This window comes from Oncorhynchus kisutch, linkage group LG1, assembly GCF_002021735.2.
Source record: "Oncorhynchus kisutch isolate 150728-3 linkage group LG1, Okis_V2, whole genome shotgun sequence".
NCBI classification, from domain to species: Eukaryota; Metazoa; Chordata; class Actinopteri; order Salmoniformes; family Salmonidae; genus Oncorhynchus; species Oncorhynchus kisutch.
Window position 1 is genome coordinate 47,953,244 of NC_034174.2, and position 68,111 is coordinate 48,021,354.

A 68,111-nucleotide genomic window follows, 5' to 3' on the forward strand; every position below is an offset into this window, starting at 1 on the left:
TGACTGGTACTATATCTAAGATGTTAAATTTGGGATGCAAACTAAAAAATTGTATACATTTCAACCACATATATCTGACATGGTACAGGTGTCTTCTTTTTTAACCATGTGTGTATACTTTTGTTTCAAAGTAGATTTGTTTAAGAATACCAAGAAACACTCTGTGTGACCCTGCTTTAGCCCACTGCAGTAAAAGGTTTAAGACACAGCCCAGACAAACTCATAAAAGTTTATCTCAGCTGGTAATCACAACATTTTGAGGTATCGCAAATGAAAAATTGTGATGATGCTCATTGACATGGTAGGAAATGATAGGGAATAACCAATTGCGACGAGGCATCACCAGTTAGTTAGTTGACCCACTTTTCCTAGGCAGTCATTGTAAATAAGAATTTGTTCTTAACTGACTTGCCTAGTCAAATAAAGGTAAAAAAAATTGAAATAATGTTGAACTCTTATTGAAACACATGAAAGTCTGCTATGGACCCAGAGAGTCAGTGATCCTACATTTGGGGGTTTGTTTACTAAGCAACAGCTTAAAATAATTGAGTTCAAAAGAAGAGGTAGGACCTCTGTTAGCATTCTTCAAGTAGCATGAGAAAATCACTTATTCCTTTTATCAGTGTTTAAAGTTAATATCAGTGTATAAAGATGAAACGTAGTGGTTTATTTGAAGTTTGAGCTTGTTTTTCTGTTAACTTGCACTAAAGATGAGGATGCATAGTTGTGACAATTAAAGGGCAACTCAGCCACTTTTCAACCTCATATTCATTATCTCCAGCACCAAAGCAATGTCTACATACATGTGAAAACAGTGCCGTTTCTATGATCTCTGGTCAAAAATATTAGAAGAAAGGGCCTAAAAAAATGCTTCTCTGTGACTTCACATGGTAGGATTAAAAGTAAGAAAAACAGTGATTTTCCAAACCTGGAACAATTTTCTAGCCAGAGAGAGCGTATCTTCTTGCTGCCCACATCACAATCTCATAGTGTTTGAAGATCAGGTGTACATTTAAAAAAAACTTTTGATGATGTCACTGGGTAGAACTTTTTAACATTTATATTTATACAAAATGTAGAAATGCAAAGTTTTCACATATGTAGACACTGGTTTGGTGCTGGAGATAATGAATATGAGGTTGAAAAGTGGCGAAATTGCCCTTTAAGCTAACAGCTATGCAAATGACATAAATATCCAAAAACTTGTTTGTGGATATTTTGGATAGTTTGAACCTCTACAGATGTGTTCTATCAAAAGGAAGTGTTACTGTGGAAGCGTGACCAAGACTGTTAAGAGTTCACTGGGACTGTGAGACAGTAAAAACTGAAGAATGACTACACGTGGCGATTTGGCCCTGGAGACAGCCACTTTTGGCAGTGGGAAAAAGCCATCTGCCTGTGTTAGCCTTCCCATTGAAGAGTAGTAGCATGCAAGAATGGGAGGAGAGAGAGCGCGAGAGAGAAACAGAGAGAGAGCATAATGCCAGAAGATGTTAAAGAACCTAAAAAAGTAACATTTTATTAAATACATAAAACTAAGAATGAGTGTCTTATGAGATGGATATCGCTAAGCTTCTCTTCACCTGAGGAAGATATTGAAACATTTGTGCGTTTAAAAAGTTGGTGAGTTATAGCGGGTCTTTTTGTGGAATTTTCAGTATTCTCATGTTTCTTCCTAAGCACCTGTCACTATATTGATATGCCGAGTGCATATTCTTTTTCACCCAGGACCGAATGTGCTGTAAACGACCGGTTGGGGAACAAACATTTTCGTAAGCAGTATAAGAAAGAGGATACTTATTATATTGACAATGGGAAAACTTTGCCTAGCGTCCTCTAGTTCTGCACACACACAGCCCTGAACACAAAGGCCAACATGGCACGTGGGGAAGCAGCATCCCACTGCTGTGTATTTAAAGACCTTGAAACGGCAGCTCCACCAGTTAATGATTGGCCAGTGCAGTGAAAGTGGGCACTTACAATGTTGACTCTTATTGGAAACCACAAAAGCCTTTGGAGTCGTATCTCCAAGCTGACATTAATGGCATAGGCCTGTGTCTAAAGAGACAGGTTAATTCATTTTTTTGTCTGGTGCAGAAGAGATAGACTGCAAACACACACACACACACACGCACACACACACACACACACACACACACACACACACACACACACACACACACACACACACACACACACACACACACACACACACACACACACACAGTATTCACTCCAATGGGTCTGCTGCCATTAGTTTATTTACTGACACATCAACAGATTCCAAGGGATCCTTGTGTTTGCCTTAAGATTGCTTTTTGAATTTGTCTACATTTTATGGTTGTTCTAATTCTATGACAAAGCAAAGAAATAACCCTCTCAGCAGTCCTGCTCCTGTCTCTTTTGTGGCTCCAGGGTGTCACACTGCCTCCCCAGGGACACCACCCTTCTTGTGGGCACGTCGGCGGCCAGGGCTGAGTCCCACCAGCTGTACTCGGGCGAGAGGACACAGGTGGGCCTGCGGTTGATCAGGTAGCGGTTGAGGTAGCTCTCCTCCAGTCCACGAGCCCTCAGCCCCTTTTCCTGGTCCTGGAGGATGAGCTGGGAGCAGGCCTGGGCCATGGCGTACACATCAGCGCACAGACCCCCGTACAGCTCCGACGTGTAGTAGTAGTCGCCCTCGTCCTCCTCCACGTGGGCCAGCGAGGCAGGCTCATGCTCGTACGGGAAGGTGTGGCGGGGCATGGCGTAGAGCTCCGGGTGCAGCGTGGCCACCAGCTCTCCCAGGATCTCAGTTCCCACCGGGGCCACCAGCTCCTGGTCCACGTCCATGCAGAAGACGTACTCCACCTCGTGCCTAACCGAATCTTTAATGGCGGCTGCCAGCAGGGCCATGCGGCCCTGGGCCAGATGCTCCCAGCCGGGCATCTCTGCCACAGGGACCACCCTCAGCTCTCTGCCAGGGCCCAGCGGGGTCGGGGGATCCAGGGCGCGAGGGCTGTCCGTAAGAACGTAGTAGACCACAGTGTTACCGGGCAGGAAGTAGAGCTCGGCCGAGGAGAGGAAGCGGCGTAGGAAGTGGCCGTAGGGCCCCACGGCGAGCGTCAGCAGGCCTGTGCGGACGCTGCGGTGGGCAAACTCGGCCCTCCGCGACGCTGAGCCGTCAGAGTCGCCCCACACCAGAGGAGCGCCCCAGGATGTCTCCAGCGGGAGGCGCTGTTGCTGTTCCTCCACACTGCCCACCACTATGTCTCTGACCACACTTCCTGATTCCGCCTCCAGAGAAAGAGGAAGAGGGTGCGTGTCCACCTTGAGCACTGCTCTCCTCCATCTTAAAAAGTCTGAGGAGAAAAATTTTTAACAATTTGTCAACCATGTTCATAACGTGCAATTTATTCACTTTTACAGAAGAATTACATAGAAACACATCAACTATACGATAGGAACAAATCAAATATTTAGTGTGAGTGATTATATTACAATGTGAAGCAATAGGAGCAGTGTACTTTTCTAATGAAGTTTAGAATGTATTGAGTTGGTCTTAATTATCTTCATCTGTCCATATTACCACAGAATGTCTAGAAAGACGTGTCACCGAATTGTTTGTCAGTATCGTATTTTCTTAGCAGACTGCTGAAAATGGCTGAAATGAAGGGTACTACTTTTGGACACCAGTGTAAATGAGGTTACAGCACGAAAGGTACCCTGACAAAAACAAAAGCGTTCTCCACTTCCTGAGCACAGAATGTGACGAGAGAACAAATACTGATGTAACACTCACATACGAGCAGAGATAGGAGCAGACAGTACAGGACCAGCTGCTTCTTGGTCACTCTGACTGACCCTGTTGGATATAACACAACATAGCCTACTGGTTAACTGACCTGGGGCTGGTGTGTACGGACACGCACACGCACACGCGCACACACACACACACACACACACACACACACACACACACACACACACACACACACACACACACACACACACACACACACACACACACACACACACACAAAATTACCACACTGGTTCCATCAGCCTAGAATACACAGTAATGGATCTGTGTCCCTTTTGAGTCAAAGAGTGAGAACATACATTCCTGTCTTATTTACTGCAGTGGGCTAAGTCAGGGTCACACAGAGTGTTTCTTGGTAGTCTTAAACAAATCTATTTTGAAACAAAAGTATACACTTCACACAAAAGAAAACACCTATACCGTGTCAGATGTAGAGTTTAAATGTATTCAATTTTTATACACTATACTTTACAGTTGAAGTCAGAAGTTTACATACACTTAGGTTGGAGTCATAAAACTTGTTTTTCAATCACTCCACAAATTTCTTGTTAACAAACTATAGTTTTGGCAAGTCGGTTAAGACATCTACTTTGTGCCTGATACAAGTAATTTTTCCAACAATTGTTTACAGACAGATTATTTCACTTAAAATTCACTGTATCACAATTCCAGTGGGTCAGAAGTTACCATACACTAAGTTGACTGTGCCTTTAAACAGCTTGGAAAATTCCAGAAAATGATGTCATGGCTTTAGAAGCTTCTGATAGGCTAATGGACATAATTTGAGTCAATTGGAGGTGTACCTGTGGATGTATTTCAAGGCCTACCTTCAAACTCGATGCCTCTTTGCTTGACATCATGGGAAAATCAAAAGAAATTAGCCAAGACCTTAGAAAAAAATTGTAGACCTCCAGAAGTCTGGTTCATCCTTGGGAGCAATTTCCAAACACCTGAAGGTACCACATTCATCTGTACAAACAATAGTACGCAAGTATAAACACCATGTGACCACGCAGCCGTCATACCGCTCAGGAAGAAGATGCGTTCTCCTAGAGATGAACGTACTTTGGTGTGAGAAGTGTAAATCAATCCCAGAACAACAGCAAAGGACCTTGTGAAGATGCTGGAGGAAACAGATTCAAAAATAAAACGGGACCTACAGTGCCTTGCGAAAGTATTCGGCCCCCTTGAACTTTGCGACCTTTTTCCACATTTCAGGCTTCAAACATAAAGATATAAAACTGTATTTTTTTGTGAAGAATCAACAACAAGTGGGACACAATCATGAAGTGGAATGACATTTATTGGATATTTCAAACTTTTTTAACAATTCAAAAACTGAAAAATTGGGTGTGGAAAATTATTCAGCCCCCTTAAGTTAATACTTTGTAGCGCCACCTTTTGCTGCGATTACAGCTGTAAGTCGCTTGGGGTATGTCTCTATCAGTTTTGCACATCGAGAGACTGAAATTTTTTCCCATTCCTCCTTGCAAAACAGCTCGAGCTCAGTGAGGTTGGATGGAGAGCATTTGTGAACAGCAGTTTTCAGTTCTTTCCACAGATTCTCGATTGGATTCAGGTCTGGACTTTGACTTAGCCATTCTAACACCTGGATATGTTTATTTTTGAACCATTCCATTGTAGATTTTGCTTTATGTTTTGGATCATTGTCTTGTTGGAAGACAAATCTCCGTCCCAGTCTCAGGTCTTTTGCAGACTCCATCAGGTTTTCTTCCAGAATGGTCCTGTATTTGGCTCCATCCAACTTCCCATCAATTTTAACCATCTTCCCTGTCCCTGCTGAAGAAAAGCAGGCCCAAACCATGATGCTGCCACCACCATGTTTGACAGTGGGGATGGTGTGTTCAGGGTGATGTTGCTTTTACGCCAAAAATAACGTTTTGCATTGTTGCCAAAAAGTTCAATTTTGGTTTCATCTGACCAGAGCACCTTCTTCCACATGTTTGGTGTGTCTCCCAGGTGGCTTGTGGCAAACTTTAAACGACACTTTTTATGGATATCTTTAAGAAATGGCTTTCTTCTTGCCACTCTTCCATAAAGGCCAGATTTGTGCAATATACGACTGATTGTTGTCCTATGGACAGAGTCTCCCACCTCAGCTGTAGATCTCTGCAGTTCATCCAGAGTAATCATGGGCCTCTTGGCTGCATCTCTGATCAGTCTTCTCCTTGTATGAGCTGAAAGTTTAGAGGGACGGCCAGGTCTTGGTAGATTTGCAGTGGTCTGATACTCCTTCCATTTCAATATTATCGCTTGCACAGTGCTCCTTGGGATGTTTAAAGCTTGGGAAATCGTTTTGTATCCAAATCCGGCTTTAAACTTCTTCACAACAGTATCTCGGACCTGCCTGGTGTGTTCCTTGTTCTTCATGATGCTCTCTGCGCTTTTAACGGACCTCTGAGACTATCACAGTGCAGGTGCATTTATACGGAGACTTGATTACACACAGGTGGATTGTATTTATCATCATTAGTCATTTAGGTCAACATTGGATCATTCAGAGATCCTCACTGAACTTCTGGAGAGAGTTTGCTGCACTGAAAGTAAAGGGGCTGAATAATTTTGCACGCCCAATTTTTCAGTTTTTGATTTGTTAAAAAAGTTTGAAATATCCAATAAATGTCGTTCCACTTCATGATTGTGTCCCACTTGTTGTTGATTCTTCACAAAAAAATACAGTTTTATATCTTTATGTTTGAAGCCTGAAATGTGGCAAAAGGTCGCAAAGTTCAAGGGGGCCGAATACTTTCGCAAGGCACTGTATATCGACATAACCTGAAAGGCCGCTCAGCAAGGAAGAAGCCACTGCTCCAAAACTGCCAAAAAAGACAGACTACGGTTTGCAACTGCACATGGGGACAAAGATCTTACTTTTTGGAGAAATGTCCTCTGATCTGATGAAACAAAAATAGAACTGTTTGGCCATAATGACCATTGTTATGTTTGGAGGAAAAGGGGGGATGTTTGCAAGCCGAAGAACACCATCCCAACTGTGAAGCACAGGGGTGGCAGCATCATGTTGTTGGGGTGCTTTGCTGCAGGCGGGACTGGTGCACTTCACAAAATATTAGCAAGGAAAATTATGTATTGAAGCAACTCAAGACATCATTCAGGAAGTTAAAGCTTGGTCACAAAATGGTCTTCCAAATGGACATTGACCCCAAACATACTTACAAAGTTGTGGCAAAATGGCTTAAAGACAACAAAGTCAAGGTATTGGAGTGGCCATCACAAAGCCCTGACCTCAATCCCATAGAATATTTGTGGGCAGAACTGAAAAAGCATGTGTGAGCAAGGAGGCCTACAAACCTGACTCAGTTACACCAGCTCTGTCAGGAGGAATTGGCCAAAATTCACCCAACTTCTTGTGGGAAGCTTGTAGAAGGCTACCCAAAATGTTTGACCCAAGTTAAACAATTTAAAGGTAATGCTATCAAATACTAATTGAGTGTATGTAAACTTCTGACCCACTGGGAATGTGATGAAAGAAATTAAAGCTGAAATAAATAATTCTCTCTACTATTATTCTGACATTTCACATTCTTAAAATAAAGTGGTGATCCTAACTGACCTAAGACAGGGAATTTTTACTTGGATTAAATGTCAGGAATTGTGAAAAACTGAGTTTAAATGGCTAAGGTGTATGTAAACTTCTGACTTCAACTGTATATAGATCACAGAAGACTGAAATAAAATAAAAAAAACATTTTATATAGAAACACCAGATTTTAAGCAGGTTTTTGAAATCATGTTGATTAGTTATGAAATTATGAACAATATTAATAACATTCCACCCATGAGGCCACTAGATGGCGATTTGGTCATTTCACTGCAGGAAAGGGCTACAGGCCCAGTGCAGTCAAAAATGTGTTTTATATATATTCCCACACTATGAGGTTGGAATAATACTGTGAAGTTGTGAAAATGATAATAATGCCCTTTTAGTGTAACAGTTGTTTGAACAGCCTACCTGAAAATGCAGCCTGGTGACATCACCAGGCAGTAAATTAGTTAATAGACCAATAATCAATCATTCAATCAAATGTATTTATAAAGCCCCTTTTACATCAGCCAATGTCACAAAGTGCTATACAGAAACCCAGCCTAAAACCCCAAACAGCAAGCAATGCATATGTAGAAACACGTAGAAGAAGATAGTTCCAAAACTCTCTGCCAATAACAGCTAGTGTTCAGTTTTCCCCTCCCTGCTCAGAACACTCTCAGACAGTCCTAGCAAAATTCTTGTTTAAGAAATTGTTATTTTCTCTTTGCTAAAAAGCAATTTTTCTTATTTTAGAGTAAGGTACTTAATTGTTACCCGGAAATGATTTGATATTGAGATAAAAACAGCTGCATTGGGCCTTTATGTACACAGCTTACAAATGTCTCAGTGGCTCTGAAAATGAAGCATTGATGAGGGAAGAAATGTTACAAGTCTTGGGAATGAGAAGAATGCACTTACACTTTGGAACCGTGACAACTTGCAATTCTTTTAGTAGTGAAAGTCTCTCTCTGTATCATTACAGAACTTGTAGGCTGTGTCACCCAAGGCTACTTTCTAAATGATCCTGCTTCATGTAGGCCTACCATCGTGTCCTGAAAGTCTTGTAGTCAGTGAGCTACCAAGATCGTATCTATGAAACAACTGTGTTAGATCCAAAATATAAAATCAGGACACCAGGATTGTGTTCATTAGGGGACACAGTAGAAACACTTTTGCAATAGAAAATGAAAGCAAGTGTTTCTTTTTGGGTCTCTTGTTTCACTCTGTTTTGCAGCGTTTTCTTCTGTTTCTTCTGTTTCTACTGAACAGGTTGATTGCTTCGGATAGAACAGTATGAGGTTAAAACATGAACCAAAAAAACATCTCTCACTCTCCTCCATTTCGCAATTGGAAAAACCATGACATGTTTACCAATTGCCTGCGATGTGAGGATTCACAGAGAGGGGAAAGTGAGGTATAGAGAGAAATAAGGAGAGAGAGAGAGAGAGAGAGAGAGAGAGAGAGAGAGAGAGAGAGAGAGATGAAAAGAAGAAGTGAAGGTGCCTTGATGGATAAGTTGGACTGACCTGAGAGCAGTTTGCAGAGTGGGAACAGCACCATGTTCTGGACAGACAAGAAGCGGCAGCAGGACCTGGCTTTGGGCTGAGGCCTGGATAGCTGCCAGGATACTCCTATTCTGTCTCTCTCTATATATATACATATATATATATATATATATATATATATCTCTCTCTTTCTCTACGTCTAACACTTTTTAAGATATCAATATTGTCTTTCTCAGTCGTCTTTCTCCGTGGTGTTTTCCTCTCTCAAATCCCACTCCCTTGTCTTTCCTCCTCTCTTTCTTTTCTCCCCCTCTCTTTTCACTCTTTCCGCTTCAGGATTCTGGAGGCTTCTCATCTGGAGCATGCCCAAAGCAACCAGATGTTTTGGGAATCTGGGCAGATGGGATGAGTTTGGAAATAAGATATGGAGAGAAAGCAGACGAGAAGGAGTGGAAGAGGGGAAATTAGAGTGGAGGGTGCTTTCAAATAATACAACATGAGGCCTTCATTTAATTCTTTACAAGAAAACAAATGCATAAAGTTTGTGGGAGTCTTAAGAGAAGAGAGGTGGGCTAGTAACCTGAGGTTTGCCTGTCTGAATTCCAGTGAGCTGCAGAGATCTAGCCTTTTGGGGGCCCTAAGCCAGATTGTGTTGCAGTTAAAGTTAATTTCCTGAAATGCCAATTGATTGGATAATGGGACAGATGGTAATTTCATAATGATAATAACGAATACATTCTGTCTTGTTATTATTATTAATGGTTTTCCATCTTGGATAATGGAGGATCAAGAAAGCCTTTCTGTTTTACATCATAGTGTCAGGTTAATCCTTTTTATAACATGAAGATGGTCATCACAATTATCAGTGATCAATAAAAATCTAAAGATTCTCATTGCTCTCCCTCAGAGATGAAGTTGGAAGAAGAACTAAATGAGACAGACAGGCTGCCAGAAATAAGAAGACAACGACAGACTTGAGGAGAAGAGGAAGGCATCGAGTGAATCTGAAGAGAAGCTAAAAGAGAAGAACACAACTGTGGAGAGAAATAATTTAAAGATGCACGCCAGAATCTTAAGCGCAACAAATTCGTAATGTATTGCACAAATTGGATTTGTACATATCACTCAAATGGCAAAATTCGTAACATATCACACAAAATGGATGATGGGGTACAGAATTGGATGACGCGTTTTGACTATTGAACACCTCTTTCAAAACTACTGGCTGAAATTACACAAACGTTAGAAAAAGCATCTTTACGGCCACAGAGGGCAGCCTAGAAAAAAACCACAAAGCATCTTTACGGCCACAGAGGGCAGCCTAGAAAAAAACCACAAAGCATCTTTACGGCCACAGAGGGCAGCCTAGAAAAAAACCACAAAGCATCTTTACGGCCACAGAGGGCAGCCTAGAAAAAAGCACAAAGCATCTTTACGGCCACAGAGGGCAGCCTAGAAAAAAAACACAAAGCACCTTTACGGCCACAGAGGGCAGCCTAGAAAAAAACACAAAGCATCTGAATGAGGACATCAAACACCTTCAGGAGAAAGACACGCAACTGGATGATATGACCAAGCAAGTGAGAGAGAATGGGAGACTACTGGAAAACACTATTAAAGAGGTGGAGAAAAGTAAGAGACAACTGGAGGCACTGGGGAAGGACTTGCAGGACAAGAACAACCAAGTAGATAACTTTAGAGTCCTACTGCAGGAAAAAATACATTCAACTAGAAGCCAGGAACCACAGACTGGCAGAGAAGGACAACCTATTGGAAGAGAGCGATAAACAAGTGGAGGATGTCAGCAATGAAAATGTATAACTGGGTAATATTATTTCAACAATTTCATCACCATCTTTACTGTACAGTGTACGTTCCTCAACCAGGTTATGGAAGTACCGGTAGACTCTCCTCAATGTTACCAATACGGTTGAACATCACCTCATACTTTCCATCTGCCTAATATTTCTGCCTAATGTCAGTTCTCCGCTGTCATTTCAGCTAAACAGGTACAGTGCATTCGGAAAATATTCAGACTCATTGACTTTTTACACATTTTGTTGCATTACAGCCTTATTCTATATTGGATTAAATTGTTTATTTTTTCCTTCATCAATCTACACACAATACCCCATAATGACAAAGCAAAAACAGATTTTTAGGAATCTTTGCCAAAAACAAAACAAAAAACTAACGGAAATATCACATTTACATAGTTATTCAGACCCTTTACTCAGTACTTTGTTGAAGCCCCTTTTTCAGCGATTACAGCCTCAAGTCTTCTTGGGTAGGACGCTACAAGCTTGGCACACCTGTATTTGGGGAGTTTCTCCCATTCTTCTCTGCAGATCCTCTCAAGCTCTGTCAGGTTGGATGGGGAGCATTGCTGCACAGCTATTTCCAGGTCTCTCCAGAGATGAATCAGCAAGCCTTCCTTCATGACCTGGCCTCTGTAAATTGGTATAGAATAAGCTTGATCCCCTCTGTCGAATACGCTTGGATCTTCGGTTCGGCATTTTCAGTGGTATTGTTAACAAACACACCCCATAAAGAAAAAGATAATTAAAAACAGGTTCAGCCCCTGGTTCGACAGTGATCAGGCAGAGTTACTCCGCCTCAAGAATTCCATTTGGCGAAAAGCTCGGCACACACATACTCATGCTGACTGGCTATATTTCAGGCAAAGGAGAATAAGTGCACTCAGGCTGTCCGAAAGGCCAGTGGCGATTTTAACGTGTAAATCTTGGTGGGGCAAACAATAAATAAAGTGGGATACATGCCAGCAAAGCCACTGCACAACACAACAATAAATTAATTGCCCTAAAACTGTGACTAACAGTGGCCATAAACTGTTAGGGCCTATACATAAAGCTGTCCCAACAGCAGTCCCGACATCTTACCACTGCTACACCTGGCTATCAGCAGAGCCTTGTCTGGCAGCGAAACAGTTAATTCAGCCTCATTTACTGCCTTTAAAAAAACAGACTGTAGCTGATATGGCTGACTTGCTTAAACAAATGTGGTTTCTAGTGACAATTGAGATGTACAAACTATGGCATAAGGGGACGTAATTTCAATTAAGACATTAATTAGCCAGCTAGGACGAACATAGTCAATATAACTATTTGTTTAGCACTTTTGAAATATACAGCGACAGAATTCAGAACATGGGCCGTTCTTACAGTATTCTTCTTGTACACCAAGTCAGAACCATAGGATAAATAAAGGGGGTATATAAGCAGACAATGAAAGCTCCTACAATATTTGATGATTACATTTCTCTAAAACAGGTTATAGGCTACATGTGCACCACCAAGTCAGAACAGTAGGTGAAATTGAGAGGGGTAAATAGACCAAATTATTAGGCTGAGGCACATGGGCTACTAACTATCTTTCTACACAACATACACTTAGTATTACTCTAGAAAGAGCCCAAATTTACAATTCCGAGTTGGATGACCGTGCAAAACCTATTTTCAGAGCTTGTTTATTCCCAAAGTCCAGTTTTTGCATTTCTGAATTAACTGTTGTTTTGAGCGAGGCACAAATCATGCTTCATTGACAGCTATAATGACACAGGGTGAGACCCAGATGCAGACACATGAGGCAGATAGTTTGAGTCTCTGATATTTATTAAACAACAAGGGGCAGGCAAGAGGCAGGTCGAGGACAAGCACAAGTTCATAAACCAGGTCAGAGTCCAAACGGTGCAGGGCGGCAGGCAGGCTTGAGGTCAGGACAGGCTGAATAGTCAGGCAGGCGGGCTTAGTGTCAGGGCAGGCAAGAGGTCAGAACCGGGAGCACTAGAAAAAACAGAGACTAGGAAAAAACAGGAGCTTGGAAAATCACGCTGGTAAGCTTGTCAAGACAAGACAAACTGGCAACAGACAAACAGAGAACACAGGAATAAATACACTGGGAGTAATGGGGAAGATGGGTGGAGACACTCACAAAGACAAGTGAAACAGATCAGGGTGTGACAACAGCATAGCCAATGTTGAGTGTTTATCATTTTAAACTGGGAAAAGAGACCCTTAATCCCAGATTTGGGTCCTCATAGCCACTCTACTGAATAGCAGGCTAGTGATTGCTTTGCAATGCTTGCAGTTAACCGCTGTCACTGATTCCTGCCAAACCACTCATTGTTGAATTTGCGATTTCCAACTTGTTCTGTAATGTTTATGTCCAATGGGTGATTAGCACCAATATGTTTTATCTATCATTTCTCTTCATTATTTATCTTCATATGACAAGGATTGAAAAGGATTTGCCAGTATATTCTCAACTTGATTCATGATGATGACTGCTAGCTAAGATTTTGAAAGTATGATGTTGACATGATCATTCCAATCAAAGCTACTGTACATATAATGTGATTTGACATCATTTTTTCTATGGCAAATGACCTTGAGCCTTCTTGGAAGGGCACTTCTAATGTAACTCAGGCAGCACCCATGGGGATAGAATTTTGTAGCTCTACCCTTAGACTTGGCGGTGACATAGTGTCCCCATGAGTGACAGAACACTGAGCCAATCACGGCGCAATGCTCCGTATTTTCTGCTGGCTTTCCCCACCACAACAGAAAGCACTGAGCTAGGCTGGAACACCTGCATTTTGGAGACGCCTTACTCAAGAAAACATCAAATAGACCATGTTTGCTTTATTATCTCAATGATACTTATATATATTTTTGTCTCAAAACAGGTGGGGTAAGGATGGGTCGCCAATGCGAAAGGCTAAAGCTACATACTTTAAGGAGCAGTTCTTGCTCTGTGGGTTTAACCCTAAGAAGTTCTGGAAAACGGTGAAAGACCTGGAGAATAAACCCTCCTCCTCACAGCTGCACATGTCCCTTAATGTTGATGATGTGGTTGTTACTGACAAGGTGCACATGGATGAGTGTCACGACTTCTGCCGAAGTCGATGCCTCCCCTTGTTCGGGCGGTGCTCGGCAGTCGGCAACCTCATATTTCCCACTTCCGGGTTGGATTTTTTCTCAGGTTTTTGTCTGCCATATGAGTTCTATTATACTCACAGACATCATTCAAACAGTTTTACAAACTTCAGTGTTTTCTATCCAAATATACTAATAATATGCATATATTAGCAACTGGGACTAAGTAGCAGGCAGTTTACTCTGGGCACCTCTGGGCACCTTATTCATCAAAGCTACTCAATACTGCCCCCTGCCATAAGAAGTTAAACAAGGAGAACTACACCATATTTATCCCACAACATTTCTACTTTTCTTTCAAGTGCACAGACATACTGTATCTCTACAGTTAAGGATTGATGAGTAATGTGTTTGTTTATTGTTCAGTGCCTATAGGTTGAACATTACTTCAAGTTACTTTGTAAAAACGTGTATAAATGAATTCATGTTTTGAAAAGTAAAAAAGGCTATTACTTTTTGCACCCATCTCTCATCTACTGTACCAATCTGAAAATACAGGATAGGTGGAAGTGATGTGGTGCTAGGAGTATGCTTTCACCCGTCCAGTTGTGTTGGAACTGTAATATACTGGTTGGCTGCGTTGAAAAAGGGTAGCTATTCATTTTTGGCAGATTTCTCCCAATGGTTTAGCGTTCACTGTTTATCCCCCCACTGTGTATTGTTGTGTTTTTAGCCACAAGGTGGTGGTATTTAACAGGAAATTGGCATATGACATGACTAGGAATTTCAAATGACAAAGTATAACATAGGCCAACCTAGTCCTCTGGAACCCCCAGCCATTGCACATATTTGTTCTATTCCAATATCCATATTCACAGCAATTAATCAGTGATGGAACTCAAAATGTTCTCGGCAAGGCCAGAAGAAACAATAGCTTGTTTGGAAAGGTAATATGACCTGAAATGTCTACACTATATGAACTGAAATGTCCATAAGAACTGAAATGTCCATATGAACAAAAATGTCCATATGAACTGAAATGTCTATATGAACTGAAATGTCTATATGAACTGAAATGTCTATATGAACTGAAATGTCGATGAACTCAGATGTCCATTTGAACAGAAATGGCCATATGAACTCAAGTGGCAGATCAGTCACAATCCCAACAACTCAGACACACTCACAAAGTCACTTTGCAGTTTATTACGATAAATCTAATTTTGTACATCCATATAGAATATTTCAGCTTTTGTAAACAATTTTGGACAGAAGCATCGATTTAAATCCAAAATATAAACAAACATTAGAACAACACTGGCTACATTGAAAGATGTATAATTATAGGATGCATGTAAACTGTTCTTCATCTGTCGTCTCAATCTTTCACCTTGTTTGGCAGAGAGCAGGTCTAGAGCCAATACCACAGAAAATAGGGGCTACTTAACACTGTAATGTATGGGGCTCTACATACATAGGGAAACATCACATTCATAGCAGTTCATTACACTGTCATAAGCGCTACATAAGCATTTATACATGTAAATGTCAGCTAAGACTAACAACCGCAAGTTGACATAAGATATGCAGTGACATCTACCGACCTGCAGTTGAGAGCATGTAGGGCATATGAAGGTATAATATATAGCTTATAAATGTGTTATAGTCTTTTAGTGTAAAGCTCCTACATTAAAGTATTACCAGTATACAGTTTACTAAAGTATACTTGGATTGAATGATGATAGGTCCACTAATACCAAAGAGTAGAAATGTAGAAATGAAGATATCCAATGCGTTGCATGTAACTAGGTAGTTGTGTCAACATGAGTTTGTAAATGAAGCAACGACATCCAAGCCTGTTTTACAATCACCCAAACACAGAAAAGCTATTTTTCTTCGGCAGCACAACAGTTTGGCAATGTCCATTTCTATTCATAATTCCATTTATTTTGTTTGAATTTAAACCTAGAATTTAACTGAAAATGTCAACTAAAACCACTTGTAATATAAACGGAATGAATTAAGGGATTTATATATACGTATATAATTTTTTATAAACTGATGAATTTCTAGAAAAATATTTCATTTAATGCAGCGTTGTACTTTGAATCTAAAATAAATCAAATTACACAACATGTGTAGTATATATATATATATATATATATGTATATAGTTATACTGTATATATAGATATATATTTCAAATGTTTCCTTTTAGAGTTCTTTTATATTGTCAGTTTAAATAATTATTCAAATAGTTTCAACATGACCAATTTGCAAAAGCTTTAATCATATTCATTATATCTATAGATCTCGAGGGTCGAATAACCTCCATAAGAATTACTCAACCAATTGGTTCTTGGTCATTTATTGTCCCCATTTCTTGTTCTTTCTTTTTTTTCTATTATAAAAGAAAATCGCAAAGAAGTGAACTTTACTACACATTTTTTCTCAATAGAACAGCAGAAAATAGTTTTCAGTCTGAAAAACAGTAAGGGGACTGCATTCTTTTATGCATAATAAAGTATGGTCGGAATCCTAAATTGAAATTGTGAATATACCTCAAAATTACATTCCCCAAATCAGGATTTGGGGCTGAGATACAGTAGCACAGTGAGTACGTCTACTCTTGCAAAAAAAACAAATATATGCCAAAATAAATATGTCAAAATATAAATATTAAATACAGATTTCATATTTGGAGTTTAGAGAGGTGGTTAGTTTAGAGGTCAAGTATATTTATACTGAACAAAAACACAAACGCAACATATATTGTTGGTCCCATGTTTCATGAGCTGAAATATATGATCCCCGACATTTTCCATACGCATAAGTTTTGTGCACACATTTTTTTTACATCCCTGTTAGTGAGCCTTTCTCCTTTTCCAAGATAATCCATCCAGCTCACATGTGAGGCATATCAAGAAGCTGATTAAACAGCATGATCATTACACAGGTGCACCTTCTGCTGGGGACAATAAAAGTCCCCTCTAAAAATGTGCAGTTGTCACACAACACAATGCCACAGATTTCTCAAGTTTTGAGGGAGCATGCAATTGGCATGCTAACTGCAGGATTGTCCACCAGAGCTTTTCCCAGAGAATGTAATGTTAATTTCTTTACCATAAGCTCCAACGTCGCTTTAGCGAATTTGGCAGTACGTCCAACCGGCATCACAACCGCAGACCACATTTAACCACGCCAGCCCAGGACCTCCACATCTTCACCTGCGAGATTGTCTGAGACCAGCCGCCCGGACAGCTGATGAAACTGTGGGTTTGCACAACCAAATCAATTTCTGCACAAACTGTCAGAAACAGTCTCAGGGAAGCTCATCTGTGTGCCCGTCGTCCTCACTAGTGTCTTGACCTGACTGCAGTTTGGCGTTGTAACCGACTTCAGTGAGCAAATGCTCACCTTCCATGGCCACTGGCACGCTGGAGAAGTGGGCTCTTCACAGATGAATGCTGGTTTTAACTGTACAAAGCAGATGGCAGACAGCATGTATGGTGCCGTGTGGGTGAGCGGTTTGCTGATGTCAACCTAGTGAACAGAGTGCCTCATGGTGGCAGTGGGGTTACGGTGTGGGCAGGCATACGCTACGGACGACGAACACAATTGCATTTTATCGATTGGCAATTTGAATGCAGAGATACCATGACGAGATGCTGAGGCCCACTGTCATGTCATGCCATTCATCAGCTGCCAACACTTCATATTTCAGCATGATAATGCATAGCCCCATGTCGCAGGGATCTGTACACAGATGGAAGCTGAACATGTCCGAGTTCCTTCATGGCCTGCATACTCACCAGACATGTCACCCATGAGCATGTTTGGGATGCTCTGGATCGAAGTGTACGACAGTGTGTTCCAGTTCCCGCCAATATCCAGCAATTTAGCACAGCCATTGAAGAGAATCGGGACAACGTTCCACAGGCCACAATCAGCAGCCTGATCAACACTATGCGAAGGAGATGTGTCGCGCTGCATGAGGTAAATGGTGGTCACACCAGATACTGACTGGATTTCTGATCCACGCCCCTACCTTTTTTTAATGTATCTATGACCAACCGATGCATATCTGTATTTCCAGTCATGTGAAATCCATAGATTAGGGCCTAATGAATTTATTTCAATGGACTGATTTACTTATATGAACTGTAACTCAGTAGAATCATTGACATTTTTGCATGTTGCGCTTATATTTTTGTTCAGTGTAAAAACAACATTACATTCATTGTCTTTGTATAATATATAGATAATAGTGTCAGTCATAATACAATTATGAACTTGAAATTCTAAAGGTACTGTACATAGCATGCTCAAGCAGGTAGTGCCGTGTAGGGAGAATAGGGCTGTGTCCCAAAAGTCTTAAAAACATCCTTTCCTCATCTCTTTCTCCTTCTCTTGTCTCCTTACTTTCAATACGACTGACAGGTAAAGGTGGCAAATAGAGCAGCATTTCCCCTATATGCATTTAGCAGCGCAGTGGCTATGTTTTTCATTAATTTGGAGTTGAGGGATACAGCTGGGTCTACAAAACAGATGTCGTTGGGCCTGGACTCATCCTGACATCAGACCACTTTTGAGGGCTGAAAACATCGGCTGAACGTTGACTTTGATGTTAACTGTCACTTGAAGACTATTGGATAGATGGCTGGAGGAGGGGTGGAATGCAATCCCAGATTCATTTAAATACGCTACAGGGGTTCCCTTTCCTTGTCTCCTTTCCTTCCTGCATATTGATCTGAAAAGACTGAAGCAATATGACAGAGATCTATGGTCTATGGGTTAGCTAGACTTCAATACATCAGGAGGAGGGGGGAGGAGGAGGAAAGGAAGGAGGAGGAGGAAAGGAAGCCACTTGTGGGTATTGAGATGCAACCGACTTACAACTAACTGTACAGAATGAAAGACAAAACTACAGACAGACAGGCTAGAATGCTGCAAGGAAAGAAAAGTAGCGTTTTGGAAAAACAACATCACAGTTGGCTGGAAGAGTTTCTATCTGGCGTTCACTCTCCCCCTCGCTCCTTCCAGGCCCAGCTCCCACCTCCTCACACTTTCTCTCTCACCCCTTACCCCATGGGTGGCCAATCTTGACCAAGGAGAATGGCAGGGCTGTGCAGACTCTAGCCCAGCACTTACACACCTGATTCACCTACCGGTAGTCAACGAAGGAGGTCTTCAATGTAGACCGTGTTTGGTTAAATCGGGTGTGTTCATTTGGCCCCGAATCCTAACTCGACTCAAGTTGGGATTCGGGGGCCGGATCTGTTAAGCTAGAACAAAAGCCAACACACACTGCAGGACTGGAGTTCTGCCCTTGCCTTACCCACTCTCCTCCCATATCCTCCCTCCTCACTGCCTGTCGTCAGAGAGCATGTCAAAGAGCGCCTGGAGCAGTCGGTCATCTCTGTGTCTGTAGGGCTTGGTGCTATAAAAGCCGTCACTGTAGTCGCTATACAGGCTGTTGTCCTGCCCACCCTGCTGGTACTGGTTGATCCTGTCCAGGGCCTGGTACAGCTTCTGTGGAGCGACATGAGGGCCTGCTCTCCATGGAAGGGAGGGGGCCCTGCCCGTGTGCTGCTCTCCCCAGCTAGAGGCCTTGGCTGGGGACTGGGACAGGGCGGCTGGGGTCTGTCTGTTGAAGGCCGTCTGGAGGAGACGCAGAAGGGCCAGTGAGGGGGGGAAGGAGGAGGGTCTTGTCTCCTTCCTCTCAGGGGTGGCAGGAGGAGGGGGCTGGGTCTTCTGTGGTGGGTGAACCTCAGCCTGGGTGGGCAGCTCCTATATGACAGGGAGAAGGACGAACAGAACTTCAGAAAATGGTTTAGAGGTATCTTCTACCTAGGAGTTGATTTAACTCCTCAGTTCTGCACTTTTTCAGTGGATAAGGTCAGTAAGCCACACAGAATTCAATTTCTGGTCAGTCAACAGACAATACATACATACATCACATACTGTATTTATCCCTTATTTTACCAGGTAAGTTGATTGAGAACACATTCTCATTTACAGCAACAACCTGGGAAATAGCTACAGGGGAAAGGAGGGGATGAATGAGCCAATTGTAAGCTGGGGATGATTAGGTGGCCATGATGGTACAGTATGAAGACCAGATTGGAAATGTAGCCAGGACGCTGGGGTAAACACTTCTACTCTTACAAATAAGTGGCATGGGATCTTTAGTGACCACAGAGAGTCAGGACACCCGTTTAACATCCCATCTGAAAGATGGCAACCTACACAGGGTAATGTCCCCAATCACTGCCCTGGGGCATTGGGATATTTTTGGGGACCAGAGAAAAGGGTGCCCCCTACTGGCCCTCCAACACCACTTCCAGCAGCACCTGGTCTCCCATCCAGGGACTGACCAGGACCAATCCTGCTTAGCTTCAGAAGCAAGCCAGCAGTGGTATGCAGGGTGGTATGCTGCTGTATGTAGAAACTGGTATGCTTCTGGAGATAATGAATAGGAGGTTAAAAAGAAGTGAATTACCACTTTAATTATCAAGCTCACCTCTATCATGTCATCCATGTGCTCCACTCCTCTACGGTCATTCTGGACAGCGTTGTAGGGGACGTACACTCTGGGTTTCTTCATGTGCTCAGGCTTTTCTGACGTGCCGTGGAGAATAAGCTTCCAGCTTAGGATCTGACCTTCGTTCTCCATTCGCCCCGACTGACAGAGGGAAATTGAAAAAGAGTGTAAAAATCACCCTGTTTAGACAACATGTTGATGCAATTACCAGCTACATTTTCTATGTGGTTCGAAATTTGTTGGAAAATACTGGATTGGAAATATCCTTTAAAATATATGAAACTTGTGAAACAGCCAAAGTGTTCTCCAGCCCTGGGACTCACTGTGTCAGTGATCTTAAGGGTCCAGGTGCCAGTGGGGTCCTCTCCCCATGTGTGAACTGACATGAAGTCCCAGTTCCTAAAGCCATTAGATGACGTGTCCCTCTCTCTCTCCGCCAGCAGGACTGTGCTGGTGCCTAATGGGAGAAAATAATGTACAATATAGAGTTGTTTAACTCCAGTTTTCAGATTTACCTATATACAGGGCATTCGGAAAGTATTCAGACCCCTTTAATTTTTTCACATTTTGTTACAATACAGCCTTTTTCTAAAATGGATTAAATTGTTTTTTCCCCCTCATCAATCTACACACAATACCCCATAATGACAAAGCAAAAACATGTTTTATTTTTGCAAATGTATTAAAAATTTAAATAAAATTGCTCACATTTACATAAGTATTCAGACCCTTTACTCAATACTTTGTTGAAGCACATTTTGGCAACAATTACAGCCTCGAGTCTTCTTGGGTATGATGCTACAAGCTGTCACACCTATATTTTGGGGAGTTTATCCCATTATTCTCTGCAGATCCTCTCAACCTCTGTCAGGTTGGATGGGGAGCATCGCTATTTTCAGGTCTCTCCAGAGATGTTCGATTGGGTTCAACTCCAGGCTCTGGCTGGGCCACTCAAGGACATTCAGAGACTTGTCTCGAAGCCACTCCTGTGTTGTCTTAGCAGTTTGCTTAGGGTCGTTGTCAAATCAAATCAAATCAAATTTTATTTGTCACATACACATGGTTAGCAGATGTTAATGCGAGTGTAACAAAATGCTTCTGTTTCTAGTTCCGACAATGCAGTAATAACCAACAAGAAATCTAACCTTACAATTTCACAACAACTACCTTATACACACAAGTGTAAAGGGATGAAGAATATGTACATAAAGATATATGAATGAGTGATGGTACAGAACGGCATTGGCAAGATGCAGTAGATGGTATAGAGTACAGTATATACATATGAGATGACTAATGTAAACATTATATTAAGTGGCATTGTTTAAAGTGGCTACTGATACATTTTTACATCAATTTTCCTAGCTGGAGTTGAGTCAGGATGTTGGCAGCAGCCACTCAATGTTAGTAGAAGCTGTTTTTCAGTCTCTCGGTCACTGCTTTGATGTACCTGTACTGACCTCGCCTTCTGGATGATAGCGGGGTGAACAGGCAGTGGCTCGGGTGGTTGTTGTCCTTGATGATCTTTATGGCCTTCCTGTGACATCGGGTGGTGTAGGTGTCCTGGAGGGCAGGTAGTTTGCCCCCGGTGATGCGTTGTGCAGACCTCATGGCCCTCTGGAGAGCCTTACGGTTGTGGGCGGAGCAGTTGCCGTACCAGGCGGTGATACAGCCCGACAGGATGCTCTTGATTGTGCATCTGTAAAAGTTTGTGAGTGCTTTTGGTGACAAGCCGAATTTCTTCAGCCTCCTGAGGTTGAAGAGGCGCTGCTGCGCCTTCTTCACCACGCTGTCTGTGTGGACCAATTCAGTTTGTCCGTGATGTGTACACCGAGGAACTTAAAACTTACTACCCTCTCCACTACTGTCCCGTCGATGTGGATAGGGGGGTGCTCCCTCTGCTGTTTCATGAAGTCCATGATCATCTCCTTTTCTCCTACCCTCACCACCTACCCTCACCATCAGGAAGTCCAGGACCCAGTTGCGCAGGGCGGGGTTGAGACCCAGGGTCTCGAGCTTGATGACGAGTTTGGAGGGTACTATGGTGTTAAATACTGAGCTGTAGTCGGTGAACAGCATTCTCACATAGGTATTCCTCTTGTCCAGATGGATTAGGGCAGTGTGCAGTGTGGTTACGATTGCGTCGTCTGTGGACCTGTTGGGTCGGTAAGCAAATTGGAGTGGGTCTATGGTGTCAGGTAGGAGGTGATGTGGTCCTTGACTAGTCTCTCAAAGAACTTCATGATGACGGAAGTGAGTGCTACGGGGCGGTAGTTGTTTAGCTCAGTTACCTTAGCTTTCTTGGGAACAGGAACAATGGTGGCCCTCTTGAAGCATGTGGGAACAGCAGACTGGGATAAGGATTGATTGAATATGTCCGTAAACACATCAGCCAGCTGGTCTGCGCATGCTCTGAGGACGTGGCTGGGGATGCCGTCTGGGCCTGCAGCCTTGCCAGGGTTAACACGTTTAAATGTTTTACTCACATCGGCTGCAGTGAAGGAGAGTCCGCAGGTTTTGGTAGCGGGCCGTGTCAGTGGCACTGTATTGTTCTCAAAGCAAGCAAAGAAGTTGTTTAGTCTGTCTGGGAGCAAGACATCCTGGTCCGCGACGGGGCTGGCTTTCTTTTTGTAATCCGTAATTGACTGTACACCCTGCCACATATCTCGTGTGTCTGAGCCGTTGAATTGCGACTCTACTTTGTCTCTATACTGACGCTTAGTTTGTTTGATTGCCCTACGGAGGGAATAGCTACACTGTTTGTATTCGGTCATGTTTCCGGTCACCTTGCTCTGGTTAAAAGCAGTTGTTCACGCTTTCAGTTTCGTGCGAATGCTGCCATCAATCCACGGTGTCTGGTTTGGGTAGGTTTTAATAGTTGCTGTGGGTACGACATCACCGATGCACTTGCTAATAAGGATATGTGGTTTCCAGTTTACATAGAGTCAAATAAAGTCAGTTCAGGGCCATCGATGTGTCTGCTTGGGGGGAATATGTGCGGCTGTGATTATAATCGAAGAGAATTCTCTTGGTAGATAATGCGGTCGACATTTGATTGTGAGGAATTCTAAGTCAGGTGAACAGAAGGACTTGAGTTCCTGTATGTTGTTATGATCACACCACGTCTCGTTAATCATAAGGCATACACCCCCCCCTGTTCTTACCAGAAAGATGCTTGTGTCTGTCGGCACGATAAGTGAAGAAACCAGCTGGCTGTACCGACTCCGATAGCGTGTCTTGAGTGAGCCATGTTTCCGTGAAGCAAAGAACGTTACAGTCTCTTATGTCTCTCTGGAATGCTACCTTTGCTCGGATTTCATCAACCTTGTTGTCAAGAGACTGGACATTGGCGAGTAGTATGCTCAGGAGCGTTGTGCGATGTGCCCGTCTCCGGAGCCTGACCAGGAGACCGCTTCGTCTGCCCCTTTTACGGCATCATTGTTTTGGTTCGCCGGCTGGGATCCGATCCTTTGTCCTGGGTGGTGGGCAAAACACAGGATCCGCTTCGGGGAAGTCGTTTTTCTGGTCGTAATGATGGTACGTTGACGTTGCTCTTATATCCAGTAGTTCCTCCCGACTGTATGTAATAAAACCTAAGATTACCTTGTGTACCAATGTAAGAAATAACACGTAAAAAAAAAAAAAATACTGCATAGTTTCCTAGGAACGCGAAGCGAGGCGACCATCTCTGTCGGTGCCAGAAGTTAATCCTGTTGTCCTGTTGCAAGGTGAACCTTCGCCCCAGTCTCATGTCCTGAGCGCTCTGGAGCAGGTTTTCCTCAAGGATCTCTCTGTACTTTGCTCCCTTCATCTTTCTCTCAATCCTGACTAGTCTCTCAATCCCTAACACTGAAATACATCCACACAACATGATGCTGTTACCACCATGCTTCACCGTAGGGATTGTGCCAAGGTTCCTCCAGACGTGACGCTTAGCATTCAGGCCAGAGAGTTCAATCTTGGTTTCATCAGACCAGAGAATCTGGAGCCCTTGAGGTGCCTTTTGGCAAACTCCAAGCTGGCTGTCATGTGTCTTTTCTTGAGGAGTGGCTTCCATCTGGATACTCTACCATAAAGGTGTGTTTGGTGGATTGAGGCAGAGATGGGAGAACCTTCCAGAAGGACAACCATCTCCACAGAGGAACTCTGGAGCTCTGTCAGAGTGACCATCGGGTTCTTGGTCACCTCCCTGACCAAGGCCCTTCTCCCCCGATTGCTCAGTTTGGCTAGGCGGCCAGCTCTAGGAAAAGTCTTAGTGGTTCCAAACTTCTTCCATTTAAGAATGGATGCGGTCACTGTTTTCTTGGGGACGTTCAATGCTGCAGAATTGTTTTGGTACCCTTCCCAGATCTGTGCCTAGACATAATCCTGTCTCGGTGTCTCGGACCAATTTCTTCAAACTCATGGCTTGGTTTTGGTCTGACATGCACCGTCAAGTGTGGAACCTTATATAGACAGGTGTGTGCCTTTCAAAATCATGTTCAATCAATTGAATTTACCACAGGTGGTAAATCAAGTTGTAGAAACATCTCAAGGATGTTCAATGGAAACAGGATGCACCTGAGCTCAATTTTGAGTCTCATAGCAAAGGGTCTGAATACTTATGAAAATAAGATATTTCTGTTTTGTTTTTTTATACATTTGCAAAAATGTCTATAAACCTGTTTTCGCTTTGTCATTATGGGGTATTGTGTTTCAGATTAATAAGGATTTGGGGTGTGAGACTCTGTGGTTTGTAGGCCTCTCCATGTCTCACACCCACGTTAAATTTGGTGGAGGATCGGTAATGATCTGGGGGTGCTCAGCAAGGCTGGTATCAGGCAGATTTGTCTTTGTGAAGTGCACCAGTCCCTCCTGCATCAAAGCACCCCCACAACATGATGCTGCCACCCCAGTTCTTCACAGTTGGGATGGTGTTCTTTGGCTTGCAAGCCTCCCCCTTTTTCCTCCAAACATAACGATGGTCATTATGGCCAAACAGTTCTATTTTTATTTCATCAGACCAGAGGACATTTATCCAAAAAGTACGATCTTTGTCCCCATGTGCAGTTGCAAACCGTAGTCTGCCTTTTTTATGGCTTCTTCCTTGCTGAGTGGCCTATCAGGTTATGTCGATATAGGACTCATTTTACTGTGGATATAGATACTTTTGTACCTGTTTCCTCCAGCATTTTCACAAGGTCCTTTGCTGTTATTCTGGGATTGATTTGCACTTTTTGCACCAAAGTACGTTCACCTCTAGGAGACAAAACGTGTCTCCTTTCCGAGCAGTAGGACAGCTGTGTGGTCCCATGGTGTTTATACTTGCGTACTATTGTTTGTACAGATGAACATGGTACCATCAGGTGTTTGGAAATTGATCCCAAGGCTGAACCAGGCTCGTGGAGGTCTACACATTTTTTTCTGAGGTCTTGGCTGATTTCTTTTGATTTTCCCATGATGTCAAGCAAAGAGGCACTGAGTTTGAAGGTAGGCCTTGAAATACATCCACAGGTACACCTCCAATTGACTCAAATGATGTCAATTAGCCAATCAGAAGCTTCTAAAGCCATGACATAATTTTATGGAATTTTACAAGCTGTTTAAAGGCACAGTCAACTTAATGTAATTCAAACCTCTGGCCCACTGGAATTGTGATACAGTGAATTATAAGTGAAATAATCTGTCTGTAAACAATTGTTGGAAAAATTACTTGTGTCATGCACAAAGTAGATGTCCTAACCAACTTGCCAAAACTATCGTTTGTTAACAAGAAATTTGTGGAGTGGTTGAAAAACGAGTTTTCATGACTCCAACCTAAGTGTATGTAAACTTCCGACTTCAACTGTACATATAAATAGTAAACCAGAGAAACGGATTATTTTGGAGTGGTCTCTTATTTTTTTCCAGAGCTTTATATATATATATATATATATATATATATATATATATATATACAGTACCAGTAAAAAGTTTTTCCAGGGGTTTTCTTTATTTTTACTATTTTCTACATTTTAGAATAATAGTGAAAACATCAAAACAATTAAATAACACATATGGAATCATGTAGTAACCAAAAAGGTGTTAAACAAATCAAATAAAACGTTTTATATTTGAGATTCTTCAAAGTAGCCACCCTTTGCCTTGATGACAGCTTTGCACACTCTTAGCATTTTCTCAACCAACTTCATGAGGTCGTCACCTGGAATGTATTTCAATTAACAGGTGTGCCTTGTTAAAAGTTAATTTGTGGAATTGATTTCCTTCTTAATTAATGTTTGAGCAAATCAGTTGTGTTTTGACAACGTATACAGAAGATAGCCCTATTTGGTAAAAGACCTAGTCCATATTATGGCAAGGACTGCTCAAATAAGCAAAGAGAAATTACAGTCCATCATTACTTTAAGACCTTGAAAGTTTCTCCAAGTGCAGTCGCAAAAAACCTCAAGCGCTATGATGAAACTGGCTCATGAGGACTGCCACAGGAAAGGAAGACCCAGAGTTACCTCTGCAGCAGAGGATAAGTTCATTACAGTTATCAGCCTCAGAAATTGCAGCCCAAATAAATGCTTCACAGAGTTCAAGTAAAAAGACACACCACAACATCTACTGTTCAGATAAGACTGGGTGAATCAGGCCTTCATGGTCGAATTGCTGCAAAGAGACTTACTTGGGCCAAGACACACGATCAATGGACATTAGACCAGTGGAAATCTGTCCTTTGGTCTGATGAGTCTAAATTGGAGATATTTTGGTTCCAATTCCTGTGTCTTTGTGAGACGCAGATTAGGTGACCTCCGCATGTGTGGTTCCCACCGTGAAGCACGGAGGAGGAGGTGTGGGTGTGCTTTGCTGGTGACACTGTCTGTGATTTATTTAGAATTCAAGGCACACTTAACCAGCATGGCTACCACAGAATTCTGCAGCGATATGCTGTAATCAGCCAACAAGTGCTCAGCATATGTGGGAACTCCTTCACCTGGAATGCTTTTCTAACAAGACTGTTAGAAAATAATTCCAGGTGAAGCTGTTTGAGAGAATGCCAAGAGTGTGCAAAGCTGTCATCAAGGCAAAGGGTGGCTACTGTGAAGAAACTCAAATATAAAATATATTTTGATTTGAATAACACTTTTTTGGTTACTACATGGTTGCAAATGTGTTATTTCATAGTTTTGATATCTTCATTATTTTTCTACAATGTAGAAAAAAGTAAAAAAAATAAAGAAAAACCCTTGAATGAACAGGTGTGTCCAAACTGTTGACTGGTACTGTAATACATATAGATTTTGTGTGTGCATGCGTGCATGTGCGTGTGTCTAACGAACCTGATGGGGAAGTGAGTTTGATGTGTAGGTCTCCTCGCCTGGTGTACTCGATGCTGGCCTCCACTTGCACATGCTCCAGTGAGAGGACAGCGTTGTTCTGACCGGCACAGGCCTTGGTGGGGATCTCAATGGTGATCTCCCCTGCTGCTTTCAATGCCCTGGCAGAAAGACACAGCACAGAGAAATCAGTACTGTGGTTGCAACACAGCACAACATACCAAACCTTTAGCTTAACATATAATGGTCATTATTCATATATTAACAAATACAGTCAAACACAACAAGCTGGCATACAGGACTGGAGGAAGGGGGCTGCAGACCAGTGAGCAATGACACAAGTGGAGTCTTAAATCCTCCTGAGATGCTGAGATGGCATGATCATGATGGCCTAGGTAAAGGGGAAACTGGGTGTCAATGCTACTGAGTCGCTTAACCCAAGCTGCCTGGCATAGGGACATCATCAATAATTGAGTTATTAGCTAGAGATGATAGCAAACTTAAAGGATGCATTTGGTATTTTAGAATTGACAGTTATATGGTCCCTCATACTGACAGTAGTCTACGGGCCAGGGAATTCTTTAAACAGCCATTACTAACTTTTTATTCACTAACCACAAATCAATGGGCCAGATTGGGAAACTGTTTCATGTCATTTTTGTAGATTATATAGTACTTTCAAAAAACATATTTTAACATGTTAAATCATCATGATGATGCAAAGCGCATCGTCGTGATGATATGGCAAGTTACATTTCGTTTTTTGAAAGTCCTATATATTGATAACTTGATTGCTGACATGCAAAACATTTCGGGACTGTATCAACAGTGGGCCAATGAAACAAATACCAAAAGATAGTTACAGATTATTCATTTAAAGGCCCAGTGCATTAAAATACATGATTTCCTATGCTTTATATATATATTTCCACACTGAGGTTGGAATAATACTGTGGAATTGTGAAAGTTATGATATTGCCCTTTGGTGGGATGGAGTTTTGGCCTGCCTGGTGACATCACCAGGTGATATATTAGTTAATAGACCAATAAGAAAGAGAGTTCCAAACCTCCTTGACAATAACAAGCTAGTTTGCAGTTTCCCCCTCCCCACTCTCCTAGCAAAATTCTTGCTTGATAAATTTCTCTTTGCTAAGAAGCTATTTTTGTTTATTTATGAACTTTTTAATTGAAAACAATCACAGTAAGGTACTTAATTGTTACCCAGAAAGGATTTGATATTGAGATAAAAAGGGCTGCATTGGACCTTTAAGTGATGTAAAGGTGACCAAATCATTGAGGTGATTTCAGTTGATTTGGAGTTTAAATTTTTAACATTGTGCAGATGTCCTCATCTCTCCCATAGATTTTTGGGGGTTAGCGGAGGCTAGTAGTGGCTGTATAAGAAAATCCTAACCATGAAATACAATCTCTCCTGGCCTGTAAACCAATGCCAGGGTAAGGAACCGTATAACCGTAAGCTCTAAAATACCAAACCTATCCTTTAAGATGAAGGTAATTTAGATGATGTAGCCTGGCCTTGGTGGCTAACCTATTGTAGTTAGTGCACTACATGACCTGAGGCAGTTAATCCAAAAGGAAGGTAAACAAAACATCTGCTCAGTTAAAAAAAATCCCTTCCTCCGGGAACAGATTTAGTCTGGAAATAAATGTTGACATAGCAATATTACCAGCTAGCCTTAGCTTATCCTAAAGCCTAAAAACCTAAAGTGATTTAACAAAATGAAAGATTGTTCCAAAGATTTTTTTGAGCCCTCCGTTACAGAAATCTAAGCCGGAATCCCAGCTTTCCTACCAATACGGACCATGTGCACGTACGCACATACACATACACATAAACATGAAATACACAAAAACACACTTGAGCAAACACAAACCTCTAGCTTTCATTTTACTGTTGATATATTGTTCCATATGGGAAACTAGTCAAAAGTAGAGATAGTGTCTTATCAAAGAGCTCTTGATCTGCGTCAATAGAAGAGCCAAAACACAGGGACATCTTAGGACACGGGACTCTGTCCATAAAGGAATTACTGGTACACTATAAGTTTGCTTGCCCACCAGAATTAGTCTGAAGTGAACAATACAACATGTGTGTTATGTCAGGAGGATTAGATGTTTCTGATCTACTAGACTAGTGCAGTGTATTTGTACCTGGGCTGGAAGGAGTCGTCCCTGACGATGCACTGCTTCTTCTCGGGGACGTGTTTCCAGGTGGCCGGGTCAGCCAGGTCCACCAAGGCCTTAGCGTTGAGCAGGCCAAATCCAAAACGACTGTTGACCATCAGGCCTGCCCCGTTTCTCTTCCAGCCGGGATTGTTGGCCAGCGGGTCGAACTCAGAAGTCCACACCACCAAGTGCTGCAGATCCCTCCATGTTAGCTCAGGGCTGGGGGAGGGGTTAGTGGGGATGGACAAATAAGAAATCAGATAGGAAGTCCTGCACACATATTTCATTATGACAGGGAGTCCTAAACACATATTCCATTGACATTGTTTAAGTCAAGATTGTTGCCTCACTTCTGTTCCAGCGACAGGGCAAATATCCCAGCAGCCAGTGGGGCGGAGGCGGAGGTTCCCGTGTGCGTCTCGGTGCATTCGTTATGCAAATCAGCACTGGTCTGCAGGGACACAGAAGTAAACAAAGAAACCACAGGTACAGTAAAGAAAAGTCAAGTTAAAAACGCAATGTACCATAACAAAATGTAGCACAATACCAATCTCCACTATCCAGTGGTGTGGTGTGGAGTTCACTTTAACTCACTATTCTCTGGTCGGTGTAGTCTCCGCTGCTGTAAGCGGTGGCCAGGGTGGAGGAGCACTTCTCAGCGTACCAGGGAGACAGGCCCTGCTGGGAGGCACTGCTGATGGAGATGGTGTAGATGCTGTCCGTATAGCCGTCACAGTCGCAGTTGTCTCCCTGACGGCCCCCGTTCCCCGATGCCCACACAAAGATGGAGCCCTTCCCACCGCGGCCCTGAGGGGAAGGAGACAGGTGAGGAGTTAGTGTTAAGTTTGTTTTTAGTAGCCTTTAGCCTAGGTCCCTTTTCTATCTTCCCTTTTTATCAAATTTCAATGTATTTAGATGGGCCATTTGTTTGGATTTCAGTTTGTTTTGACTGCTTTGTGGGTAAATAATCATTTGAGTCACCTTTACAATGAATATGTTTTTTGAGGGGGTAAAAAAGAGAGGACTGTGGTGTTACCTTCTGGATGCCGTATTCAAAGGCTTTTGACGCCAGGCGACCGGGGCCCTCCACCGTCTTGCCATCGTCGTTGGGTCCCCAGCTGGCACTGTAGATGTCCACATGGTCTGGGTTGAAGCCAATAGAACTGGCCTCGATGGCGTCCGTCACGATACCGTCCAACATGCGGATCCCTGCAGGGTCAACATGATGAAAATCGTCAGCAGCTAGTTGTTTTTAACTGTAGTTGAAGTGTTTTAAGTCACACTTCGAAAGTAGAGTGGTCTTGTGCCCCCAAATAGATGTTCTCATTTTAATATTATATATGAGCTGCCTCCTCTGTGGCTATGTTTTAGCCCCCTGAGGAACAGATGCCCAATTGTTGCTCAGTCATTTGGTTAAGTGGTATTGCGTAATCATCCGCTCAAAAAAGTAGGCCGCCACCAGGACATCTTCCAGCTGTTGTCTGGGTCCCACAAACCAGCACGCACAGGGCCGGACTACAGTATTTGGAGCCCTGGAGCACCAACCTCTGAGGGGCCCCACCACCCCCCCATTTTTTATATATACAGAAAGAAAAATGTGTAGTTTCACAATGCTTTTCTGCACATTTTTCATGAGGTTAAGAGAAAATGTCGCAGTTTTAAAACAAATTTCCTGCAATTCTACACTTTTTGCCATGGGGCAGAGATAAAATGTAGCAGTTTTAAAGCATATTTCATGCAATTCTACACATATGCTATTTGGGTGCCCCTCGACCTTCGGGACACGTTTGATAATCCGGCACACACACACACACACACACACACACAAATCGCTCAGATATTGACTGAATTATAGTACATAAAAGATTGTTCTGTAATAAATAAATTGAGGCATTTTGGTGGGAGTTCAGGTATTCAATTTATTGTAAAATGTCCAACAAAAATATTATTATGCAGTCATATATATTTTCTTTCTTAGTATATCAGGTATCTTTGTAATACTTTGGGATAAAATAAAGAAAATTATATCTGCCCCATTTGCATATATACAATGGGTGTATTTGCATACATTAATAAATTAATATAAAGGGCTGCAAGTTGCCTGCAACCACCAAAAACGGGCTCTGTCTAGGCCTACCTGTGCTCACCTGTGCTGTCTAGACTTCCTCATTAATGATTCATTCACTACTGTCGTTGTCATGTTCTCTTGCATAAGAGAAGGATAGCCACATGATTTAAAATCAAAACGCTTGGCTCTAGATAACACCTATCTGTAGATACTGTACTATACCTTTTTTTGTGAGATTAGACATAATATCACTATAATCTGAGTGTTATTTTTCGAAAGTTGCTTTCATTTCAGCACATCTCATTTATAATCATTTCAACTACATTAAATCATGCAATTTTTATCAATTGTACAAAAAAATCTACACACACTAAAATAAAGTTATCTTTCTTCTCTTTGTTGTGATGTAAGTGTTGAGACGGCGCGTTAAATCCTGACGAAGCATTAACATTCTTATAGGTGCAATGGAAAGCCAATGTTTTTCCATTGAGCCCATTTCAGCCATTATTGGAGTGTTTGACACGTCATTACAGCGGCAGTTACATTAACATGAAAAAACGAGTGGTACAAGCAAGAGTGGGAAGGAGTCTCCAGAGTCAAATTCAAGCAATTCATCTAGGCATATTTAAGTGAAAAGGGGATTTTGCAGCCCTCAAACACAGAAATAGAAAAAGAAAGATCATCAGGTGGGTGGGGCATGCACGTTGCTAGCTACATCTCTTACCTCCAACCTTGGAGTTGTACGCCACCCCAACTCCACATTTATTGTTATCTGCCTGCATGGCGATCTCACCGGCACACCTGGTTCCATGCCTGAGTACATACAGAAACAGAACACACACTTACAACTATACATAACTGCTTTTTTCTTTACAAACTGGCCCACTAACTGACAAAATTCTAATTTCTAATATTCAGAGTTCTAATTTCATATACATGTAGCAGTGAATTCAGAATAAACAAGTCTGATCTGGAACCTTTACAAACTGGTTTATAGTATATGTCAGTATTGCTTACAGTAAACGTAAAAATCTCAAAAACAGATTGGATCCATCATAAAACCTCTTGAAAGAGTGCCAGTGTCCCTCAATTCGTTTCAATGTGGTTATGTAAGATTCTTCATTTAATTATGTGCTTGCCATAGAAAATATTGATATTGAGGGAGAATCTTGTCAACCAAAAATGGAAGGCCCTTTGGTTTCATGTCATTCGGGCATGCCTATAGGAGACAATAAACAGCCTACTGCTGGAGTCTAAATTATACAGTGTGTGATCAGAGTACATTGACAACAAAAGAGTGCACTAACAGGGGTGGGAAGGGGGGCTGAGTGTGTGTTTGTGTAACCCTCACAGCTGGCTTAGAGTGAGTCATCATTTACAGGTATTGTCTGTGAGACAAAGGCCCAGAAAGAAAGAAAGAGAGAGAGAGAGAGGAGAGAGAGAGAAAGAGAGAAAGAGAGAAAGAGAGATTCCGACGATGTGGCATTTTGTCAGAGGTCAAATGGACTGCTTTGAGTTGCTATGGTTGGCTATACAGTGCCTTGCAAAAGTATCCCTCCCCCTTGGCATTTTTCCTATTTTGTTGCATTACAACCTGTAATTTAAATGGATTTTTATTTGGATTTTATAAAATGGACATACACAAAATAGTCCAAATTGGTGAAGTGAAGTGAAAAAAATAACTGGTGCGTGCATATGTATTCACCCCCTTTGCTATGAAGCCCCTAAATAAGATCTGGTGCAACCAAATTACCTTCAGAAGTCACATCATTAATTAAATAAAGTCCACCTGTGTGCAATCTAAGTGTTACATGATCTCAGTATATATATATACATTACATATATATATATATATACCAGTTCTGAAAGGCCTCAGAGTCTGCAACACCACTAAGTAAGGGGCACCACCAAGCAAGCGACACCATGACAAAATTGTGGAGAAGATCAGGGTTGGGTTATAAAAAAATATCAGAAACTTTTAACATCCCACGGAGCACCATTAAATCCATTATAAAAAAATTGAAAGACTATGGCACCACAACAAACCTGCCAAGAGAGGGCTGCCCACCAAAACTCACAGACTAGGCAAGGAGGGCATTAATCAGAGAGGCAACAAAGAGACCAAAGATAACCCTGAAGGAGCTGCAAAGCGAAATTGGAGTATCTGTCCATATGACCACTTTAAGCCATACACTCGACAGAGCTGGGCTTTACAGAAGAGTGGCCAGAAAAAATACATTGCTTAAAGAAGAAAATAAGCAAACACGTTTGATGTTCCCCAAAAGGCATGTGGGAGACTCCCCAAACATATGGAAGAAGGTACTCTGGTCAGATGAAACTACAATTGGACTTTTGGGCCATTAAGGAAAATGCTATGTCTGTTGCAAACCCAACACCTCTCATCACCCCGAGAACTCATCCCCACAGTGAAGCATGGTGGTGGCAGCATCATGCTGTGGGGATGTTTTTCATTGGCAGGGACTGGGAAACTGGTCAGAATTGAAGGAATGATGGATGGCACTAAATACAGGGAAATTCTTGAGGGAAACCTGTTTCAGTCTTCCAGAGATTTGAGACTGGGACAGAGGTTCACCTTCCAGCAGGACAATGACCCTAAGAATACTACTAAAGCAACACTTGAGTGGTTTAAGGGGAAACATTTAAATGTCTTGGAATGGCCTAGTCAAAGCCCAGACCTCAATCCAATTGAGAATCTGTGGTATGACTTAAACATTGCACTACACCAGCGGAACCCATCCAACTTGAAGGAGCTGGAGCTGTTTTGCCTTAAATAATGGGCAAATATTCCAGTGGCTAGATGTGCCAATCTTATAGAGACATACCCCAAGAGACTTGCAGCTATAATTTCTGCAAATGGTGGCTCTACAAAGTATTAACTTTGGAGGGGTGAATAGTTATGCATGCTCAAGCTTTCCATATTTTTGTCTTATTTCTTGTTTGTTTCACAAGAAAAAATATTTTGCATCTTCAAAGTGGTAGGCATGTTGTGTTAATCAAATCATACAAACCCCCCCAAAATCTATTTCAATTCCATGTTGTAAGGCAACAAAATAGGAAAAATGCCAAGGGGGTGATTACTTTCGCAAGCCACTGTACGCATAGACATATAACTAATATAATTCTACTATCTGTAATTCTGTAATTCTACATCTATGGGATCTACCACAAGCTAATGCTAACAAGCACAATGGGAGATAGGCTATCAACTAAATCTTTCCAGTCTGAATGTCATTCTGGCACTAATTTTACTGACTCAAACACTAACCTACAGTACAACATATATGGCTCCCAGGCTACAATCTTATGGGCATGTCCAGTGGGTATAGAAAGGCACCACCCCCTTTCAAAATGGTCACCTTTTGTTGCCTTACAGCCTGAAATGAAAATGTATAAAATGTGACTTTTTTTTAATCCAAGTGAATAAAACATTTAAAAAACTGTAAAATAACCTATTTGGATAAGTGAATACCCCTCCTTACAATTGCAATTGCAAACTTTCTGAGGCATAACCGACCACCTTCCAGATCACAAATCAAGCTAATTGGCTTCCATCTGTGATCAATTGTACTGATTTTTATTAGGTCAGATTAAAAGCAGTTGTTCACAGAGGACTCTACTGCTTAGTAGTGCAATTCAAAGCAAAGAATCCACTATGGGCGGAAAGATGTACGAGATAAAGTTGTGGAAAGGCACAAGTCAGGGTTTCAAAGACTTTGTCTATCCCTCGGAGCACATTTAATACCATTATTAGGAAGTAGAAGGGAGTATGGCACCACCCAGACCCTGCATAGATCAGACTGTCCCTCAAAACTGGATGACCGGGCAAGGAGGAGACTGATCAGAGAGGCTACCAAGAAGCCAATGGCGACTTTGAAGGAGCTTCAGGCCTTTATGGCAAAGACTGGTCAATGTGTGCATGTGACCACAATATCACATGTGCTCTACAAATCTGGCCTCTATGGGAGGGTGGCAAGAAAAAAGAGCCACATCAAGTCTTGTTTGAGCTTTTCCAAAAATCACAAATTCCAAGACCTCTTCAGCAAGGACTGGAGCACTTGTCAGGATAGAAGAGAAAATGGATAGTGCAAAATTCAGACAAATTCTTGAGGAGAGCCTGCAGCCCTCTGCCAGGAAGTTGAAAATGGGAAGATGGTTCACGTTTCAACAGGACAATGACCCAAAGCACACCTCCAAAGCAACCATACAGTGGCTGAAGGACAAGAAGGTGAATGTCCTTGAGTGGCCTAGTCAGAGCCCCGACCTAAATCCCATCGAGACTCTGTGGAATGACTTGAAGAGTGCAGTCCTTGAGCGGTGACCATGCAATTTGACTGAGCTTGAAGAATTCTGCAAGGAAGAGTAGGCAAATGTTGCACAGTCTAGGTGTGCAAAGTTAGTAGAGACATATTCAAAGAGACCCATGGCTGTAATTCAAGCAAAAGGTGGTTCCACCAAGTATTAACTCAGTGGGGTGTTCACTTATCCAAATACGGTATTTTGCTGTCTTCATTGTAATTAATTAGTTTTTATGTTTTGGATATTGTGGGTTACTGTGTGTAAATAAAGCCGAAAAAGGTCTGATTTTATGTGTTTTCATTTCAGGCTGTAAGGCAACAAAAGGTGAACAGGGTTGATGACTTTCTATACTCACTGTATGTAGTACAATAAATACTGTACTTTACGTTAAATGTAGAAAAATTGTAAATCTATAAATTCCTTGGGAATCTGCGAGAAATCAAAAAAATAATAATAATAAAAAAATATATATATATATATAACTGTTGTTACATCAACAGCTCCATCTGTGTGTGCCAGATATGCCCATTTCCAGCGAGTGTGACCTGTGTGTGTCTAGCAGGATAGCTGGCTGCTCCCCTTCTTATCTAGTTGTGTAATCGACAGTGAGGATGCTGTAACTAGGAACAGGATTACATGGGTTTTATAGTGGTCACCAGACTGCATGGGACCCGAACAATGAGGAACATGTACTTTCCAATTAATATTGAATGTCAAGATCATTTTTATTGGCTACTATGCAACATAGCCCACATAAGTAATATGCCTATGCATGTAAATAATGAATATACAAGTGAGGATTTGAAAAGAGACGAATGTGTGTGAAAAATGCTACACGCTTCTCATAACAACAAAAACATGATAGCAGGCATATCCCTAAAATAAATAGACAATTTACTTGTTCTCATTGGTGGAGTCGTATCTGGGGAAGGGGTCAGGGTCGTTGTCATTGAAATCGTAGCTGGCTGCTGCGTCCTGGAGAAGAAAGAGAGAGAAGGGAAAATCACCATACGCTCCAGAACCCAATCTGTCAACCCACTTAACCCACTTAGGTGACCGCACCGGGGACCTGTCACTGAGAGGGACTGTAAATTACATGGATGGTTGAACACCAGACAAGAGGACGAGGTAGGAAATTATTTAGGGCTGAAACAAAGCCATTATTTTTGAGAAAGGGGAATGTCGAACATTTGTCAATATGTCTTTGTCTGAAAGGTTTATTGCTACTGTCACGTTCGTTGAATGGAGGAGACCAAGGCGCAGCGGGATGTGAAGACATTCTTCTATTTATTAACGAAGAAACACGAAAAGGTTTAGGGAAAGGGCTAGTCGGTTCGAGGTATACGTCCACCCATCCTCCCCGGACCTACCTACCTACTTTTGTTTCTGTCTAAAGTAACTACATGATTAGTACATATCATAAGTCTTGGCGATGCAGAAAAAATTGTATAGTATGTTTCGTATGGCTCTGAGGTCAGGCTACACTTTTATACCTACACTGCATCAGAATCACTGAAACAGGTCTGCTTCGAGACTTTGAGTGAAGATGGATAAGCGTCTCGCTTGAAGTCCCTTTGATTAATCACAGTCGTGCTAATTATAGTCAGAGTCGATTCTATCAGCCTTGTTGTCATACTTCCTCTCTCTCTCTCTCTCTCTCTCTCTCTCTCAATCTGCCTCTCTAGAAAGACCCTAGGGCTGTCTCCCAATGCCTTGTGTCTCATAGAGAAAGAACTGTTTGCCTCCAAGCCACCTATACTGTAGTTCCTGTCAACACAACCACAAAAAAATTATCCAGGACCATAATAATTCCACCTATTATTAATTTCCAGTTCTATAATCTATGCACGCTTACAACCGTCATCACCACCTATCATATTGCAATTTATTACTGCTTATTAGTGCTCCATGGATGGCTGTGTAAGTGTCACCGATGTTGCTATGGGAACGGTCTCCCTTAGTGATTTCTGTTGCCATGGAAATGTGGACTTACGTAGTTGGGGTAGATGTCGGTGTGGTTCCACTCCAGACCGTCATCCAGCACGGTGATGACCACTCCTTTCCCTGTGATCCCTTTCCTCCACACGGGAATTACGTGGAGGTCCAGCTTGGGCAGGGAGGACGACGTCCGAGTGTCTTGCTGGAATGGCCGACACAGGAGGAGGAGGAGGAGGAGAGAGCAGTTTTAGTTATTTGTAATTAAATCATGTATACAGTACATATAGCATTAAAGCATACATTAAGGTCATATAAACTGGAAGAGGAGAGAGAGAGGTTTTCATGACAATTGTTGAACTATTGAACCCTATTCCTAAAGCATATATACAGTGTTCATAGAGCTTATAAGCTCATTGACATACGCATGACATTGGCACAGAATTTACATACAGGAAGTAGCACACCTATACTGAAACATTCTAACAATTAAGGAATGAGGTACTTCACCTAAATTGCCTCTGTGAAAATCAAGTATTAAGAAAAGAATGGAGAAAGGTCAACCTAAGACGGCCGTCGGGCTATACAAGCTCCATCTTCGCTAATGGAGACAGTCATGTCCCACATGGACCTTTAGCAATTCATTATTAATATGTTGCTTTGTCCTGGCTCTCTTGACTGCTTACGGTAGAAAACCTTGTTATGTAGAGTGTTCAGACTAATATTTCAGCCCAGAACTAAATTATGTATATAAGTGGTTCACTGAAGACCGTGCTAAGGTTGCGAATCTTGCGATGTGTAATAAAATGATAATATGTCATGATTATGTGTCATAGTGCAAGGCTAAGCCTCTGTCACCTCTACCAATCCTCTATCTAATAATCAGTGGTCCCTTTAATGCATGTAATGAGTGTGTATATGTGTGGGGCGCCCAACTAGTGTTAATTGGCTAATCAGTGGGGAGTAAGAGTACAGCAGTGCCGTGCTAGCAGCAGTCCTCCCTGAGGGCAGATGGGATGATTCAGAGCAGGAGACAGGACAAAAAAAAGACTAGGAACATTTTGGAGCTGCTCTGCTTCCGCATTATGCACAGACACTGCGGAACGCCACTCTCTCTCGCTCTTTTTTCTCCTTTCTCCTTTTCTCCTTTCTCTCTCTCTCGCCTTATTTTTCTCTTCTCCTCTTGCTCCCTCTCAATCACGTCTCTCCATCTTCTTGCGCTCTCTTTTGGACCCTGTCTTTCTGTTTCTCTCTCTCTCCCCTGCTCCATTTCCTCCCCAATGATTCTCTCTCTCTCTCGCCCATCTACCCTCTCTCTCTCTCCTCTTTAGCTCCCCCTTTCTCTGTTTCCCTCTGGCTACTGGAGGAAGTGAAGGGATCAGGGTGGTTGTGGGAGACTGTCTCTGTTTAGAATGATCTTTAAAACCATCCTATTCATCCATCCACACAGATGCCACACCATTCGTTTCTGCTACAGGGACGGTTGACAAAACAGTGGAATATATGACATATATGATAAAACGTATGAATGGGGCAGCATATCGGAGATATCAGAAATCAAGCTGTGCAGTCCTATTGATGGCTTCTGTAGCTCTTCTGTCTTGGTATCTTATTGGATGACTCATCTATTGACTGGCACATAACCTGTTGTCTCCAAACAGCCCAGCTCGCACGCACAAGCATACATTTAGAATGGACACTTGCGGTAAACAAACACATCGGCATTCACGCGCTTACGTGCACAAACTGAGACCTGAGATCAGCATGCATGCACGCATGATACGCACACACACACACACACACACACACACACACACACACACACACACACACACACACACACACACACACACACACACACACACACACACACACACAGCCCATGACGGAGCTAGGAATCTCAATCTATTATGAGTCACTCCTTTGATTGCTTTATCAGGCAGTCACCCACTCCTGGGACACACTCTCCCTGCACGCAGTCACTATCTCTCCCTCCATCTTTCCTCTCTCCACATCACTCTCTCCATCCCTCCCTCTCTCAATTTTGTCTTTCTCCCTCACTTCCTTCTGCTCCTAACTCAACCTCCCTTCGTTTCTGCTGTCCATCAGTACAGCCATACCTTTGTCCATGTCCTCTTCTTCCATCCCTCCCTCCATCCCTTTACCTCTCTACGCACTCATTTCCCCCTCCCTTCCTCTCACGATCACTCTATCCTCTCAATAACTACGGTTTCATTGCTGCTCTCTCTTCCTCTATCTCCTCCCAACCACCCCTCCCTCACATCTCTATTTTCTTGGTTATTACTACTGTTTTCCTTCTATCTTTCTTTCTTTCTATATATCTACCGATCTATAGTCGAGTAGATGCCCTCCTAAAGATAAAGCCGTCATAGAAGAAATGTAAGTAATAAAACATTGACATTGTCTCGTTGCTTCTTGCCTATTTGATGTCCCTGACTGACAGTCCCTAGGGCCACCCCAGGCCAATCAGAGTGCTGTCACAAGTGAGTGGGCGGGAGTAGGTGTTTGTCAGCCATGGCCGTTTACTGACGTACAGTAAATGAGAGCACTTCATGACCAATTCAATTAGGATCATCAGCCCAGATAAGTAAAAAGGGGCCATCTCGATTTATTTTCTTATTTCCTGTAATGAGTGACTCATAACATCAAGTTCAGGGAAAATGGATAGAGCAGATAAAATACACACACTGACGCATGTAAACAGACAGACAACACACGTCCTATCTTTGAAATAACAGGTGTTGACTGGAAAACTGATTAAGACATTTGAAACAGTGACTTAATGGCTGTCTGAAATATGTCTTGCCTACTACTTACTGAAATGACATACTATGTGTTAATCATACTACTTAGAACATACTGTTTAGTAAAAATATACTCAGTAAGTAACACATATCAACATAGTAGGCTCACCCATACTGAGAATGTGTCATCTTATGCGCAATTGCTTTGTTTACCACCATTCGTTCATTTCGATATTCAATCCCCTTGTCTGATTATCAGCTGATTATTAGCTAGGCCTGTTGTCAAACACAGGTGGGTCTGAAGAGACAATTATCTTCCTCGGTAGCACGTAGCGAATTTGCACTAGATAAAAAGCCGAAATGAGTAAGACATCCTGGCATCTAAACATAAACAATCTTTGACATTTCACATACTATAAAATGTTCTATTTCAGCATACCCAAATGGCTTACTATTTAGGACGCAATGTCACGCCCTGACCTTAGAGCTTTTTATGTCTCTATTTTGGGTTGGTCAGGGTGTGATTTGGGTGGGCATTCTATTTTATTTTTTCTATGTTTTTGTATTTCTTTGTTTTGGGCGGGTATGGTTCTCAATCAGGGACAGCTGTCTATCGTTGTCTCTGATTGAGAATCATACTTAGGTAGCCTTTTTCCCACCTGGGTTTGTGGGTAGTTGTTTTCTGTTTTGTGTTTCTGCACCAGACAGAACTGTTTTGTTTTGTTCCACTTTGTTATTTTGTTTGAGTGTTCAGTTTGAATAAATGATCATGAACACGTACCACGCTCCTCTTCTTGAGACGAGCGTTACACGCAAGGTATCTGGACACGGCCAATGCTTTTAATAAATGACCGAGTACTTTGAATCAACCATTACAAACTGCTCTCTCCACTCTCACAATAATTGCTAAAATGCTATTATTGGAAGCTATCGAAACATAACCGATGAAAGAAATCCATCAATCACTAATGACATGGAATAGGAGTCCAATTGGATAGGTTAATCCTGAACACAGGACAAAGTGAATGTGCTGTCTGTAATGTATCCGGGTAGGGAATACACAGCTGTGACACTATCATCCACTTGGCTTCAATGGGCTAAAATAACCACTAAATTGGGCCTTAATGCGTGACGGCCTATTCCGTTCCACTGGATTAAGGTGGGAGAAAGTTGATTTCTCTTACAATCGCCTACCAGGCCAGCATGTTCAATTCAACAAATGGGTCCTTTGCCTAGGATTTTGGATGATTACTAATTCATTTGCTTATCACAGAGTAAAAACCTATTGTCTCACATTTCTCAAGTGTCCTATTCATATTCATGCTTGATTGCTGAAGATATTTGTCTCATCCTCTCTCGCTATGAAACACACACACACACACACACACACACACACACACACACACACACACACACACACACACACACACACACACACACACACACACACACACACACACACACACACACACACACAAAGTTTTCCTTTCATTTTGACAGGTGCTAATTGTGATATAAACTAACCCACAACATATATTCAAACCCCTAATACAAGACCTGCAAGCTCATCACTAAACAATATGAATGACTGTACATCCAAAAGGGTTGTGAAGGCAAAGTCTCAGCACTGTGACACACTCAGCATTTGGGGAGCTGTCTATCCCTGCCAGCGCTGAATCTCAGAAGGCTCTGGGATTGTGTTAGCCTGGTCCCAGATCTGTTTGTGCTGTCTTGCCAATACCTAGTGACTATGCCCATTAGGAATTGGGAAGACAGCACAAACAGATCTGGGACCAGGCTAGGATTGTGTTTGTGAATCAGGCCAAACAGAAGGCAGCAGAAGACACCAGCTGAATCTGAACTGGGTCAGAAAACACATTTTCTGCAGTTTATGTAGGACTTCAATTCTGGCACCAGCTATTGGCCACCATGAGAACCAAATAACCATAAATAACATAAACACCCAACTTAGTGTTAGAAAACACATTTTTGATTGCTGTGTATGTAGGGTTTGAATTCTAACATTGTGGCATCAGCTATTAGCCACCATGACAACCAAAATAACCAAAACACCACATGGACCACCAGACAACCAAAAAACAACCTTAATAGACCAATCTTAATATCCAAACTGATATGTCACCAACTGGGTATGACTTAGCCTATGAGAAAGATAAAGGAATGTGTGGCTCTTCAGGACATACCAGGTACCACTGCTGGTTCCACATGGGGTCATCGAACAGCTTGTCCACTGGACAGTTCCGGCATGATCCCAGCGACGCCCGCTTACTGCGCTGCTTCTCATACTGTTGCTCCGCCCACGATACCTAGACACCCAACGAGATGAGAGAATCAATCAACATTTTTATAAGGGGTGGGGCAGTCCCATTCATTTCATATTCATTGAGCTTTATTTAAGCGATAGTACAGTTGGAGAAATGGGAAGATAGAGGGGAGGAGGACTCGAAGTCGCCCGGTCTCAGATCTGTTTGTGCTTTCGCCTGCTCCATTGTCATTGTCAAGCCAAGGCATTGTCGTTGGCATGACAATCTCACAAGTAGCTGGCATGATAGCAGAAACAGACTGGCACCCAGGCTAAAGTCAAAGGGGCAGTGGGCTGGATTCAAACGTATGCCGACTCTGGCATACTTGCGTGCCGGGGTTCTGCAGCTATAACCCGCTGGACCACACAGGCCAAAACAATCTGTCAATTACTTATGTTCATACTGTCCTGTTCTGGCCAATAGTAGAGCACTAAATAGGACGTAGGGTACCAGTTCAAACGCAGACAATGTTACAGATACAGGATTGTTTACCCGCTCATCCTCAGACAGGCGTTTGGTGATGTGATCGGCACTTCGTCTCGTCCTGCTAGGATGAGTCTGGTGTTTGAACAAGTAATGGTTTTCTAGCGTCCCAATCTGCAGACGAGGAGAGTGGTGGGTTGTTGAATATTTCACAGCTGTGGTGTAATACCATTAACCTCTTCCTGTCAATCCCCTAACAGAGGACTGCATGTAATTATCAATGCAATCCTTTTTAATTATAGAATAGAATCAAAGAATAGAACCTTATTGTCCACCCAGGATGGACATTTTCCTTTGGCATCGCCATACAAGCGCCTTGCGTCATGTTACACACATCTCACTTTGAATGTCTTGAACAGCTTGTTAAATCAATAGGCTACCTTAGATCGTTCTCAAACGTCGGTAGATGTTGATATTATATTATTATATTTATGTGACTGGAAGGCAGATACCACAATAGCCGTGCCAGTTTCCTTGGTACTTATACAGTCAGGTCCCAAATTATTTGCACCCTTGATAAGATGAACAAAAAAGACTGCATAGAATAAATAATCGATATATTGAGCTACAGTGGGGCAAAAAGGTATTTAGTAAGCCACCAATTGTGCAAGTTCTCCCACTTAAAAAGATGAGAGAGAACTGTCATTTTCATCATAGGTACACTTCAACTATGACAGACAAAATGAGAACAAAAAATTCCAGAAAATCACATTGTAGGATTTTTTATGAATTTATTTGCAGATTATGGTGGAAAATAAGTATTATTTAAGGTAAAAAATCTGTTGTTCTACTCCTGAACAATGCAGTTAACCCACTGTTTCCTAGTAGGCTTTCATTGTAAATCAGAATTTATTTGTAACTGACTTGCCTAGCTGAATAAATGTTTTTAAAAAAAGGGGGGGGGGGGTGCTGGAGGTTTGAAAGTAAAGGTTCTGACCCCTATATTTTGGAGATTTTTTTTATATAACTTGATCAAATCTATTTTTCTGAGCAATTGTATTAATTTACAATAATATAATTTTCACTTTTCTTTTATAGCTCAGTATTTGTATTGTTTATTTTATACAGTCTTTTTTGCTCATCTTTATAAAAGGTGCAAATAATATCGGACCTGACTGTATTTACAGCAGGTTTTGTTCAGCAATTTCCTCAGAAAGCAAGGTTAACACAGCTGAACCCACGGAATCTACAGGTGTTTGTCACGATATCACACAAATTGTGCAAATGTGCAAATAATGAATCAATCACAGATATTACTGTTTACCTTTTAAATCAGGGTCGCACAGAGTGTTTCTTGGTATTCTTAAATAAATCTAGTTTGAAACAAAAGCATATGCCTAACACAAAAAAAAGAAGAAACCTGTACCATGTCAGATATAGTTTAAATGTATTGCATTTTGAGTTTACATCCCAATATTAGACTTTATATACATCACAGTAGACTGAAATATAACAAAACCGTTTGACATAGAAACACCAGATTTTCTGTGTTAAAAAAAAGAAGTTTATTCATTACGAAATTATTACAAATATTTTAAACACCCACCCATGAGGCCACTAGAGGGTGCTTTGGTCAAGGGAGAAAATACAATTAAAATAAAATTGCATAAATTATTTTGGCCTAACCTATAAACTATTCTAAGCCACAGTTCAGGCCTATTATATTGATAATGCTGATATGGCACGAATCCCCCTGGCCGAATGGAAACATAGGTTGTTGACCTGTGTAGTCAGAGAGCTAGGTTCCTCTGAGTGGACTATAGAGAGCTCATCAGGGGGTGTACAGGCCTAATGTTTTGGACAAGGTAGACAGTGAATTACAACATTGGCAATAGACATATTTACAGAAGGGGGCTATTGTATACAGTACAAAATGAACTTGTTCAAAATAATAAGTCTTAAAATATGGATTGGATCCCCATATTTTGCCCAAATACACTGATAGACTAAATTATTTGTTTTTGATTGATGATATCAATTTACTTAATATAAAGTAACAGTTACACAATTGAATTTCCCTGCTCACTCTGACCAGAATAATGAAGATGATTGACAGAATACACCAATCACTATAGTTGTAGTGTTTTAATCTTGGCTGAAGCTGAAGTTCAGTAAGGATGCTGCTGTACGGGCTACAACATCAGCAACAAGGCTGCCGTGGCGCCCTCCGTGAGCTTTCAACAGCTATGTATTAATACAACCAATTGAATAATTTATAAAACAAAGCTGAATAGGCTACTGAGACCAAGACAAGGATATTCCCTGAGCCAAATTTAACATATTAATTGTATAGTGTAAAGAGAGAAGTACACAGTTCAAATACTACTCGAGGATAAACGTGGTCTCGGGGCGTTGCTGTGGCGCTTACATACCTGGCGGACTAGTCGGTAGTCCAGTTCTTTGGCGATGGACCTTGCGGCGTCCGGTCCTCCCGGAATCTCCACCGCCCATTCGTTGAGGTACTGTCTGTCCCCGAATGAAGCATCCACGGAACGAGCGATGGAGAACAGAACCACAAAAGCACAGCACATTACCGTTGTTGGGCGACATCTCATTTCCATCTCAGATAAAATACGACTAGATTTATGCTCTTAGAAAGCATATAAGACAATTCAAAACGAAAATGTAAGTAATATTAAATAAATAAATGTATGTTGGTTCCCCTTGGTTCGTGTCTTTTTTCCTTCAACGTGCTGGGTGGGAATGAGAGGACCTGTCACGGCGTTATTGTCTTATTGAACCATCAAGGAAAGCAAGCGGAGAGTAAACCGTGGAAGGGGACGAGAATGTTTACACGTCAAATTACGAAGGGTCTCTGACGTCAACGAGTCTATACCTGGGATAGGGTCTATGCTCGAGTCCCGAGAGAGACAGTTGGGGAGAAAGAGCGTCAGAGGGAAAAGTTATATCTAAAAATATCCCTCTATTTTTTTATTCAAGTTTGCAGGAGTATAAGAATTAATACTAGGTTACGATAACAGTAATGTATGTGCACCAAACATGTCTGTGCAGAGCCTAACCATAGACTACGTCAGCCAAGTAGACCATCACCTGAAGCACGCCCAAACTTAATAATTATGTTATTATTGCGTTATCTCTATGATTTGTTGTTGTTAATGTGCAAGGAAAATGCAAGAGCAAGAATAGGCACTATTTTCTTTTAGCATTGCAGTATACTGTGTGGGTGTTTGAGATGTGTAAGATAATGGCACGACTTAATTTCAATACCTCAGATTGACGATTGTCTTCAAGTGTACCCCCCCCCCCCCCTCCCCCCCGCAGGAGAGCTCACTGTGGTGACGCATTTATGCAGCGCACGTCACGGTAGTGTAGACGCTGTTTCAGCACCACCGCATTGGACAGCTCTTTGGGTGAGGACAAGGTGAAAGCAAGCAAGTGGTTTCAGATGGGCAAATGATTTTCGGTGAAATACATGGATGATTGAAATAGATCATTTACTGTGTGCCTTGAATTTAGGCCATATATTATCATCTTAATACACTCAGTATACAACACTTGAAGAACACCTGCTTTTTCATGACAGACTGACCAGGTGAATCCAGGTGGAAGCTATGATCCGCTCCTGATGTCACTTGTTAAATCCATTACAATCAGTGTAGATGAAGGGGAGGAGACAGGTTAAAGAAGGATTTTTTAAGCCTTGAGACAATTGAGACATGGATTGTGGATTGTGTATACTCAGTGTATAATAGCCTGTATAATAAGGCATAGGGCTTAAAGAGCATACAACGTAATACTAGGCCTATGTTTATGATACTGAATGATAATTCATTTTTCTGGGGGGGGGCACATGCCTATTATGAAGCCGAGACTTATGATAAGAATAGACTAGTAGTAGTCTATTAGTACTATTAGTCTATTAGTATTTTGTAGACTAAGTAGTGTATGTTATTTGGAATTTGACTGTAGGGTGTCAGAAATTATCATTAAAAGTTTACCCTATTCACCTATGGCAAAGATACTATATGTTTCCCCTTTCATCTGTGTCTGGTGTTAACTAGTTACTGGCTAGCTAGGTGTTTCAGACAGCATAGAACAAAAGGGGGGAAGGGTTGTTGAAAACTCTGAAACAGTTGTCAAGTCAACACATCCGTCAGTGCTGCTGTGAAACGCATCACAAGAGACATGCCAAACGAGAGATCTATATGAAAAAATATATATATATCATTGATGCAATTTCAATGTTTGAGTTGCTTCATGTATCACCAAATTAGCTTGAGATGATTTTACTGCAACACTGCTCACTGTATCCAAGTTGCTTGACATAGGCATTTCACAGAGCTGTCAGTCAAGGCAAGCTCATGAATATAAGCTCCCCGTCCACTCAGCCTGTCTTTTCAAAGTTCTTGGTAGTTAGACATGAGAGAAAAGGTACTTTTCAGAAGGACTGTTCAGGACCTTTAAGGGCTCAAATAAACTCATTAATAGGCATAACCTAAACCACCTACACTAATGTCACAATGAATCATCCAGCCACAATGGCGAAAATTGGTTTAATTGTAATCCGGCCCACTTATAATATGCTCTCACACGTAATTAATGCTAATTCCATGCCCTCCCATCAAAGCAAGGAGTGTGTTGTGTGCTTTGACAGCCTGGTCTCATAGACTAGACGTAACAAAGTAAATGTAAATTGGTATGATATGTTACATAAGACAGAATGTTACTTATGCAAAATATATATTCGCGAACATCTAGCAACCTAAACGTTGCATGTTCAAATCTCATCACAGACAACTTTAGCATTTTAGATAATTAACAACTTTGCTAGTACTTGCCAGCAGCATACCACCCTGCATACCACTGCTGGCTTGCTTCTTAAGCTAAGCAGGGTTGGTCCTGGTCAGTCCCTGGATGGGAGACCAGATGCTGCTGGAAGTGGTGTTGGAGGGCCAGTAGGAGCCACTCTTTTCTCTGGTCTAAAAAAAAGATCCCAATGCCCCAGGGCACTGCCCTGTGTAGGGTGCCATCTTTCAGATGGGACATTAAACGGGTGACCTGACGGTCTGAGGTCATTAAAGATCCCATGGCACTTATTGTAAGAGTAGCGGTTTTAACCCAGGTGTCCTGGCTAAATTCCCAATCTGGCCCTCAAACCATCACGATCACCTAATAATCCCCAGTTTACAATTGGCTCATTCATCCCCCCTTTTCTCCCCTTTAACTATCCCCCAGGTCGTTGCTAGAAATGAGAACGTGTTCTCCGTCAATTTACCTGGTAAAATAACGGATAATCTTTTTTAAAACATACTATTTTTTAGCTACTTTGCTAACCCTTCCTGTAACCCTAACATTAACCTTTAACCTAACTCCTAACCCTAACCCTAACCTTAATCCCTAACCCCTATCTAATGTTAGCAACAATACATTTGAATTTGTAACATATACGTTTAAAAAATTCATAACATATTGTACGAATTGCAATTCTTAACTTAAATATCATACACATTTTAATTCGAAACAAATCATATGAAATGGATGATGGACATCCACAAATTAATACATACCATACAAAACATAACATATCATACTAATTGGAATGTTCCGGGTTTACATTTACTATGTTACATCTACCCCTGAGTCCAGGTTGGCTTTGATGACCATAGCGACAAACTCACTTGGTTGTATTAAAACTAAGTGTCCTTTTTGATGTTGTGTTTCCCTTCTTTGACATGCAATTGTACGTTTGAGAAAAGTTATCTTGTCTTCTCGAGCAGCTAAATCAATTGACCCTTCGGTTAGCCCCATCACGGAATTTTGGGCAACCAATCGCAGCACTCCAATGGATAGCAACTGTCAAGTCTGACATATTGCTCGGACAAGCTCACATTTGAAACGCATGAAAGCCAGTGAGGGCAGTGGGAACAGAACAGCAGCCTCTGGTAAGATACGGGGCGGGGGCTTATGCATTTATGTAAACAACAGTTGGCGCATGATATCTAAGGAAGTCTCAAAGTTTTGCTTGCCTGAGGTGGAGTATCTTATGATAAGCTGCAGACCTCACTATTTACTCAGAGAGTTTTCATAAAAAAAATTCGTAGCTGTCTATATACCAACACAGAGCAAGGTTGTAACTAAATCCGCATTAATTGAGCTGTATTCTGCCATAAGCAAACAGGAAAACGCTCATCCAGATGCGGCGTTCCTAGTGGCCGGTGACTTTAATGCAGGGAAACTTAAATCAGTTTTATCGAATTTCCATCAACATGTTAAATGTGCAACCAGAGGTAAAAAAAAATCTAGACCACGTCTACTCCACACACAGAGACGCGTACAAAGCTCTCCCTCGCCCCCATTTGGCAAATCTGACCATAACTCTATCCTCCTGATTCCTGCTTATAAGCAAAAATGAAAGCAGGAAGCACCAGTGACTTGGTCTATAAAAAGTGGTCAGATGATGAAGCAGATGCTTAAGCTACAGGACTGTTTTGCTAGCACAGACTGGAATATGTTCCCGGGATTCTTCCGATGGCATTGAGGAGTTCACCACACCAGTCACATCAGGCTTTATCAATAAGTCCATAGAGGACGTCGTCCCCACAGGGACTGTACGTACATACCCCAACCAGAAGCCATGGATTACATGCAACATTCGCACTGAGCTAAAGGGAAGAGCTGCCACTTTTAAGGAGCGGGACACTAACCCAGAAGCTTACAAGAAATCGCGCTATGACTTCAAGAGAGCCATCATAAAGGCAAAGCGCCAACACAGGACTAAGATCGAATCGTAATACACCGGCTCCGACACTCGTCGGATGTGGCAGGGCTTGTAAACTATTACAGACTACAAAGAGAAGCACAGCCGAGAGCTGCCCAGTGACACGAGCCGACCAGATGAGCTAAATAACTTCTATGCTCGCTGCGAGGCAAGTAACACTGAAACATGCATGAGAGCATCAACTGTTCCGGATGACTGTGTGATCATGCTCTCCGCATTTAAACAGGTCAACATTCACAAGGCCGCTGGACCAGACAGATTACCAGGACGTGTACTGTGAGCATGCGCTGACCAACTGGCAAGTGTCTTCACTGACTGTGAAGACACTTGCCACTGTTTCAAGCAGACCACCATAGTCCCTATGCCCAAGGACAGTAAGTTAACCTGTCTAAATGACTACCGACCCGTAGCACTCACGTCTGTAGCCATGAAATGCTTTGAAAAGCTGGTCATGGCTCACATCAACACCATTATCCCAGAAACCCTAGACCCACTCCAATTTTTGTATTTTATTTTGTATTTTATTTCACCTTTATTTAACCAGGTATGCTAGTTGAGGACAAGTTCTCATTTACAACTGCGATCTGGCCAAGATAAAGCATAGCAGTGTGAACAGACAACACAGAGTTACACATGGAGTAAACAATAAACAAGTCAATAACACAGTAAAAAAAGAGGGAAAAAAAGAGTCTATATACATTGTGTGCAAAAGGCATGAGGAGGTAGGCGAATAATTACAATTTAGCAGATAAACACTGGAGTGATAAATGATCAGATGGTCATGTGCAGGTAGAGATACTGGTGTGCAAAAGAGCAGAAAAGTAAATAAATAAAAACAGTATGGGGATGAGGTAGGTAAATTGGGTGGGCTATTTACCGATGGACTATGTACAGCTGCAGCTGTACATACATAATTAGCATATTGCACTAACAGATCCACAGGTGAAATAATCTCGATTGCACTCCTCACTGCCCTTTCCCACGTGGACATAAGGAACACCTATGTGAGAACGCTATTAATTGACTACAGCTCAGCGTTCAATACCATAGTGCCCACAAAACTCATCACTAAGCTAAGGACCCTGGGACTAAACAGCTCCATCTGCAACTGGATCCTAGACTTCCTGACAGGCTGCCCCCAGGTGGTAAGGGTAGGTAACAACACATATGCCACACTGATCCGCAACACGGGGGCCCCTCAGGGGTGAGTGCTCAGTTCCCTCCTGTACTCCCTGTACACTCATGACTGCACGGCCAGGCACAACTCTAACACCATCATTAAGTTCGCTGATGACACAACAGTGGTAGGCCTGATCACCGACAACGATAAGACAGCCTATAGGGAGAAGGTCAGAGACCTGACTATGTGGTGCAAGGACAAAAACCTCTCCCTCAACATGATCAAGACAAAGGAGTTGATTGTGAACTACAGGAAAAGGAGTAACCAGCATGCCCCATTCTCATTGACGGGGCTGTAGTGGAGCAGGATGAGCGCTTCAAGTTCTTGGCGTCCACATCAACAACAAACTAACATAGTCCAAGCACACCAAGACAGTCGTGAAGAGGGCACGATAAAACCTAATCCCCCTCAGGAGACTGAAAAGATTTGGCATGGATCCTCAGATCCTCAAAAGATTTTACAGCTGCACCATCGAGAGCATCTTGACGGGTTGCATCACTGCCTGGTATGGCAACTGCTTGGCCTCCGACCGCAAGGCACTACAGAGGGTAGTGTGTACGGCCCAGGACGTTACCGGGGCCAAGCTTCCTGCCATCCAGGACCTCTATACCAGGCGGTGTCAGAGGAAGGCCCTAAGAATCGTTAAAGACTCCAGCCACCCTAGTCATAGACTGTTTTCTCTGCTACCGCACGGCAAGCGGTACCGGAGCACCAAGTCTAGGTCCAAGAGGCTTCTAAACAGTTTTTACCCTCAAGCCATAACACTCCTGAACAGCTAATCAAATGGCTACCCAGACTATATGCACCCCCCACAGTGCTACTACTCTCTGTTATTATCTATGCATAGCCCCTTTAACAACCCTACCTGCATGTACATAATTATCTCAATTACCTCGACACCAGTGCCCCCACACATTGACACATTGACTCTGTACCAGTACCCCCTGTATATAGCCCCGCGATTGTTATTTACTGCTGTTCTTTAATTATTTGTTTTCTTATCTCTTAAGTTTTTTATTTGTATTTTTTAGGTATTTTCTTAAAACTGCATCATTGGTTAAGGGCTTGTAAGTAAGCATTTCACTGTAAGGTCTACTACACCTGTTGTATTCGGCACGTGACAAATACCATTTTTATTTTTTAAGTTGTATTGTTATTTGGCTAAATAATTGACCAGTGCACCAGGGGTGCTTGCCACTGTGATTCCTGAAATGCAGAGCCTGTTGACAAGAGTATTTTTCCAATCTGAAATTATAATTTTCTTACATTGTTTGCTAGCTCAACTGGTTAGCTATATGTATAAATAGACTAGATGACTGATAGGGGCATTGTTTTGAATCCAAAGTGCCTAGATCTTAGTACTCACCCAAAGTTGTAAAAAATATTTTTGAAGCTATAGAAATGTCTACATTTGTTTTTGCCACATTTATACTATTACAGATACCTTCATGCATACTTTTACATTATACACTGCTCACAAAAATAAAGGGAACACTAAAATAACACATCCTACATCTGAATGAATGAAATATTCTTATTAAATACTTTTTCTTTATATAGTTGAATGTGCTAACAACAAAATCACACAAAAATGATCAATGGAAATCAAATTTATCAACCCATGGAGGTCTGGATTTGGAGTTACACTCAAAATTAAAGTGGAAAACCACACTACAGGCTGATGTCCTTAAAACAGGCTGATCCAACTTTGATGTAAGTGGCCTCCACGTGCCTGTATGACCTCCCTACAACGCCTGGGCATGCTCCTGATGAGGTGGCGGATGGTCTCCTGAGGGATCTCCTCCCAGACCTGGACTAAAGCATCCGCCAACTCCTGGACAGTCTGTGGTGCAACGTGGCGTTGGTGGATGGAGCAAGACATGATGTCCCAGATGTGTTCAATTGGATTCAGGTCTGGGGAACGGGCGGGCCAGTCAATAGCATCAATGCCTTCCTCTTGCAGGAACTGCTGACACACTCCAGCCACATGAGGTCTAGCATTGTCTTGCATTAGGAGGAACCCAGGGCCAACCACACCAGCATATGGTCTCACAAGGGGTCTGAGGATCTCATCTCGGTACCTAATGGCAGTCAGGCTACCTCTGGCGAGCACATGGAGGGCTGTGTGGCCCCCCAAAGAAATGCCACCCCACACCATGACTGACCCACCGCCAAACCGGTCATGCTGGAGGATGTTGCAGGCAGCAGAACGTTCTCCACGGCGTCTCCAGACTGTCACGTCTGTCACATGTGCTCAGTGTGAACCTGCTTTCATCTGTGAAGAGCACAGGGCGCCAGTGGCGAATTTGCCAATCTTGGTGTTCTCTGGCAAATGCCAAACCTCCTGCACAGTGTTGGGCTGTAAGCACAACCCCCACCTGTGGACGTCGGGCCCTCATACCACCCTCATGGAGTATGTTTCTGACCGTTTGAGCAGACACATGCACATTTGTGGCCTGCTGGAGGTCATTTTGCAGGGCTCTGGCAGTGCTCCTTCTGCTCCTCCTTGCACAAAGGCGGAGGTAGCGGTCCTGCTGCTGGGTTGTTGCCCTCCTACGGCCTTCTCCACGTCTCCTGATGTACTGCCCTGTCTCCTGGTAGCGCCTCCATGCACTGGACACTATGCTGACAGACACAGCAAACCTTCTTGCCACAGCTCACATTGATGTGCCAACCTGGATGGCACATCATGCTACCACTAGAGTGAAAGCACCACCAGCATTCAAAAGTGACCAAAACATCAGCCAGGAAGCATAGGAAAGGAGAAGTGGTCTGTGGTCACCACCTGCAGTGTGTGTCTTGCTAATTGCCTATAATTTCCACCTGTTGTCTATTCCATTTGCACAACAGTATGTGAAATGTATTGTCAATCAGTGTTGCTTCCTAAGTGGACAGTTTGAGGCGGATTATGGTTGAGAAATTAACATTCAATTCTCTGGCAACAGCTCTGGTGGACATTCCTGCAGTCAGCATGCCAATTTCACGCTCCCTCAAAACTTGAGACATCTGTGGCATTGTGTTGTGTGACAAAACTGTACATTTTAGAGTGGCCTTTTATTGTCCCGAGCACAAGGTGCACCTGTGTAATGACCTTCATATATGTCACACCTGTCAGGTGGATGGATTATCTTGGCAATTTAAAAAATGGTCATTAACAGGGATGCAAGCAAATTTGTGCACAACATTTTTGAGAATTAAGGTTTTTGTGCGTATGGAAAATGTCTGGGATCTTTTATTCGGCTCATGAAATATGGGACAAAAAAATAGCATTTATATTTTTGTTCGGTGTATATTGACCTCCATGTTCCACCACTAACAAACAACCTACATTTAAGAGGGAAATGAAATGATAGCAAACATATTTTATTTTAATTAAATTATGCACATCTAAGACATAATAGAAATCTGAAAATAAAACAGTTGACTAAATCTACACATTGAGCCAAGAGTGAGGAGGCGTGGGTTCTTCTCATCTTGTTACCTGGCTGTGAGCAAACAGTACAGGAGTAGATCTGACGTGGTTTCCACCTCTACCTAGCAACACCTGTTTGCTTTAGTAGAACACTCACTAAGAGCATGGCCTGATAGGATTTACACAGGAAAACAGGCTGCAGAGGAGGAAGAGGAGGAGGAGACTCTATAACCCGCTGACGTTTTAGGAACATGTTACACACACCGAAGAAGGGTGACACTGAAACGTCTATATGAAGTTATAATAAATCCACTGATGGCTGTGTAAGCAAGAAAAATGACATTTTAAAACATACAAGGAATATTTCTGAAGCTTTGTCTATTTTTGTGTCCAAACCATTCTCTCATTTTGGACGGAGGAGGGCACTATGTCAAATGGAGGAGGAGGAAGAAGAAGAGGAGGAAGAATTAAAGGAGGGAAGAGAAACAACAATAAATCCTTTACAAAGTACTGTATACTTTAAAGTAGCGTTACAAAAAAAAGATCAACTTACGCTCGGTCCTATTGTCGTCACCTAATTGTGTTGCTTTTTCCAGCTCCAATCAGGGTTGTGCTAACAGAGAGGTGCATGAAAGGGGAATTTCCAAGTCTAATGATGTGTAGAATGACGTCTGTCTGTGGAGCCCAACAGCTAAAGAGCCCCTACCACAGGAAATGACTGTCCTGTATAGGCTCAGTGGAGACTCTGAGTCAGCCAAGGAGACGTGTCAACGTGTCACTCTCCAAAGGGGGACAGCAGCAAGCTTCTTAGTGTCGCAATCACTGGCTTCCTCTGGAATAGATCAGAATAGAGTTCTGTTGAATGGATTGCACTGTGCTACTGCTAAGGCAATTCATGGTCATTGGAGCAGACTATTTTAACTTAATTGAATTACAGCATATGTGGCTCGTGTTGGAATCGAATCCACAACCCTGGTGTTGCTAGCCCCGTGCTCCAACCAACAGAGGTATCAGAACCATTACCTTTCTATGTAAGGTATGATATTCAGGCTTTGTTCTTGATAACGTGCACTAGATTTGTTGGCATACTGTAGAAGGCAACACAGATACTGCACCTAAAGCAAGTTGGGAACACACGCACACTATTTTTATTGCTTTCAGAGCAAGACTAATGGAGACAATATGGTCTGTAGGCTTGGAAATCCCCCACTCCTGACTACATACATTTTAGCCTCAGGGCAGCTAACCTATATGGGTATGGTTGATAGCACAAACATTCCAAACATTCAATAAAGTCAGAGGATAGTAGAGACGTCTTGAACTCTCTATCCCAAATCAAATGAAATCAACCAACACAGATTCAGGACCCCCTCTCAGACATTCATTAAAAAAAAATATTTCTCTCTACCACTCTTTCTTCACCTACTCTGAGTCTCTACTTCACCTAGCTCAGCCATGTCATTAACCATTTGTCATCCCTTTCCCCCTATCTCTCTTAATTTAAGGGAGTGTGCGGTGTGTGTGGAAGCACCTGTGTTTGTGCATGGAAAGAGTCAAACAAAGGGGAAAAGTGTGAGATAATGACAGAGAGATAATTACAGGTTCTCTATTTCTTAGCCCTGTCTGTCTCCCATGGGCTCTTTCGAATCAAATCAAATGTATTTATATAGCCCTTCTTACATCAGCTGATATATCAAACTGCTGTACAGAAACCCAGCATAAAACCCCAAACAGCAAGCAATGCAGGTGTAGAAGCACGGTGGCTAGGAAAAACTCCCTAGAAAGGCCAAAACCTAGGAAGAAACCTAGAGAGGAACCAGGCTATGAGGGGTGGCCAGTCCTCTTTTGGCTGTGCCGGGTGGAGATTATAACAGAACATGGCCAAGATGTTCAAATGTTCATAAATGACCAGCATGGTCAAATAATAATTATCACAGTAGTTGTCGAGGGTGCAACAAGTCAGCACCTCAGGAGTAAATGTCAGTTGGCTTTTCATAGCCAATCCTTGAGAGTATCTCTACCGCTTCTGCTGTCTCTAGAGAGTTGAAAACAGCAGGTCTGGGACAGGTAGCACGTCCGGTGAACAGGTTCCATAGCCGCAGGCAGAACAGTTGAAACTGGAGCAGCAGCACGGCCAGGTGGACTGGGGACAGCAAGGAGTCATCATGCCAGGTAGTCCTGAGGCATGGTCGTAGGGCTCAGGTCCTCCGAGAGAGAGAGAAAGAAAGAAAGAAAGCGAGAATTAGAGAGAGCATACTTAAATTCACACAGGACACCGGATAAGACAGGAGAAATACTCCAGATATAACAGACTGACCCTAGCCCCCCGACACATAAACTACTGCAGCATAAGTATTTAGAGGGAGTATTTAGAGGGAGGCTGGAGGCTGAGACAGGAGGGGTCAGGAGACACTGTGGCCCCATCTGACGATACCCCCTGACAGGGCCAAACAGGCAGGATAACCCCACCCACTTTGCGAAAGCACAGCCCCCACACCACTGGAGGGATATCTTCAACCACCAACTTACCATCCTGAGACAAGGCCGAGTATAGCCCACAAAAATCCCGGCACAACCCGCCACGGCACAACCCAAGGGGGGGGGCGCCAACCCAGACAGGAAGATCACATCAGTGACTCAACCAAATGAAGTGACGCACCCCTCCTAGGGATGGCATGAAAGAGCACCAGTAAGCCAGTGACTCAGCCCCTGTAATAGGGTTAGAGGCAGAGAATCCCAGTGGAGAGAGGGGAACCGGCCAGGCAGAGACAGCAAGGGCGGTTCGTTGCTCCAGAGCCTTTCCGTTCACCTTCACACTCCTGGGCCAGACTACAGTCAATCATATGACCTACTGAAGAGATGAGTCTTCAGTAAAGACTTAAAGGTTGAGACCGAGTCTGCGTCTCTCACATGGGTAGGCAGACCATTCCATAAAAATGGAGCTCTATAGGAGAAAGCCCTGCCTCCAGCTGTTTGCTTAGAAATTCTAGGGACAATTAGGATGCCTGCGTCTTGTGACCATAGCGTACGTGTAGGTGCGTACGTGTAGGTATGTACGGCAGGACCAATTCGGAAAGATAAGTAGGAGCAAGCCCATGTAATGCTTTGTAGGTTAGCAGTAAAACCTTGAAATCAGCCCTCGCCTTAACAGGAAGCCAGTGTAGGGATGCTAGCACTGGAGTAATATGATCAAATGTTTTTGGTTCTAATTCTCAAGATTCTTGAGAATTACGCTGCCGCTTACTGGGGCGGCAGCGTAGCCTAGTGGTTAGAGCGTCGGACTAGTAACCGGAAGGTTGCGAGTTCAATCCCCCGAGCTGACAAGGTACAAATCTGTCGTTCTGCCCCTGAACAGGCAGTTAACCCACTGTTCCCAGGCCGTCATTGAAAATAAGAATGTGTTCTTAACTGACTTGCCTGGTTAAATAAAGGTAAAAAAAAAAAAAATTAGCACTAACTGAAGCTTATTTAGTGCTTTATCTGGGTAGCCGGAAAGTAGAGCATTGCAGTAGTCTAACCTAGAAGTAACAAAAGCATGGATAAATTTTTTTGCCACATTTTTGGACAGAAAGTTTCTGATTTTTGCAGTGTTACGTAGATGGAAAAAAGTTGTCCTTGAAACAGTCTTGATATGTTCTTCAAAAGAGAGATCAGGGTCCAGAGTAACGCCGAGGTCCTTCACAGTTTTATTTGAGACGACTCTACAACCATCAAGATTAATTGTCAGATTCAACAGAAGATCTCTTTGTTTCTTGGGACAAGCATCTCTGTTTTGTCCCAGTTTAAAAGTAGAAAGTTTGCAATCATCCACTTCCTTATGTCTGAAACACAGGCTTCTAGGGAGGGCAATTTTGGGGCTTCACCATGTTTCATTGAAACATAACTCTTACAGGAACAGTTCTACAAACAATCCTAGCTTTGAATGTTATGAGCCATAAAAGTGCCTCTGGACTTGTCTGGTACAACACAAACGGCCCTCAGAAGGTTGGAGCAAGTGAATAGTGAACATCAGAATATATCTGTACAATTCGTTTTATTGTTGGAAAAATTGATAGATAAAACATTGAAGAGAATGAGAGGAAAGAAGAGAGGGGCCAAATATCAATCTGTTATTTGCACACTTTCCCTCCCACTGTACACTCCTACCATTTGGATTCCCCTTAGAGAAATCCAGATTGAGGATGAAGTGTGCAACTGTATTGATGTGACCAGTTGAGATTGAGCCAAGGTCCAGGCATTATCAGTCCTTGCCAAGCCTTGCTAGCCCTGTGTGTGTGTTTGTGTGTACATTCCAGCTGCTTGGGAAGATAATGTGAAGAGACGACAGAGTGGGAACCATTATCAAGCATCTGTGAGTGAAAGACAGTTATCGACACTGTTTGCCTTAGAGTCCATTGATTCTCCATTCAGGTTAGGTGAATGGAGAGGACAGCGGCAGACTGAAGAGCTGGATGACAGCCCAAATGTGGTAACAGAGCCTAAGGCTGGAATTCAATGGCCGCAGACAGCATTTCAAAGTGCATCTGTAACGGCTTTCTTCTGTGGATGAAGGAGAGGACCAAAGCGCAGTGTGGTTAGTGTTCATCATGTTTAATAAAGACTATAAACATGAACACTACAAAATACAAAACAACAAAAAAACGAAACAGTTCTGTCTTGTGCAGACACAAGACAACCACCCACAAAACCCAACACAAAACAGGCTACCTAATTATAGTTCCCAATCAGAGACAATGACTAACACCTGCCTCTGATTGAGAACCATATCAGGCCCAAACACAGAAACAGACAAACTAGACATCCAACATAGAGTGCCCACTCAGATCACACCCTGACCAAACAACCCCCCCACAAGGTGCGGTCTCCGGCCGCAAAACCTGAACCTATTGGGGAGGGGCTGGGTGGGCTTCTGTCCGCGGTGGCGGCTCTGGTGCTGGACGTGGCCCCCACTTCACCATAGTCTTAGTCCGCCTCATTTTCCGCCTCCGTGGACTCCTAACCACGGCGACCCTTCTAAATGACCCCACTGGACAGAGGGGCAGCTCGGGACAGAGGGGCAGCTCGGGACAGAGGGGCAGCTCGGGACAGAGGGGTAGCTCCGTACTGGCTGACGACTCTGGCAGATCCTGGCTGACTGGCGGCTCTGGCGGATCCTGGCTGACTGGCGGCTCTGGCGGATCCTGGCTGACTGGCGGCTCTGGCGGATCCTAGCGGCTTTGGCGGATCCTGGCTCTGGCAGATCCTGGCTGACTGGCGGCTCTGGCAGATCCTGGCTGACTGGCGGCTCTGGCAGATCCTGGCTGACTGGCGGCTCTGGCAGATCCTGGCTGACTGGCGGCTCTGGCAGATCCTGGCTGACTGGCGGCTCTGGCAGATCCTGGCTGACTGGCGGCTCTGGCAGATCCTGGCTGACTGGCTTCTCTGGCAGATCCTGGCTGACTGGCGGCTCTGGCAGACGGGTAGCTCAGGCGGCGCTGGGCAGACTGGAGACTCCGGCAGCGCTGGAGAGGAGGATAGCTCTGGCAGCGCTGGACGGAGGAGCTCTGGCGCCTCTGGACTGAGGGGCGGAAGCTCTGGCAGCGCTGGACAGGCGGGAGACTCCGGCAGTGCTGGAGAGGAGGAAGGCTCTGGCAGCGCTGGACAGGCGAGGCGCACTTTAGGCCTGGTGCGTGGTGCCGGCACTGGTGGTACTGGGCCGAGGACACGCACCTCAGGGCGAGTGCGGGGAGCTGCCACCGGAGGGCTGATGCGTGGAGGTGGTACTGGATAGACCGGACTGTGCAGGCGCACTGGAGCTCTAGAGCACCGAGCCTGCCCAACCTTACCTGGTTGAATGCTCCCGGTCGCCCGGCCAATGCGGCGAGGTGGAATAGCCCGCACTGGGCTGTGCAAGCGAACCGGGGACACCATGTGCAAGGCTGGTGCCATGTACGCCGGCCCAAGGAGACGCACTGGAGACCAGATGCGTAGAGCCGGCTTCATGGCACTTGGCTCGATGCCCACTCTAGCCCGGCCGATACGAGGAGCTGGTATGTATCGCACCGGGCTATGCACCCGCACTGGGGACACCGTGTGCTCCACAGCATAACACGGTGCCTGCCCTGTCTCTCTCGCCCTCTGGTAAGCACAGGAAGTTGGCTCAGGTCTCCTACCTGGCTTCGCCATACTTCCTGTGTGCCCCCCCCAATCATTTTTTGTGGGCTGCCTCTCGGGCTTCCTTGCCAGCCGTGTTCCCTCATATCGCCTGCTCCTCTCTCCGACTGCCTCTGCTCTCCTAGCTCCCTCCACCTGTTCCCATGGAAGGTGATCCTTTCCCGCCAGGATCTCCTCCCATGTGTAGCAACCCTTGCCGTCCAATACATCATCCCATGTCCATTCCTCCTTGCGCTGCTCCTGCTGCCGCTGCCTGTCACCACGCCACTTGGTCCTGTTTGGTGGGTGGTTCTGTAACAGCTTTTTTCTGTGGACGAAGGAGAGGACCAAAGCGCAGTGTGGTTAGTGTTCATCATGTTTAATAAAGACTATAAACATGAACACTACAAAATACAAAACAACAAATGTGAAAAAAACGAAACAGTTCTGTCTTGTGCAGACACACGAAGACAGAAGACAACCACCCACAAAACCCAACACAAAACAGGCTACCTAAATATTGTTCCCAATCAGAGACAATGACTAACACCTGCCTCTGATTGAGAACCATATCAGGCCCAAACACAGAAACAGACAAACTAGACATCCAACATAGAGTGCCCACTCAGATCACACCCTGACCAAACAAAACATAGAAACATACAAAGCAAACTATGGTCAGGGTGTGACAGCATCGTAATAGGCATTGAACAATACATACGTTACTGGATCTCCACCATTTAACACGGTTAAAATGTCTCCCTGATTGAAATTAAGTGTCCTCTCCATCAACCTCCAAAATCCAACGCAACGGGGCTCGTAGACCTTGGAAACATTGAAGGAATGTTTGTTCCCTTACGTTCCCCCAACGTTTGTGTGGTAGCGATAGGCTGTTATCTGTATGGAGGAGATTGAGTCTGAAGGTCAGCTGTATCTGTGAGAGCAATCGCCATGGCTCACAGCGTCATTGTCACCTAATTGGCTCTGCGTTCCACCTGGCCGCGAACGGTCATCTGCATCTGGGGGCTGAGCTAAACAAAACACCCTACTGCACACGTCATCCATGCCCTTTCTGATGAAGGAGAGACAGAGATGAGAGACAAAGGAGATAGTGGGAAGAAAGAGGACTATTGACAGAGAGATGGAGCAAGGGAGAGTGTGAGAGAGAGAGAGAGAGAGAGAGTTAACCACTGTGACTGACCCAAAATGAAGGAACGCTTCGACTATGTACAGACTCAGTGTGCATGGCCTTGCTATTGAGAAAGGCCTCTGTAGGCAGACCTGGCTCTCAAGAGAAGACAGGCTATGTGCACACTGCCCACACAACGAGGTGGAATCTGACTTGCACTTCCTATCCTCCGGCCAAATGTATGACCATATTAGAGACACATATTTCCCTCAGATTACACAGACACACAAAGAATTTGAAAACAAATATATATATTTGGTGAAATACCACAGTGTGCCATCACAGCAGCAAGATTTGTGACCTGTTGCCACAAGAAAAGGGCAACCAGTGAAGAACAAACACCATTGTAAATACAACCCGTCTTTATAAAATGTTCCCTTTTGTAGTTTAACTATTTGCACATCATTACAACACTGTAAAGACTTTTGTGCAGTGTTAACTGTCAATTTTGTATTTTTTATTTGTATTATCTATTTCACATGCTTTGGTAATGTAAACATATGTTTCCCATGCCAATAAAGCCCCTTGAATTGAATTGAGAGAAATAACGAGAGAGAGAGAGAGAGAGAGGTGGTAGAGGAAATTAGAAAGAAAGGGACTGTTTTGTTTTGAGTCTTGCGGTAAGAATTGTTTACAATCCTTACCGTATAATGTCTAACAATATTGAGCCCATACACGTGGATTTTGATGCAGTGGTCATATTGACCTTCAGTAAATTATTTTTACCAGTGGGGTGGAAGTAGAAGCGAGAGGGTTGACTTACTTTTTAAAATCCAATCAAACTAGACAGTGAGTCATCCTTCTGGGCATGCTCTTTGATCCCAAATATAACCTACAACAGAACCCGATCAAAGATGCTGAAAAACAAGATCACGTGAAAATACACCCGCTACCATGTGAATGTAGATGACTCAATAGATGCATGAAGTTCTTTATAAAAATGCGTTGTCCAGTTGAAGAAGAAAGACATTTCATGACAAAATATGAAGTAATTTCAATAACCCGGACAGGAACTTCAACTAATGACATAATTGTCTCTGAGCATTTCTGTTTCCCAGAATCTCCTAGTCATCAGCATCTAAAACGATCCCTCCCATTCATCGTTTTGAAAATGTATAGGCTACAATAGAAACAATCTAGATTTGGGACAATTAACAAGCTACCAAGGAGAGCACTTGTGTCTGAAACTATACCTGGCTGAAAATAAATCAGTGGGTGTAGGAGTGTACAAGTGGTGCACCTGTGTGTTTGTGTGAATAGAAAACCAATGTTCGTTGAGTCATTACACAAGAGGGAGAAATTAAGTCGGAGTGAATGTTGACTGTTTTTCAAAACCCTCCTCATCTCAAAATGAATGTATCAATCCCAGTACCACTACACCTTCTCCTACCATCAAAAAAAAGCACACACATTTTGTGTTTACAATTCATTAACAATGATTTCAATTACGTTTCAATTAAAAACAATACTTTTAAGAAAAGGTGTTTATTTCTTGTTTAAGAATGGAAGCCATTGAAGTCTTAGGAAACCAGGTACAGCCCCTCCATCTTGACCGACAGCTGACGTCTTCATTCAGCGGGGCATGGACTTTACAAGGTGTCCAAAACGTTCCACAGGGATGCTGGCCAATGCGGATTCCAATGCTTCCCACAGTTGTGTCAAGTTGGCTGGATGTCCTTTGGGTGGTGGACCATTCTTGATACACACGGGAAACTGTTGAGTGTGAAAAACCTAGCAGCGTGGCAGTTCTTGACACAAACCGGTGCACCTGGACCTACTACCATAGCCCATGCAAAGGCGCTAAAATCTTTTGTCTTGCCCATTCAACCTCTGAATGGAACACACACACAATCCAGGTCTCGATTGTCTCAAGGTTTAAAAATCGTTCTTTAACTCGTCTCCTCCCCTTCATCTACACTAACTGAAGTGGCATCAATAAGGGATCATCATTTTCAGCTGGATTCACCTGGTCAGTCTGTGATGGAAAGAGCAGGTGTTCTTAATGTTTTGGATAATCTAATTTTAACCAAAAAAATGTATAAAGTGTTTGAAAAAGAAACGAGGGGTACTGTTGCCCGACCGAGACAGAACCTGGGTCCAGCATCTGTCAAACCATCTAATTAGCCATTATGCCAAGAGAACCGAGGAGCTTGACGAGGTTGCTAGATGTTGGGTTAAGGTCGCGACAATACTTAATCTCCTTTGTAAAAGAGCATAAGGCTGTATGCCATAATATCTGAATAACTCCTGAGTTCACAACAAACACTCCCTAACAAACACTCTCACAACTTATTCTCCAAAACACAAAACGTCTGATATCTACATGCAAGCGCAACGTTGAGACAATGCTAGCGAGTGGTTAGGGTTCTAGTTAGGGTAAGCCAAGGTTAGGTGTAGGTACACACTCTTATTTAGTATTGCTTTATCATGATTCCATTGTATCCTTTCTCTCTCAAATTGAGTGGTTTTGGTCAGGAGAGCTGTTCTGAGCTCAGTTCATACAAAACTTACCCATTGGCCCTGAGACAACCCTATCAGCAGCAGCCTTCTTCATTCCCTGTCGTCTCGGATTAAATGTCATCTGTGTCACACCACTACAGTGCTCAGGGCCATTGGCCCAATCTCAGTATCTCCCCCCCAATCCAACCTTCTTACAAGGACTCATTGCGCAAACGAGAAAACCCCATTCAGGAAGACAAAAGAAAAGGCCATTCAGACAGATAGCACCTTTTTTCCAAGTGTTCAAAGCACTTTACATAGTAAGGAACAACTCACTTTATCCACCACCCCCGCTGTGTAGCACCCATCTGGTTGATGCTATGGCAGCCATTTTGCACTAGTGTCATGGAGTTCCTGTCAGTCCGTGCTTTATAGGCTGCCCTGCCTTATTTAATACGCCTAACCAGATGTGTTAAATGGTTTATTGATAATGTAATAATTGAATGTTCGTTTATAATCTATGTCCTCTGGTTCTGCCAATGTAAAAGAAAAGTAAACACGCGTCAGTTATTTGGTTGAACGCCGGCAGGGAAATGGTTTTAGCGTGCCAACCTTTTGTTTGTTGTTGATCTAATACTACCACTTCTAATCATATCTTTTGTTACCACTACAAAGTTCATATTTTTTGATAATTAAATCACTATTTCTACATTAAGAAATGCTGCAAATATACCTGTTAATCCTCATAATTGAAGAGGTGAATTTACCAATAAAGCCCAAATGAGGTGTGATATATGGCCAGTATACCATGGCTAAGGGCTGTTCTTATGAATGATGCGAAGTGGGGTGCCTTGATACAGCCCTTAGCCATGGTATATTGCCAATATGCCACAAACCCCTGAGGTGCAATATTGCTATTATAAACTGGTTACCAACATAAATAGAACAGTAAACAAGCATTTTTGCATCATACCGATGGGATGTTGTCTGATATACACACGGCTGAAATGCTGTTTCAGCCAATCAGCATCCAGGATCCAAACTACCTGGTTTATAATTGCTATGCTGCATTCATAATCAAGTGGAAAGGTGGTTGTGAAGTCATAAAGACCAGTTGAATGCATTCATGTGCTTTTAACTGGTTGAGAGGAACTATGATTGGCTAATGGCCAACAAGCTGTGTCAACCATACGCTAAAAGTACAGATGTAGGATCTTAATTTGATCACCCTGTGGCAGGAGAACTTTGCAAGAAATATGAAACCTTTAGTGTATTTGAGGTTTAAAAATGCTTCTGATGTTTGTAGTTTTCACTTTGAAATGTCAGACTTGATTTTCCCTTATGAAAAAATGCATCAACCCTTTCAAAGGTTTATTTAAATTATAATCCACATAATAATTCACATTTCCTGTTGCTGCAGGATTATTTTGCTGTAGCAAACTAGCTCAAATTAAGATTGTACATTTGTACAGCTATCATGCTTGTAAAAAAAATGATAGTATTTAAGAATCATATTAAAAGATGTTTTGTTGCATTTAACTGCTGAAAATGCATTTATCAAGGTAATTTCCTTCGTAGGTGATGTCAGAGGTCAACATGTGGGAGAAGTCGGTGCCCAGGGATGATAGACAATTTCCCCACTAATAATCACCAGTTGGAGGGGCGTTCATGTGGATCTTTCCCAGTCATATGTGGTAAATACCACCTTCCCACTTGGTTATGAAAGCAGCATACTTTTGGCTTGGGTAGGGGGTTGAATTTCTGAAACAGAGCTGCATTCGCCCTAACCCTAATTATCCTGTGGTAATTAGGGAGAGAAATGTGTACCCCGGTTTAATTCTGCTTATTGCAAGGTGATACCCTATTATATAAAGTGTGTATATTTATGGTAAATGAAAACGTGTATGTTTATTGGGATTTCATTTTCATTCCCACTTTCCTTTAAATCTTTCTCTTGACCAGATAACGCTGGCATACTGAGGCCTGGTTAGTTTTGAGCTCAACTTATTATTTGATATACATTCACTTAACTCTCAGTTTATGTTACCTTCCAGTCCACATCATGTTTCTTGTTTTGTTGTAGGCCTTACATATGGACATAGTGTACCGCTTGCCAACTACTCTCCAGAGTAAATAAACGCCTCATCCTGGGCATTGTAACGCTACCATCTTGTCTGCTCCTCAATGAAACCTTCCATGCCAAGAGCGTCTCCTTCACAGCCAGAAATCTCCACACCCGTCACCTATCACAGAGCCAAGGAGTGATCATACCAGTTAGGAAGCAGGGGATGATTAGATGGCCCAGATAGAAGTTGTGTTCCCGGCCGACTACATGCGCTGCATCAACCGATACCAATGGTTGTGTGCCACGTCATCGACTTTGCAGTCGGGCATCAGATTGCTACATCATATGATGTGGTTGTCTGAGATATTAAACCCCTGTCAAGGCGTTGTGAGATCTGGCCTGTGTTTGCAATTTAGTTAGCTAGGAACATGACCTGTATGAGGGGCATGTTGCGAATTTAGCCAGGACACCGCCTACTCTGTACTACCTCTGACATTTCATCTGAAAGATAATACTTGAACAAATGTACAGCCACACAAGTAATTTATAAAGAAAAGCTTATGACATGTTATGTTATGACAGATGTTATGCCATTCTTATGACGGGACTATGAAGGCACTGCGTTTTTCTGAAGAGCTACCATATCCCATTGGCCATATCTCTCAGTTGAAAAGGGATTCATCACGACGGAAATAGGGTCATGTGTCAGTCAGCATAATTTCTCCTCCAAGTGCGCACACACTTCCGCACATGCGCTTGCACAAACACTCGACAGGCACGACCCCACACGCACACGCGCGGCGCACACACAGACACACAGGTCTGATCCCTGGGTCACATTCATTGACGTTCACACACACACACACACACGCTGGTGACGCACATCTCCCTCTCTCTCGTCACAGTCCAAACACCAGGAGGTGGGGGCGGTAGGCTTTCACTGCTTCATTCCCAACCCAGCACTTCTGATGAAATGCCCTCAACACATTATACAACGGAACCTGTGCTCTAAATGCTGTTGTTTTCTATTGAGCACCATATGCTTTCAGATGTTTCATATCATACTGAAATATCTAGAAATATATAAGGAGCATTGGGAATACTGCTAAAATAGGCAAATGCCATGAAATGGCAGTAAGTTTGAATCAGTACCACCAATAGTTACCAATTGCTAGTACTGGCTATGACCAAAACAGTGCTTTTGTGGAGAATTGTAAGAATATTAGCAGTAACATTGACAGCAATGACAATGGAACAGATACATT

At 42.8% G+C, this 68,111-nt stretch overlaps 2 protein-coding genes across 2 annotated transcripts; both read right to left on the minus strand.

Moving 5' to 3' along the window:
- Positions 1-2,243: 2,243 nt before the first annotated feature.
- Positions 2,244-9,225, minus strand: LOC109899138 (globoside alpha-1,3-N-acetylgalactosaminyltransferase 1). Its single transcript, XM_020494229.2, has 3 exons — positions 8,894-9,225; positions 3,782-3,844; positions 2,244-3,341 (listed from the first exon to the last, which is right to left on the minus strand). The coding sequence occupies exons 1-3, from the start codon at positions 8,925-8,927 to the stop codon at positions 2,380-2,382; spliced, it is 1,059 nt and encodes a 352-aa protein (XP_020349818.1). The 5' UTR covers positions 8,928-9,225; the 3' UTR covers positions 2,244-2,379.
- Positions 9,226-14,957: 5,732 nt separating this feature from the next.
- On the minus strand, positions 14,958-46,891 carry LOC109892371 (neuroendocrine convertase 1). The gene is made up of 14 exons (XM_020484865.2): positions 46,063-46,891; positions 43,700-43,804; positions 43,088-43,210; positions 38,177-38,323; positions 37,082-37,158; positions 32,591-32,679; positions 30,835-31,007; positions 30,393-30,605; positions 30,149-30,249; positions 29,784-30,017; positions 27,615-27,772; positions 20,634-20,767; positions 20,290-20,451; positions 14,958-19,556 (listed from the first exon to the last, which is right to left on the minus strand). The coding sequence occupies exons 1-14, from the start codon at positions 46,249-46,251 to the stop codon at positions 19,131-19,133; spliced, it is 2,331 nt and encodes a 776-aa protein (XP_020340454.1). The 5' UTR covers positions 46,252-46,891; the 3' UTR covers positions 14,958-19,130.
- Between the last annotated feature and the right edge of the window lie 21,220 nt (positions 46,892-68,111).

What these genes read in the sequence shown, in the direction of transcription:
- LOC109892371 (XM_020484865.2), bottom strand. Translation starts at nt 46,251, where the DNA reads ATGGAAATGAGATGTCGCCCAACAACGGTAATGTGCTGTGCTTTTGTG. An exon ending in ACTACACCGACCAGAGAATA is followed by an intron (nt 30,250 to 30,392) that starts GTGAGTTAAAGT and finishes GTGTCCCTGCAG; the next exon opens with ACCAGTGCTGATTTGCATAA. An exon ending in GACGACTCCTTCCAGCCCAG is followed by an intron (nt 27,773 to 29,783) that starts GTACAAATACAC and finishes TCTTTCTGCCAG; the next exon opens with GGCATTGAAAGCAGCAGGGG.
- LOC109899138 (XM_020494229.2), bottom strand. Translation starts at nt 8,927, where the DNA reads ATGGTGCTGTTCCCACTCTGCAAACTGCTCTCAG. An exon ending in ACTCTGCAAACTGCTCTCAG is followed by an intron (nt 3,845 to 8,893) that starts GTCAGTCCAACT and finishes TATATCCAACAG; the next exon opens with GGTCAGTCAGAGTGACCAAG. An exon ending in GCTCCTATCTCTGCTCGTAT is followed by an intron (nt 3,342 to 3,781) that starts GTGAGTGTTACA and finishes TTTTCTCCTCAG; the next exon opens with ACTTTTTAAGATGGAGGAGA.